The sequence below is a fragment of the Tenrec ecaudatus genome, chromosome 17 (assembly GCF_050624435.1).
Source record: "Tenrec ecaudatus isolate mTenEca1 chromosome 17, mTenEca1.hap1, whole genome shotgun sequence".
Taxonomy (NCBI): Eukaryota; Metazoa; Chordata; class Mammalia; order Afrosoricida; family Tenrecidae; genus Tenrec; species Tenrec ecaudatus.
Genome location: NC_134546.1, coordinates 51,007,316 through 51,078,852, shown reverse-complemented (window position 1 = coordinate 51,078,852; position 71,537 = coordinate 51,007,316). Strand labels below are relative to the sequence as shown.

The 71,537-nt window shown below is 46.0% G+C and overlaps 2 protein-coding genes across 2 annotated transcripts; both read left to right on the top strand.

The window, feature by feature from the left end:
- The first annotated feature begins 13,040 nt into the window (after window positions 1-13,040).
- Window positions 13,041-14,618, top strand: ANKRD34C (ankyrin repeat domain 34C). Its single transcript, XM_075535927.1, has one exon. The coding sequence runs from the start codon at window positions 13,041-13,043 to the stop codon at window positions 14,616-14,618; it is 1,578 nt and encodes a 525-aa protein (XP_075392042.1).
- Window positions 14,619-31,734: 17,116 nt separating this feature from the next.
- Window positions 31,735-42,142, top strand: TMED3 (transmembrane p24 trafficking protein 3). The gene is made up of 3 exons (XM_075535282.1): window positions 31,735-32,112; window positions 34,889-35,137; window positions 41,403-42,142. The coding sequence occupies exons 1-3, from the start codon at window positions 31,957-31,959 to the stop codon at window positions 41,634-41,636; spliced, it is 639 nt and encodes a 212-aa protein (XP_075391397.1). The 5' UTR covers window positions 31,735-31,956; the 3' UTR covers window positions 41,637-42,142.
- Window positions 42,143-71,537: the final 29,395 nt, after the last annotated feature.

Sequence of the window (71,537 nt, the reverse complement as noted above, 5' to 3'; positions counted from 1 at the left end):
CCCAGCCCCCCCGGTCCCAGTCAGCCTGGCAGCGCCCTCTGGCAGATCACTTACCAGAGGTTGTGGGCAGGATCTATCTGGGGGCATCTCCTGTCCATGCCCAGACTTTTCTCCGGATGTAAACCCGTGGCCTGGACCCAGGTGACCTCGCTTGGGAAGCGTCCCCACCAGGTAAGCGCACCCGGGGGTCTCAGAGAGAGTGGGATTACCCAGCGCCCAAGAAGTCCAGATGGTCAGCCAGAGGCTAGCGTGCAGGCTTGGCAGGGAGATTGCTGTATTATAGCAAAATGTGGGAGTCGGAAGTGAAAGACAGATTTTTTTTTTCATTTTGCATTGACTCGTGGAGATGAGTGCGCAGAGGCCTGGGGTTTTGCAGGAAATGATTAGGGAGCGTGGGTGAGCGAGAGGCATCTGCATTTTCGAAATGTCTTAGGGTCTGTAAGGAACGGGGGTTGGTGAGAGGCTATGATCCTGAGAAGGTGCAAGAAATGGAAAAGGTCAGGAAGCGGAGAATTTCCGAGAAATGGTGGGAGAAACACTTACCGCCTGGTTTCACCTGACCCCAACACTCAGCCTTGCGGAAGAGGCGCACAGACTCCAGCAATAATGGACGCCTGCACCAACACCCTGACGCGCTCCGAGCTCGCGGCGTTCAGCACCTAGGACAGGGCCCGACCGGGACTGGGCGCAAAGCACAGCCGGAGGCCCGCGTCCCGCTTCTTCTGCCCAGGCAGCCCGGATCTTGGTGGTGGGCGGCGACGTATGGCATCGCCACCCCCAGCCCCCGCGAGAAAAGGCTCTCGAATCGCAAAAGCACACGTGGAGCCCGATTTCTGATCTGCTTCAAACTGCTTCCCGTGCCTGCAGAAGGAAGAGGCGGGATATAAAGCTATCCCCCCACCTAAACTTACACCAGTACTATGGAGAAATGGTGTGCCCCCTGGCTTTCGGAAACGCTTCTCACACGCCTTCAAACTCGAAGATTTAATGAACGCTTACTATATGCCAACGACCTGTGCTTACGGTTCTGCGTGGATTATTTTACTGCTGTGAAGCATTCTAAACAGGTGCACGGCTGTTAACGCCATTTCACAGATGCAAACACTGAGGCAAGAGAGGCTAAGCAACTTGCCCGAGTTTATTGAGGCAGCAAGTAGTAGTGTGGCTGCCTTCTTAAACTTTTTGCCAAGCGGCAGCAGTGGGAAGATGCGTCTGAACACAAGTCTCTCCGAAAAACAGCTCTGAACTTAGTATCCGAAGAAGCTGCAGCCACGGAACCACTGTGTGTCCTTGGACAAAATTGGGTAATCTCTCTGAACCGAGGCTCCGAGGGGAGATGGCTTGCAGAAATGGGCGGAGAATGGGATGGGAGCTGTCAAGGCGGTGGCGTGTGTAAAAAGACTGGGGCACCTGTAGACTGTGTTGGGCGGAGCCTTTAGGAAGGCAGAGCAGGAAGCGAGAGGCATGGCCATTGAGCACCCAAGGCACCCCCCGGAGGCGCTGGGCACAGTGCAGGGCCCCGTGGTAGGCATTCTGGAGCAGCTGAATTCAGTAGAGTAAGCCCTTCTATCTTTTTTTTTGCAGTTTTTAGAGACTGTCCACACATTGCCCATCCTTATAAAAACGTTCACAAGACAGTCGGGGAGTCCTTGGGGACACAGATGGTTCCTTCTGGGTTGCTAAGTGACAGGTTACTAAGCAAAAAGTGGGTGGTGGGCTGGCAGTTCCAGTATACCCGAGAAGCCGAGTGAATGAGTTGGATCTGACATCACAAGGCTTTTGGTTTGAAGGAAGGCAGGATAGAGGTGATTGGACTCCTTTGGCCAAATGATGCTCACCAAAGGTAGGTAACTCGCTCTAAATAACATAGCTACCTAACCTCAGGACTTGGATTAGAACCCAGGCCTCTTGCCTCTCTAGCCTGTAATCCTCACACACACACAACACCCCCACCACCACCCCGAGACTGACAGATTCTCAGAAGTTTATTTTATGGAATAATCACAGCACTTGAGTATACTTAACTACTGTCAATATAGAATAGATGGTTTGTTTGTTTTTTAACCACTTTTGACCTACAGACACGGCGGGTTCCTATGAATCAATCCCTATTCTGTCCCCTCCCAAGGTTTGTAAAAGCAATTTCCAATCCGCAAGATGCCAGGCTTACATATATAAAACGCAGTCGGGGAAATAGAGGAGAGATAATATTACGGAGATAGCCAGAAAAAAAAGAGGAATGAAAAACTATCTTTTAAAGCCGTAGAATTGTGCTTTGAGTCACTAAATACCTTAACTTGTCTACCCAGCCCTATCCTGGGAGGCTTGAGAAACTTTGAATAAATTTGCAGGAGTCCGTGGACCATTCTATTTTGCAGGATTTTCCCCCCATCAAATCGAATTAGAATGACTTTAGAAGTCCAAAGCAATGCCTTAGCCCCATGGGAGAGCTACCACTGTGCCAAGTAAAAGTTAAAGCAGAAATCCAATATTGCCATGTCCCAAGGGAGAAAGGAAGGAGTGAAAAGCATTTTGTTGGCATCAAAACAACTAGATGTTAGTTATATAATTCTACCACCTGCCTGTCAGTTTACCGTGCTGTGGAGTTTGGCTGAGCTACTGTGAGGCTGGAACTTACACCACCAGCATTTTAAAATACAGCAGTCTCCATTTTACAGATGCAATCACTGAGGCAAGAGAGGCTAAGTAACTTGCCCAAGTCTGAAATCCACAGATTTCAGACTAAGAATGAGAAAAAAGTGCTGGCCATCACCTTCTGAAAAGTAGTGATTCAAAATCTCATGAATCACAACAGAACATCTTTTGACTCTCTTGCTTTCAATGTGTCATCTAGAGAAAGTGCTAGAGGAGGGCATGGTGTTTGGTAGAGTGTGAGAGAGGATGAGGGGGACCCTCAATGAGATGGACAGCAACAGTAGCCCCAACCATGGAATCAGACACACTGTCATTATGATTAGCATGCAAGACTGGACAACGTTTCATTCTAATGTACATGGGGTCACCAAGAATTGATCTCATTTATAATGGATCACATGAACAGACAAATTCCAAACTCACTGCCATGGAGCTGATCCCAACTCATAGTGACCCAATAGGAATGGGTAGAACTGTCCCTGGGAGCTTCTGAGACTGCAACTCTTTAGGGGAGCAGAAAGTTCTCTCTTTCTCCTGTGGAAGTGACAGGGGACCAACACATGGGTACCATGATTCCTATCCCAGGCTTTTTACTCTCATGCCTAGTGTCACAAATCTATATATCTACCTGTAAGATTATAGCAAACTGAACAGTGGATAATCCTTTTAAAGACATTAGAACTAAAACAATTAAAATACTGGGATAGCCAAGCAATACATGGCCGTGAGCCACTCTGGTCTCCTGACTGTCGGTGTGCCGCCTTAGTTGACTTAGAGCAAAGATTGAGGACGCATGGGAATGAAGGAGCCTCGATTCAAAGGAGCAAAGGCTCAATCTCTGCCTCTAGCCACCTTATCTGTAAACTAGGTAAGATGAATATGGCTCCTCTCAGCCTGAAAAGGTGAAGGCTTCCATGACTTGGTGGGCAATTGATTAATCAAAGGGCTTGAGGGGAAAGGTGGCAGACACATATTCACCCAACCCCCCCATCAGAGAAAGCACCAGTTGTTGGTTCTTGGTATTGGTGATATTTTAGTTTTCAGTGTGTCTTTCCCAGTCCAGTGCCATACAATGGCCTGTCAGCCAGTGCCGTGGTAGAGAGATGTTGATCAGAAAACATCAGCTGAGATGGGAAGGACCCAGGTAACCCTGGCTCACTTCTCAGTTTGCTCTTCTCAATCACAAAAAGAACCACGCTGGCATTGCTTCTGTTCTTTACATTAAAACATGGCCTCTGCGGAAGCCAACCAAGACCCCAAACCAAACTCGCTCCCTTCTAGCCCATGCCAACTCACAGCAACCCTATAGGACAGGGTAGAATGGCCCTGTGGGTTTCCAAAATTATACCTCTTTATGGGAGCGGGAATCTTTGTCTTCTTCCATGGATCTGCTGGTGGTTTTGAACTGCTGACCTTGAGGTTAGCAGAGCAATGGTGGAACCACTATTCCAGAAGCCAAAGTATGTGGGATTTCAATATTTGGGGGTTGAGTTAGCTCTTTTCAATGAGGCTTATTTACTTTCTGGCCAACAACGTGTTGCTGCGTTGATGTTTGGCTCGCAGTGACTTGTAGTAGGACTGCACCAGTGGGTCTTCTCATCATCTTTCACAGAGCAGAGAGCCAGGGCTTCTTCCTGCAGAGCTGCTGGGTGAGCTCAATCCTCAACCTTCCAGCTGTGGTGGTGTTGGGTGTTATCAAGTTGATTCCAACTCTTAATGATCCCTTGTGATAAGTAGACCTGTAATTAGTGCTTAACCAATGCACCACCAGGGCTCCTTCCAACAAGCTTTTTTGCTTTTCGGGGCCCTTGAGTTGTTTCTGATTCAAAGCAACCCTACATACAACAGAACAAAACGCTGCCTGGTCCTGTACCATCCCCACAATGGTAATGTTTGAGCCCATTGTTCCAGTCATTGTGTCAATCCTCCTGTAGGGTCTTCCTCTTTCTCACTGACTTGGTGTAGTGCGTTACTCTTTGGGCTGCCAATCACAAGGTCAGAAGTTCAAATCCACTAGCTAGTCTGAAGTAGAAAGCTAAGGCTGTCTGCTCCCAAAAAGAAACCCACAGAACCAGCTCTACTGTCCTTTAGGATCACTGTGAATTGGAATAGACTCAAGGGCTGGAAGTTATTTGGCTTTCCACTTAGAAACATTTGGCTCCTCAGCAACACACACAATAGGAGATATATTCCCAAATTAAAAGTAAACCAGATCTTGGTTAGGTAGCAATTCCAGATTTCAAAAGCCTCTTCAGTTTGATTTTTCGTCAACGTTCCCACACTGAGTGCTCTGATCTCTAAATCCCTTCATCTCTCAAAACCCCCTCTGAGGCTCCACTCTCACCTTTCTAACCCAGTTCCCACACTACAGTTAAAGTGATCTGGGCTCTATTTTCCTTAAAGCTCTTTCTGGTTCGCTATTTCTACACAATGAACATCGACCGGCAGGACAGGGCTGCAAGGATCTTTGACCGGTGTCTGTATCATCTCCTATGTGTGCTTGTTGCAACAGTGCTAATTCACAACCTCAGAGTCTAAGCAGTTTTCTAAACATCTGCACAGTGTATCTCTCTGCCTAAGTGGAAAGCATCTCCCCTCCCAGTCCAGTGAACTTCCACTCATGAGCCAAGAGCCAGCTTCATTGTCTTCTGGATCCTTCCCTACTCTACGACCCCAGATGCCTCATGGCACTGGCATCTCTATCCCTTACATGTATTTTCCATGGGGGGACATGGGAGAGGGGGAGGTGGAGGGAAAGGAAGTGGTGTTAGCAAACCCAGGGACAAGGGAACAACAAGTGATCCAAATCGGTGGTGCGGTGGGTGTGGGAAGCCTGGCAGGGCATGATCAAGAGTAATGTAGCAAAGAGGAATGCTGAACCCCTGATGGGGACTGAGCATGATAATGGGACAGGAGGAAAGTCAAGGGAAATAGAGGAAAGAGCTGGGAGGCAAAGGGCATTTATAGAGGTCTAGATAAAGACATGTACATATACAAATATATTTATATATGAGGATGGGGAAATAGATCTTTGTGCATATATTTATAGGTTTAGTATTAAGGTAGCAGAAGGACATTGGACCTCCACTCAAGTACTCCCTCAATGCAAGAATACTTTCTTCTATTAAATTGGCATTCTATGATGCTCACTTTCCCAACACAACCGCTGAAGACAAAGCGGGTGCATAAGCAAAGGTGGTGAAGAAAGCTGATGGTGCCAGGTTGTCAAAAGATATAGCGCCTGGGTCTTAAAGACTTGAAGGCAAACAAGAGGCCATCTAGCTCAGAAGCAACAAAGCCCACATGGAAGAAGCACACCAGCCTGTGCGATCACGAGGTGCCCAAGGGATCAGTTATCAGGCATTAAAGATTAAAGTCATCTGTAAAGATTACTGATGAAAACAAAATTCCACAGGGCCATTCTACTGGGTCACGGGGTCATTCTGAGTTGGAACGAACTTGACAGCACTCACAACAACAAAAGATCTGTAATTACGTCATGTAGCGACTAAGACCTTGGCTTTGGGTTAAGCCACCTGTGTTTGGATTCTAACTCTATAACGTGCCCACTGAGCGGCATTGGCTAAGGGACGTCTTCGCTTCTCAGTTTCATCTCTCTATCCAAATGTTCACAGGATGATAATAATAGTGCCTACGTCGTGTTACTGTTGTGGAAGCTGAGACGACGCAAATAAAGTGATCCGCATATTGCTTGGCACATCTGAAGTTTATAATAAATGTTTGTTGCGTTATTAAATTGATAATAAATGCCTTGGAAGCTATTCTGGATGTTCTACATGCCTCTATCCAAATATAGAGTGGGCACTAAATATATGCTTGGTGATTAATGAATAATTAATTCCAGTGTTAGAACCAAGTTTTAGTTCATTATAATAAGAGGAATGAACGCCAGTTATTGTAACTACCACCCATCTGTCAGTTTGTCGTACTGTGGTGGCAGTTAAGATGGTCTGATGCTGAGACTTCTGCAAGTGGTATTTCAAATGCCAGTAGGGTCAGTCATGATGGAAAGGCTTTAGTGGTGTTTCTAGTCTAAGACAGATTAGGGGAAGAAAGGCCTGGAAATCTAGATCTGAAAATTAGTCAATGAAAACTTTAAGGATCACAATAGTATATTGTCTAATACAGCACTGGAAGGTGATGCCCCTTGGTTGGACGGCAGCAATGGATTCAAGTATGTTTACTGTCCTTTATTTTTTTAAATTATTGCAAATTAGGTGAAGCAATTAGGCGAGCAGATTATTAGTTTCACATTCAACAATTCATATACATTTTAACTCATTCATGGCCATCCCTCAATGTAGCATCACTTATTCCACTTCCTTCCTGTGTCTCCTGCTTCCATTCCTCTTTCTTCCCTAATACGCTCAAGTTTGTTCTTGGGTAAATGCTGCCCTTTTGATTTTCAATGGTTGGTTATTCTACCACGGGGGATGAGTCCAGTTCCAGATGTGAAGGGTGACTGAGGACTGGCAGTGACAACTCCGGAAGCCCTCACAGGCTGGCATGCCCCGCCCCGCCCCGCCCCAGACTTCTCATTTGTAAAGCGAGGGGGAGGCCTTCTTGAAGAAGACGTTTTTTTATGCTTATAAGGAAGGCGGTTGGTGTCAGCCTGGGGTGAATCACACAACACCTGATTAGGAAGTCCAAATGAAGGGAAAAGACCCAAATCGTGAAGGAAAAGGAGGTATATTGGTGAGGCAGCCACCGCTTCATGACAAGCGCATGGCTTGCTCGGTTTTATGAAAACTGTATGAACAGCTGTCTTAGAACAAACAGGTCACTGGGAGAAGGACTTGTCGTCTCTTTTCCAGCCCCCATCCCCATTGATCAGTATCTGCTCTGCAAGCAGTGAGCTGTCCCACAGTTCGGGGCTGAGTGACTGGATGTATTGGAGGCCCACAGGGGCAGTTCCACCCTGTCCCACAGAAACCCTGTGAGTTGGAATTGACTCAATGACAGTGAGTATTATGAACCAGTTCTATACACATGGCTACCTTTTAATCCCGGTGTTCGTGAAATGAAAAGAGCTTTCAGATACATGAAGCTCGTGAAGAGCTGATGTTAACCCGGCACATTGTATCTGTGCTGCGGGAGTGAGGTGAAGACCCACTTTTGTCCTCAAGGAGAGCTCCTGTGTTTTCATCGTTTAAGGAATTCCAGAGAGCAAGGCCACAGTGAAAAAATGGTTATAAAAAAACATGTCAAATCATTCAGTGAGCAGCCAGAAGGTTTGATCCATAGCTCGGACAGACATTCCAGACAACAGAAAACAGCTTGAATGCCTGGTCTGTCTGTCCACTCCTCAGGTGCTGGGGAGAATGGATCAGGAACAGGCCTGAGCAGAGTGCAGGGTAGGGAAGCTGATTGCAAGTGAAGTAATTTCTTAGAGAAGCCATCTCATTTTTTTCACTTCCCACACCTTCCCTCCCTCGTCTCTAAAGTAGACTGGAAGTACTAGTTTTGTACTACATGGCATCAAAAGATAGCCTGATTATCTGTTATCCACCCAGTCCTCCCTTGTCCCCTCTTCCCTTCCTTCTTCATATCTTCCATCTTCCTCTCCCCTCCTCTCTTCATCTTTTTCTTTAGCCTACTTTCTGCTGATCACATGACTGCAAAGGAAGAAAATACATTTTTAAAAGTAATCCTAACTCAAGGAGCAGAGGGTTTTGAGGAAACTAATGTAGATGATTATCAGGATTGACACTCCAACAGAGAACATTCCAAAGTATTCATGGAACATAGGGGAGGAAGCATCGAAGTGTGTGTGTGTGTGTGTGTGTGTGTGTGTGTGTGTGTGTGTAAAAGAAAGGATGCATAATAGATGGGGCATCCCCAAACTCAAAACCAAACTCACTGCCATTGAGTCATAGCGACCCTATAGGACAAGGTAGAGCTGCCCCTGCAGATTTCCAAGACTGTAACTCTTTACAGGAATAGAAAGCTCTTTCTCTTATGGAGTGACAAGTGGTTCCAAACTGATGACCTTGTGATTAGCAGCTCAATGTGTAACCACTACATCACCAGGCCTATCCCTGTAATGAGTACATTCCAATTTCTTTATCTGTTTTCCTCCCAGTGTGTTGTTTCCAGCTTTTGTCTTTTAGGTCCATGTCTTTTGGTATGCATATTTATCAGCATTTTGTCAACAAGCCCTCCTAAACTTAGTATCTTCGTAACACAATAAGCCATTTACTTATTTGCATTTCTGCCTTTTGGACCAGACTTTGGGTGTTTCTTCCATTGGTCTCTCTTGGAGGGAGCAGATGATTCAAGATGGTTTCATTTACATCCCTCACAATCTCGCAGTTACCAAGGGCTATCAGCAGGAGTTCCAAGCATCCTTTTTGGTAGGATATCTGGTAGGATAGCCCATCCTGCTTTTACATAGCAGCCAGGTCCCAAGATGGTGAGCCTGGAAGCCACATTGTCAATGAGGCCTTGCCTTGGAAATTCCACAAAATTAATTCTGCTGCACTCTATTGATCAAAACAAGTCACAGCCAGACTCTGTCCTGATTGGAAAGGAGGCAACATGGCATTGCAGGGGACCCTGTGACCATGTTTTGCAATCTACCAAAGACATAAACCTGGGCATGGATTGCCGGGTCACAGCATAAGTTTCAGTTCAGCGTGGTGCACATTTACACTCCTGCCAGGCCAAGATGAGAGTCCTATCGCCTCCCATGCTCATCTGTTGTCGGTATTGTGTCTTTTTAATTTTAGCATTTCTGATGGAGGCGGTGTTATTCATGTGCTTTAATTTGATTTTCCTTGAATGCTCATGAGGCTGAGGACATTCTTATGTGCTCACTGGCCATTCGTGGATCCTCTTTCAAAGGAAGTGATTGTAGGAGTTCTTTATATAGCCTGGAGATGAGTCAGTTGTAATGTTACCGCTCTCTTGAGTGATTTTGCTCATGATTACAAAGGAAGTACCATTTGAGCTGAGCTTTGAAGGAGGATGAATAATTAATGAGGAGCACACCAAGGTCTTCTAGTTAGAAACATGAGCAGAGTCAAGGGGAAGGAAAATAGAAAATGCTGCCTTTGTGAAACAATGGCATTTCAAGGTAGATGAACGGAACGAGAAGAGAGCCAGAGCAGCAGGTGATGAGCCGTGAGCTGGGGATCAGGATCAGAGAAGATGACAGGACCCTTCAGTGGAATGAAAAGCAGCACGCTTTCAATGGGGGTTCCTTTTCCTTCACAGGTAGTTCCCAACTTATGACACATTTGAGCGACGATGAACCACACTTACGACCATCTCTTTCTTTCTTTGACATCTTATCATTAGTGATACATACACTACATGCAAGATTGCAACAAGTAATTTGCATTATCATCCTCAGATGTAGGTCTCCACCCCCAAAGACAAATAAAGAACAATTTATAAAGATATTGAGAATAAAAGGTAATAATAATGAAAAGTAAAAACAAAAAAAAATAGAGGTAGTTGGCTTATATCAGGAGCAATTTGCAGTAGACTAGTGGTTGGAACAGAAGCTCAACATACGGGGAGTGTGTGCTTGTTGTTGCTGTTGGCTGCCGTCCGGCTGGTACCCAACTCTCGAAGACCCTGTGCACAACAGAATCCAATCATCTTCATCTATAAGTTTTGGGGAGATAAATCACTGGGCTTTTAGCCTGTCTTAGTCTGGGAGCTCCACTGAAACCCGTTCAACAGGATAGTATATGCCAGTGTCCAGTGACAGACAGGTGGTGGCTGTACTTGAGGCAGAACCTCACACTTGAACTCTAGACCCCCTGCCCGGAAGACTAGAACCACCGCGGTCCTCTGTTTTTCCTTAGAAATCCTGCTTCAAAGAGCCAACAAGCTTATTGCACATGAGGATTCAATAAAACAATAAGACCACCCAAACCTCATTGCCACCCAGTCCACTCTGACTCATGGTTAACTCGACAAATGGAAGGGTAAGAGGAAGTGAGGAAAGGAAGGAGAGTTGCTAATAAGTTGCTAAGAAGCCCTAGGGACTCCATGGTTATGTGTCCGGCTGTGAAGTGAAACATCGGTAGTTTGCACCTGTGGGAAAAGGATCAGGCAGTGCGTTCATAAATGTCTACTGCCCTCAAAGCCTCAAGGGGCAGTTCTACTTTGTCCCAGGAGTCAGGATGAGTCAGAATTAATTCCATGGCAACAGGGTGTGTGTGTGTGTGTGTGTGTGTGTGTGTGTGTGTGTGTGAGTGAGAGAGAGAGAGAGAGAGAGAGAGAGAGAGAGAGAGAGAGAGAGAGAGAGAGAGAATCAGTTGGGGTGATAGAGTAAGAGAAAGAAGGTCATGAATAAGATGAGGAGGAACACTCAGGAGGAATTGTGGTGAATAGACACTTGGACCATCTGTTTAACAGAAACCTGGAGACACAAGAAGTTCATGTGTGTGTGTGCGGGGGGGCATTAGGAGCCAGCTGCAGCAACACTGGCCCCACCAGTTTTCCTTGTTCGTGGGAGACTTCAGCCAGGTCAGTTTCCTTGGAGCGTCTTGCTTCCTGCCATGGAGGGAAGCCGCCTGAAAACACCACTCTAACCAGTCTCAGCAGAGGAAGCTTTGGCTGAGATTTCTTCCTTAATGTTTGTGTGCAAACTGCAGTCCTCTTCTTCCTCTGACCCATGTCTGGTGACCAGAGGGATGCATGAGGCAAGGCAGAATCCGAGGCCTGCTGAAAGCCTGGCTGACAATGAGAAGCCTGACATCTGCTGGAAAGAGGAAGACAAACTTGGAGAGGGATGGCCAGGCTGGTTTGGGCTTCACCATCCTTGTAATAAAAACCTGTCATCGTAGCTGCTATCCAGATAGCACTGACTCGTGACCTTATATAGCGTGTTGGGATCCATAGCGTTCTCATGGCTAGAACTAGATCGCTGGGCCTGATTCTCTGGTTATCTTGGTCTGGAAGCTCCCCTGGAACCTGTCCTCCATGGGTGGCCCCTTAGCTATCTGAAGTACCAGTGGGATAGCTTCCAGCATCACGGCCACACACAAGCCATCACAGGCCAGCTAACTGAGGGACAGCACGATATTCATTAATGTCTACCTAAGATAAGTAGCAAAAAGAAGAAAACTAGCCAGGGCCCCATTATCCAGAGTAAGGACTACACACCAATTATGCCAATGCATTAAACAATTATCAGGTAACCTACTGTGGGACAGTCATAGCTAAATATAGTATTTCTATATTTAATATTTATATATGAGGAAGATAGACACAAACTTCTCCTTAAAGAACTTAAAAGAGTTAAGCGGTTCAGAATGTCATAAAACAAAGTTGTTTTAAATACTTTTATAATAAACACTGTGCAATACAACACTAGCTAGCATATTTTAAAAATTAAGGCTTATTAAGTAACCAGGTGGCCTGGTGGCATAAGGAGTTACATGTTGGGCTAACTACAAGGTCAGCAGTTTAAAGCCACCATCTACTCTACAGGAGGAAGACGAGGCTGTCTGCTCCCATAAAGATGTACAGTCTCAGAAACCCACAGGGGCAGTTCTGCTCTGTCCTACAAGGAATCAAGTCTATGGCAGGGAGTATGTGCTGGACACCTAACACTAGCAATATGCTGGATAACCTTGAATGCAGCCATGCTAACCCAAAAGTCTACCCCCAAAACCCTCCAGAGCAGTTTCACCTTAGTACACAAGGGGGTGCCATGAGTCAGAATCAACAGGAACCACCACCACTCACATATGCTAGGCATTATGTCACCTGCTTTGTCCGCACTCTGGGTTAAGGATTTTATAAGCACTATCTCATTTAACTGTTACCATAACTCCAGCCAGTGGTTCTCAACCTTCCTCATGTGGTGGTGACCCCACAACCATAAAATTATTTTCGTTGCTACTTCATAACTGTAATTTTGCTACTGTTATGAATCGGGAAAGTCCTGTGAAAGGGTCATTTGACTCCAAAAGGGGTCGCGACCCACAGATTGAAAACCACTGAACTCCTAGCATCTAGGAGATAAGTTATAATTGCATGACCCCCTTTGGGGGCTGAACAACCCTTTCACAGGGGTCAACTGATTCATAACAGTAGCAAAATTACAGTTATGAAGTAGCAAACAAAATAATTTTATGGTTGGGGGTCACTACAACATGAAGAACTGCATTAAAGGGCCGTGGCATGAGGCAGGTTGAGAACCAGTGTTATAGAGCAAGGAATCAACGCAGAGGAGGTAGCTTGCCCAACAAAGTACCTGGGAATGGGGCTGGGGCTGGGGCCGGAGTGTACCCAGACACTGCAACAAGTAGTCTGTACAGATCAGCTATGTGACAGCTTCTCTCCCTCCCCTGACTAGGTCTGATCCCCACTGGCGCTCGGGGGCGTAAGCTGTGGCCAGCCCAATGGACGACGATACAGAACTGAGGACTGACGGAAACTCACTTCTAAAGGCCGTGTGGCTGGGGAGGCTCAGGCTGACCAGACTCCTCCTGGAAGGCGGGGCCTATATCAATGAAAGCAATGACAAAGGAGAAACAGCGCTCATGGTGGCCTGCATCACCAGACACGTGGACCAGCAAAGCATCAGCAAGTTCAAGATGGTGAAGTACCTGTTGGACAACAGGGCGGATCCCAACATCCAGGATAAGTCTGGGAAGACGGCGCTCATCCATGCCTGCATTAGAAGAGCTGGGGGAGAAGTGGTCTCCTTGTTATTGGAGAATGGGGCCGACCCCAGCCTGGAGGATCGCACGGGGGCTTCCGCTCTGGTGTACGCCATCAACGCGGATGACAAGGATGCGCTGAAGCATCTCCTTGATGCTTGCAAAGCCAAAGGGAAGGAGGTGATTATTATAACCACAGATAAATCATCTTCTGGCACTAAGACCACCAAACAGTATCTCAATGTACCCCCCTCACCCAAGGTGGAAGACAGGCAGCCACCTCCAGTATGTGCATCTCCTTCTGAGATTGAGCTGAAGGCTCCCGGCCTGGGCTCTCCACCCAGCGAGAAGGAGGATGACTTCTTCAGCCTCCAGACAGCCTCCAAGGTGCTTAATGAGCCCGGGTCGCCTAACGGGAAAGTCAGTAACCTTAAAAGGGCCCGTTTGCCCCAGCTCAAGAGGCTGCAGTCTGAACCCTGGGGCCTGATCGCTCCCTCTGTGCTGGCCGCCTCCATGCGGCAGGATGAGATCCACACCGGCACAGACAATGAGGTCATCAAGAGCATCAGTGACAAGTCCTTCCCCAAAAGGGGACCTCTCTCCAGAGCCAACAGTATTGATAGCAAAGACCCGGCCCTCCTCCTCACAGTCGCTGAGCAAGTTCTGAAGATCCCCAGCTCTTCGGGATCAGCGACCTGGAAAGCTGCTTATGACAAAGGCCAGTCTGCCCACCCTCGTCTGGCCAGAAGAGGCACACTCCCCATTGACCAAGAGAAAGGGGGCATGGGTCCACCGGGACCCTCTGCTCTAAAAGACCCAGCATCCCTCACGCTGCTGGAGAATGGTTTCTATGAGTTAGATCTACAAGCAGGGCTTGAGCCACCCGATTCCATTTCCCTCGAATCCAGCAAAGGACCCATAGATAGAAAGCAGCTCAAGAGCCCCCACCTGTCTCTGTACCAGGGCTCTCGGGAGGCCCTGGATGCCGTGCCCAGCACATCCCCCAACGCAGCGCGCCGCAGGCCACCGCATCTTCTCGAGAGACGAGGTTCCGGAACCCTGCTGCTGGACCGCATTTCTCAAACGAGGCCCGGCTTCCTTCCACCCTTAAATGTGAATCTGAACCCACCAATCCCAGACATCAGGTCCAGCAGCAAACCCTCCCCGCTCGCTAGCGGCTTAAAACCCATGGTACCCGTGGCCCTCAGTTCGCCGAAGCGAGCGGACTTGAGAAGTCAGAAGAAGCTCCTGAGAAGGCACTCTATGCAAGTGGAGCAGATGAAGCAGTTGTCTGACTTTGAAGAAATCATGACTTAAACAATTTCATCTAGAAAGCTTTTTTCCCCTCCCCCATATCCTTGTAGTTCATGAAAGGGACCCCAATCTAGACCAACTCAGCCCCTCTCAGATTCTCTGCGTCCCTATCATCCCTTGCTGCTGACGTGTGGCCGCTTCAGAGGCGGGGGAAGCTGGGTGCTCCTTCACTTTGGGAATAATGCCGTGGTTCTCCTAGGCCCACGGGAAAGCGCTCAGGATAATTGGGTCTGGGAGACGAAATGAAAACCACTTCTCCAAGGGAAGAAACGCCTTTGGAGCCGGAAGGAAACACAGCCGCGCAGTGATCTAAGTCCGCTGTTGGTGCCAGCTATGTTCTATCAGGTCCACAGAAACAGACTCGAGATCCTAGTGTGGTCTTTGAAGTATGTCCTTTGTCATAAACATATGAAGTGCCTACAGAGAAGAGGAGGCTTTCGCACAAGCTCAAACTAACCCGTCAGCTGTTAAATCTGCCTGTTTGGCTTCCAAATGAAGGCGGAGAAGCCGAATCCCACTCACCGGCCCCCCCTCCCCCCCGAGAGATTCTGATGCGTGGGATTTGCCTCTTACTATATTTTGCGACATATGTTTGCCACACATGACTCCCACCCCCGAAATATATTGCTGGTGAATCCATCTGACTTAAAGCAACCCTATAGGATAGGGTAGAACACCCCATAGGGTTGCCAAGGCAGTAAAATCTTTACAGAAGCAAACTGCCTCATGGCTAAGCTCCTTCAGAGTGTGTGCCGAGTTCAAAGCACAGACCTTTCGGTTTGCAGCCAAGCCGGTAACCACCACACACCCAGGGCTCCTTCGGATCCAAGCATTAACTGTATTACTAACCCAGGTCACCTCTATGGGCAGAACCCATATTGGGTGGACTAATGTGGGATGTGCACTGAGTCCTCAGGTTGAACAGCCCCTCCCAATTCTCACCTGTCACCCTCACTGGTACCCCAGGCATCAAAAACAGCAGCGGGCTCCCTCCACCAGCCTCCAGCTGGAAACAGAAGAACAGTCAAGGTCGGGTCACTGAAGCGGAGTTGGACGGGGCACCAATTCTAGAACAGGCCCACAGCTAAGGTGAGCTTTACCCGACCAGAACGAGACAAGATGATAGGATGGCCTTGGTGAAAGCATAAGAACCAAAAGGAGAGCCTCATTCTGTAACCTGGTCATCCTGGGGGATGCAGACAGCCGTTCCTTCCTCCTGTCTACATAATGAAGACAACCCGTTTCTTCTTTGTAGAAATAGGCAGCATAACCCTTTAAAAGCTCTTTGCACAACCCCCTGAGGGAACAGAGCCTTAGCACGTTCTATGTGTTTTAGATTAAGGCACTCCTGATTGCTTTCCCATTTTCCATTCCTTCTGATTCTGTTCAAATACACTTGCTTGGTGGTAAAAACAAACAAACAAATAAATCACTAGCTCCTTCTCCCCCAGAGTGCTGAGGCAACATCATGCCGAGGAAAGAATAGGCTTGACTCAAGTGACTGGCAGGACTGCGTGTTGGTTTCATGGCTTCGTGCAGAGCCTCCATCGCCTCTTCTGTAAAATAGGCCAAGTCTTGCTTCATTTGGACAGGCTGCGGGGATAAATAAGAGAGATAGTATATATGAAGGTTCCTTACTGTGTTTGGCGCAAGTGGAAAACAGTGGGAAGGATGTGGAATAAAGTTTTCTCAGAATCCTTACCCTCTCAAATAAGGTAGAAGATGCTACACAAAATGAAGCCACGTCGGAACAATCTGAGGATTAAGGTCCTCGATGATCCTTTAAATACTGGGCCCTAAATTCGTTTGTGGAAAAATTAAACTCTGCCACATACCTCCAAAATGTCACCCCTTTAAAGATAATTAATTACCTAGAAATTGACCAGAAGATCTCAAACCAATGTCAAGGATATTTATAATTTAAAAAAATGCTTTAAAAAAATTATCCCTCATCCAGAACTGATGAACCCCTCAGGACCAGGCTGGAGGGAAGGTGGGGTAGAAAGAGGAAAACGATCACAAGGATCTACATATAACCCCCTCCCTGGGGGACAGACAACAGAAAAGTGGGTGATGTCGGACAATGTAAGACATGACAAAATAATATATAAATTATCAAAGGTTCATGAGGAAGGGGAGCAGGGAGGGAGGGGAAATAATGAGAAGCTGATATCAAGGACTCAAATAGAAGGCAAATATTTTGAGAATGGTGAGGGCAATACATACATGTTCTTGACACAATGGCTGTATGTATGGATTGTGATAAGAGTTGTATAAGCCCCTAATAAAATGATTTTAAAAACAAACATTCTTTTTTTTCCTTTTTAAAACTGTTAATAAATCATTTTATTGGGGGCTCTTACCACAATCTGTACATCCCTCCATTGTGTTAGGAACATCTATACATATGTTGCCATCATCATTTCCAAAATAGTTTTTCTCCTTGAGCCCTGGGTATCAGTTCTTCTTTTTCCCCCTCTCTCAACCACCTTCCAACCCTCGTGAACCCTTGATAATTTATAAATTTTTAAAATTTTCATATTTTACACTATCCACTGTCTCCCTTCACCCATGTTTCTGGGGGGGCGGGGCGAGGGTTGTACATCGATTTTTGCAATCAGTTCCCCCCTTTCTTCCCCCTACCCTCATAGTATCTCTACTGTCATTGGTGGGGTTTATCTGTCCTGGATTCTGTGTGTTAAGAGCTCTTATCTGCACCAGTGTATGAGCTCTGGTCTAGCCAGATTTGTAAGTTAGAACTGGGGTCATGGCAGGAGGTGGGCGGATAGGGGAAGGAAGCACTAAAGAACTAGAGGAATGTTGTGTGTTTCATCGGTACCATACTGCACCCTGGCTGGCTCATCCTTTCCTTGTGACCCTTCGGGGCAGGCACTATTTCAACTTCAGCACTATTGACATTTGGGCTGTATAATTCTTTATTGCTAGGGTGCCACCCTGTGCATTTAAAGAAGTTTAGCAACATGCCTGGCCTCTACCTTCAAGATGCCAGTAGTACCTTCCCCACAGCCCTTTCCAACTTGTGATAGCAAAATATATATGTAATTTTAAAAGGCTGCAGAGATTGTCCAGGGTTCCGTGAAGGCGCCATTGCCTAATTTGATCCCCATTGCCCTGGGAGAATTTCTGAGGACGTGGTTCTAATTTGTGATGACTAACAAAGTCCCATGGGGGGGGGGGTGGTTGCACGCCGGCTAGCTAAACCCCCTCCCTAACTTTAAGGCAATTAAAGTTGTGCTTCAGTAAAATGATGAATTGGTTTCTCCTGGCCCTGCAGGATTCTTGGGAAACAGCCACAAAGCTGGATGCTGGTGTACTGCGCAGGGAGGAAGGCAAATGAGAAGCAAGGCACGAAAGCTAGTGAAAACTTGCAGGCCATGACCTTGGTGTCATGTGGACAACTCATCTACCTGCTGTTAGGTGCCCTCAAGTTCGTTCTGACTCATAGTAACCACAGAAAGAAACACTGCCATCTTTGAGAAAGACTGAATCAACAGTTCTTCCCAAGCACACGCAACTACTGCAAAGGAACAACTCTCCAGTGTATTGTAGAGAGAATCAGGCACACGACCCTTATTCTCCGTAGCTCATTGAACTTGCTGCACTTTGAGTACACTCTCAGGCTTGTTCATGCCAGTGAAGCACTAGCCTCTACTAGCAGTCCTTAGCTATGGGGGTAGCCAGGCGCCACCTAGGAGCAGTTCCCAAGACTGTCGCTAAGATTTGGAGCTCTAATTTAGCTTAACGAATCATGTGCCATAGTCTTAGCAATTAGCTGAGGTGAACCACCAAACATGATGTGCTGCTTCTTCGTGTACGTACACCAGTCCACCGCACAAACAGGTAATGCCGGGTACTTTGAAGTGAGTCATTGCCTGCAATGCACCGAACATTGGCCTTTCTCTAGACCTCCATTCATCAGGCTAGTACTGTATCTCCTCGCCACGTGATGATGTATTCGTGAATAGGATGGTTCTAAACTAGCACAACCACCAAAATGCTCTATTGTGGTCAATGTGTGACTGAGTGATTGTGTCCATGTTAACCAACCTCAGAACGCTTGCTTGGCTTTTTTAAAGTACACTTAGAGCCAACAGGCTTCCTTGATCGGAGGTGAGCTTTTCTTTTGGGTGCCCCTTTGTAGAAGTTAGCTGCAAACATCGTTTCAACAGCCCGCCTGCTGAAGGTTCTGTGGACAGTTGAGCCAAATCTATCTCAGAAAGTGAGCCTGAAGATGAAAAGTGTGGAACTTTGTTTTAATGTCCAGATATTCCATAGACTTTTTATTTCTTTATTTTAAATGCCATTGTCAGCCCTCTTAGGACTTCATCAATAAATGGTACCCTGAAAAATGCAGGCTGGGTCTAGCCATCACCTTCCTGGGTTGGTGTACCGTGCGCTGCTCACACCGATTCACTACAGGTGCACTCGAGTGTCCAGTGGACCATGTGCTCAAAAATGTACCAATACCCACGTAATGGAACTATTTAGACCTTTCTAATATATCAATAAAAGATATCACACAATCCTTCCAACAGTATGGCTCATTTTTCTTAGTAAAACCTCCATTGATACATTCAGCTAAACCCAAGAAAACCAGAAACCTGTCAGAAAAGGAAGACACACATCTCCCTGTTAGGTAGCTAAGAGACAGGGACAGGGGTAGGGGTGTACTCCCATGCCTGCACAGGTCCCCTACAGGGAGTTGGGAAGGAGATCAGGCGACCATTAGCCACCCATGAAGACCTTAACTGGGCATGCTCCAATTCAGACTCCTGATCCAGGTGGGTGTTACACCTGGATGGCCCAAACTAGGCCCAGGTGGGCTTAATTTAGCCAATGGTGTCAACCACACCTTCCAGGCGGAGGGTTGAAATACCCTGGTGGCCAGAATGGCCGGGCCCTTCCCTCCTTTCACCCTGCTCCTGCGAGCTCAGACCTCGCCATGCTCTCCCTGGCCTCAGTTCTGCACGTGTGGGTGAGCAGTCCCACACGGTTGCCCATGTTCCGTGGTGAGCCCCAGCTTGGCTTCTGCGCAGTTTGGCATGCTTCCCTGAAATAGGGTGCACTCTTTTGAGACTGTAAAACCTGAAACCTCTCCCGTCCTTCACAAAACTCTCACCTGGATTACAAACCAGTCTTCGGCGTGAGTTCTTTCTCGAACGAAGCCAAGAATCGAGGTATCACCCCCACTGGAGAGACCTCCCATGCCCTGAGTGCAGAGAGAAGTGGTCCTTACTGTGCTCTGACAAGGGCAGCAAACGGGCAACACCTGGAAAAACAAATTCGTCCATGGACTTGGCTTCCGTAGTTCCCACTGTGGCGCCTTCTTAAGACGGGGTAGACAGGACTACTGAATAACCTCAACTTTCCCAAATAATTCAAAATCATTTTACACGTTCATTTGCATTACTGACTAACTGTCCCCCCCCCTTTTGCCACTTTGGGCAAATTGCACCCCTTTCGTCTACTTTCCAGTAATGAAATATCCAGCCAAGTTCCATTTTAGCTTCAAAATCTCTAACTCCATAGAGTCAATGGGAAGAAAGGAAAAACGGCTCCTACAAGGGGCAGGAAGTAAGAAACTATGCTATTCAAGTCATGCCTCGGGAACTGTCTTAGTCTTGGTACTTTAGAGAAACAAATCCACAGAAACTCATATGTATAAGACAGAGATGTATATAAAGGGTAAGTGCACATCAAGAAAACATCCCAACCCAGTGCTGCCCAAGCCCACAAGTCCAACATTAACCCATAGGTCTGACAAAAATCCACAAAGTCCTACATCTCACCAAATACACACAGTGACGCTGACTGCAGGAGGAAAGCCGAATCAGTGAATGTGTAAGCATCTCAGCGCTGGCCGGGGTCTCCACATGGCTGCTCCAGCACCCAGGGCTGCATCCAAGCTGGTCCATGTAGCTTCTCCTCAGGGATGTCTTGCAGGAAGTAAGCCTTGCCAGCTGAAGCAGGGAACTGGCTAAGGCAGCTGCACCCTGGTCACAAGCACCCTGCACCACCACAAAGCAAGAGACCCGAAAACTTGAAAGGCGAGGCTCACTGAGCCATTTATCTCTCTGCCCTTCAATTAACCTCACATGTGTTTATCGGCCAGGTTGGCACAATAAACTAACTGCCTCAGGAACCATCTGCTCAGGATGGAGGACTAATTCTTCAGCTCCTGGGCACTTGGTGTCGCATGGGTGGATCTCAATGCTACTCCTGCCATCAGCAGTCTGACTCCCATGTGACTTTGGGCACCCGCTCAAGATTCCAATCCAAGGCCACTGGTTGGCAGCACCTGGATTTCATGCCCACGTGTTTTGATATCAGAAGGCAGAGAGTGGTATTTTTTAACCCTCTGGTTCTGAGATGAGAGCAGGCTGGCTTCCCAGTGGCTCTGGGGTTTTCCTAGGGCCGTGGTTCTCAACCTTCCTCATGCCGCGACCCTTTAATACAGTTCCTCACATTGTGGTGACACCCCCAACCATAAAATTATTTGCATTGCTACTTCATCACTGTAATTTTGCTATGTTATGAATCAGGCGACCCCTGTGAAAGGGTTGTTCGACCCCCAAAGGGGTCATGACCCACATGTTGAGAACCGCTGCCCGAGTGGGAAGAATAGTGAGAGACTCACCAAAGCCACAGTCCAGGCAAAGGTCAGAGTGTAGTGCATATCCCCTCTCCTTGCTTTTGTTCACGAAGAGCCTGGTGTGGTCATAGGTCCTTGGCCATGCCATGTGATCTGCAAACTTTCTGTTGCCCTTGGGCAGCCCACAGGCTGTTTCCTTCCCTCACCATCAATTACATGTATGAAGCTTAGACCAACTGTGATTCTATGTCAAAAGCCTAATAACATGTTGGGGTGTGCTCCTGGTATATGGGACAAAGAGAAGGTCCTGCTGCAGGGTACAGATGGGCCCACCTGATACCTTCCATGTCATTCTCCTTAATTTTAAAAAACCTTTCCTTTATTTTAAAAGGCTTCTAAGTAATGGAGTGGAACACTCGGAGAAGTCACTGGATGTTGAGTGGGCAACTCAACCGTCAGAACGTGCACTTGTGCGTCCTCCTCGCCCCCGTCTCTCCTCCCAGACACAAGCACGCCTGTGACTTTCATGGCGATCACTTACAAGTCTCTTACTTTCTCCCCTCCCCTCACTGCCTGGGAATTGTGGAAGGACGCTGACTAGCAGCTGTAGTTGTGATAGTAGACTTCCATGTCTTAGTCCTTGATTCAAAGGGAAAAAGACGTTAGTGTTTCTTCATTAATTGAAAAGTCTGCTATAATTTTTATGACATTTTTTGGCATCTGAGTTTATGATATTAAGGATATTGGGGGGGGGAGCACAAAACCTATTGTCATCGATTCAATTCAGACTCATAGTGACCCTATAGGACAGAGTAGAGTTGCTCCATAGGGTTTCCAAGGCTGTAATCTTTATGGGAGTTGACAGCATTAGCTTTCTCTCATGGAACAACTGGTGGATATAGCCTGTCAACATTTAGCAGTCCAATGCTTAACCCATGGTGTCACCAGGTGTGGGAAACAGAAAGATCTCTCCCAAGTCATCCCCTCCAAATATATGTTAGACTTAGGACACTGCTTGCAACTAATGGTAAATGACTGTCAAGTTACCTCCCTGAAGGCAGTCAGTTGCCAGACTAATGTGCTCCCACCACAAGAGGGACCCACTCCCTGCTATTAAAGCTAATTGGTGACTTCTCCCTAAAGGCTTGCGGCCATTAATCTGGTTCCTGTAGGTGGGATTCACACCCTACTGATAATGGTTTCCATGGAGAGCCAGAGACAGGGTCAAGCTGGCTCAGAGACATCCAAAGTTAGGCTGCCTTCCTGAATCTAGGATCTCCCATCTTGTCACATGCATACCCCCATTACCTCCCCTTCCTGTTATGTGGATACCCCTAGGTCACCCCCCTCCGATTACGTCACCCCCCTCCCATTACTGTATTAACTATAGCACAACCTGTTCCTGTGACATATGTCCTCACCTGTAATTAGGGGGCTTGCATGTCCCCAGAGAATATAAAAGCCTTGGTCAGCAATAAATCTCTCTCTCTCTCTCTCTCTCTCTCTCTTTCTCCACGTGGACCATTGAGCGAGGCTGAGGTGAGCATGCTACTACGAAATTTGTCTGACTGCATTGTTTCAGTCTCTCTTCTATCTCTCATACTCTCTATTGCCGAAGACCGGCTCCGGAGTGTTCCTAACAGAAAGCTTGAAGTTGGGCGAGTGGTCTTGAGAAAAAAGGAGAATATAGAAAAAGTAGGGTTCAGGAGGACCAAAGAAACATTCTCAAGCATGAATGTATGCAATGGCACTTTATTAAAAGCTGAGTTTCTTTTTATACCCAATTTCTTGGCTTCTAACATATTTTTTTTGGGATAACAGCCAAGTCCAAAGACACCTGGATTTTGCAGACACTTTCTTGTCAGTTAAGGTTAAGCAAAATAGTCTGTTCTATCATATCTTAACAAAGACACACTTTGTAAGTCAAGGTTAAGCAAAATAGTTTGTTCTATCATATCTTAACAGTTTTAAGAAGCCAAGTTATATTTCTAAATATAAAAGCTCATTTAACCCCAAGTGAACTTTTTAAACTAAAAGTGAAGTCCCACTCTTTTTACCCATTAGGCCAGTTAGGATAGGGTTTTCACCCTCTCCATTCCCTTAGACCATGGGGAAGAATTGGGAAATTACCCTACACTTATGACTTTACTATAATCTTTACTTATTATTGCTGCACAATTGTGCCTACTGGACCCGTGATGATGTGTTAGGGGTGGGTTGACAACCAGGGTTCCTTTGAATTTCTAGTTTGAGAAAGGTTTTTAACCATCAATGCATCTTGAATTTTATGGTGTTTTTTTTCCCTGCATCTATTAAATGTAGCATTTTTAAAAGGCCTCACAGAAGTCACCCTAGGACAAATGTAGATGGATAACTTTTCTTTATTCTTCTAAGTTAGTCTGTCTTTAGTACAGTATTGCTATGAGTCAGAATCCCTTTGATAGCAGAGGATTTGGTTTGGGTTACCTTATACCATAGACTAAAAATGTTGGAGGGGATCTTAGAGTCATGACCATTACAATATACCACCAACCATGAATCATCTTGGTAGCATCTCATGTGATGGCTTGTTCTTCTGGTGTCTGCTTAAATAGCTTCAAGAGTGAACAATGTACTGTCCTGGTCAATTTTATCTTTGGAAAATGCTGGTTGCCAGAATGTCATTTCTGATGTTGAGTTAAAATGTACCACAGGGTCTTGTTCATGTTTTAGCCCTAGTTCTGGCATAGACAGGTGCCCCCTCAGGTGTGTGTAGATTCAGTGGCAGGCATGGGGAAAGAGTTGCACTTGTGACCATCAAGTGACTCAGGGCACTGCGGATGGTTGTTTAATGGTTACAAACTTTCCCACCTTAGAGTGCTCCCGGGAGGCCTGGGGCTGTAGCGGTCATGTGTTGGGCTGCTTAGTGTAAGGGCAGCAGTTGGAAACCACTGGCCGCTCTGGAAAAAGATGGGGCTTTGGACTCCCATAAAGCGTTAATGTCTCAGAAACTCACAGGGGGCAGTTCTACTCTGTCCTATAGGGTCAACATGAGCTGGCATCGACTCGATGGCAATGAGTGGGTGAGTATGCATGCTCCCCACTGTAGAGTCTCTTAGGCCCCTGGGTGGTACAAATGGTTTGCATTTGCATTACTAACCTAAAGGTTGGTTGTTCAAACCCATCTAGTGGTGCTGGACAAGAAAGGCCCACCGATCCCTGTCTTAAAAGATTATAACCAAGAACACCCCAGAGAGCTGTTCCAGTCTATGGCACACAGGGTTGCTCTGCCTTGGGATGCACTCACTCGCAGTGGGGTTGTTTGGGCTTTGGAGAGTCCCTTGGTGGAGCAAATTGTTAACATGAGTAGCTGCTAATCAAAAGTTTTGGGGTTTGAGTCCACCAAGAGTTTCCTCAAAATAAATCCCTGGTGCTCTACTTCTGAAAAAAATCAGCCATTAAAAACCTTATGGAGGTTTTCCACTCTGACACACATGAGTCAAAATTGACTGTAATTGGTTTGGTTTGGGTTTACACAACACAACTTTGCTGAAACCAACTGTGGTTGAGTCTTTTCTGACTCTTAGTGACCCTACAAGACAGAGTGAAACTGCCCCCTTCGGATTTCTGAAGCTATAAATCTTTATGGAAGCAAAAGGCCTCATCTTTCTGCAGTGGAGTGGCTGGTGAGCTTGAACTGCTGACCTTGTGGTTAGAGGTCACACGCTTTAACCTTAGTCCTACAAGAGCACCTCTTCAGAGGTTGCCTATTTGTCTAGCTCCTTGAACCTGCATTGGTCTTAGAGACCATGCCCATTAAAATCTATCATACAATTCATGAATCATCTTCATATCATCCCATGTGATGTGTTGTTCATACAGGCTGATGAACAAAACAAAACTCACTGCCACTGAGTCAATTCCAACTCACAGTGACCCTGTAGCACTGGGTAAAACTGCTCCAGTGGGTTTCTGAGACTAACTCTTTATGGAAATAGAAAGCCTCATCTTTCTCTCCAGGAGCAGCTGGTGGTTTTGAACTGCTGACCTTGAGGTTAGCAACCCATTGTGTAACCATTATGTTACCCACCAGCTGCTCCATGGGAGAAAGATGAGGCTGTCTGTTTGCTTTGGCCCATAGAATGTGCTGGATGTGATACTAGATGAGTTCTAGAGCTTGGGCCAAACAAAGCCTTGCTACTTCTGCCTTGGCCCTCTTGGAATGTGCCCTGAGCTTATCATATACAGAAGCCACCTGACCTGTTGGAAGGGAGAGGATGCATAGAGGTGAACCAAGAAGCCCCAGTCAATCAGATAAAATAGCCTCTGGGGTCGTAACGGCTTGTCTCCAAATAAGCAGCCATCTACGTGAAATGTCAGCTAAGTCCACATGGAAGAAGCCCGCCACCATCAGTCACAGAAGGACTAGAATCCAGATACTCCGAAATTGAGGAGGGATCGGGATCAGAGCCTAAATTGTGAGAATCCCATGTGCAGAAGGCAATGGATGACGATGGGAAGCCAAGATTCATTTGTGGAACCACGTAAGAAATAAGCCTCAAGAGAACTCCTCCAACTTAAAAATGAAGGGTGGGAGGAAAGTGGTCATGAAGCAGAGTGCTTGGGAGAGAGGAGTCTAGAAGAGCAAAGGCATCCATCTGACCTGAACAGTGAAAACGTTGCCAGGAGTTTCCCCCAAACTGTGATGCAGGCTACACTTGATCTGGTTTCCAACCTTTCCTGTACTTTTGGTTTGTCTTGTTTGGTTTGGTGTTTGTTCTTTCATAGCAGAGTGCATCTCAGGATTGTCAATGGAGGGCACCTGCTTGAAGGTGTGTTACATGCTTTTCTGCTGTTCAGTATATGAAACCCAGGATTGATGAACCTCTAGGGACAGCAAGGGGCTGAGGGGAAGGGGGTCGCCATGGTGGTGGTGGTGGTGATGGTGGTGGTGGTGGGGTAAACGGGAAATGATGTCAAGGAGTCCATGTAGAAAAAGACTATTTGGGAACTGATTGTGATAGCAATTGTACATTCTACTTAATGTGATTGAAAGATGGAATGATATGATATTTGTATTAAATCTCAACTAATTAAAACAAAAAAAGAAGAAGAAGCCCCAGCCAATAGCCCAGCAGCTGCTGGGCACGAGTGCCGTCTTCTTTGACCTAGGAGCTGAGATAACTCCCCAGCATAATGCAGCTGCATGAGTAACCTAGGAAAACCAGGCAGAAGGGCTGGCCAGCCAACCCACAGAATTATGAATAACAGCAAATCCATATACAGCAAAGGCGAACAGACACAGAAATGCTATTTGATTACATTTCTCAAGCTTCTGTGTTTCAATGACTAAAGGGGAGGGGGAGATCTATGTGTGGGTATTATTGCTCCAAAAAATAGAAAGAAATCAAACCTACTGCCATTCAGTCAATTCCAACTCATGGCATCTCCACACATAGTTTTAGACGCTATAGATCTTTAAGGAAGCAGACAGTCTCATCTTTCTCTGGCAGAGCAGCTGATGGGTTTGAACCACCAACCTGGTAGCCAGCAGTCCAATGACAAACTCTGACAGCACCAGCGGGACTTTGACTGAAGATGAATGGCTATAGAATGTGTAAAATGCACACATCTCCAGCACAGTGGACGCACTGTGAGTGTGAGCTAGATGGGAGCCATTGTGATTGCGGTCGTGCAATTCTGAAACCCTTTGGAGCCCCAGTGGCATGGTGGGTAATACTTGGAGCTAACCTCAAGGTCAGCAATTAGAAACCGCCATCCTCTCTGCGTGACAAAGATGAGGCTTTCTAGTCCTGTGAACGCTTACGGTCTTGGAAACCTGCAGGGCTAGATTTCAGTCATTGCCAGCAAACTGATTCCGACTCAGCACAACCCTAAAGGACAGGGGAGAACGGCTGTGGCTTGGGATCAACTGGAGGGCGGTGAGTGGTTGCTAACTTGAGACACTCTCTTCAACCGTTAGTTTGTTTTTCCCCCACCTCTTCCAGGTTAAATCCCATTTCCTTTGACTTTATCTCCTTTTCGAAGTATTCCTGGTCATTCATTATGCTCATAGGCCTAATTTCTAATTTCCCTTCTGTGGCTATTTCTCTTATTTCATCAATTTCCCTTCTAAAATAGTATAGCAGATGTGAGTGATCACTGCCGGTGAGACAGGTGCTTTCAGGAACAGTACCTTCTTCACAACAGGTGCTGAAAGAAAGCCATTCTTCTCCTCATTGCCATTGTCCTGCATTCAGCTTGCTGCTGGTTATAGCCCCTCCCCTGGCCTGCTTTGGGCTCCTGCCAAGTCAGACTCCCCACTCCCATGCTTACACTGGTGTTTTCTTGAATCTTAAGTGTGTAAGACTTCACATGTTTCCCGGTAGGACTTCTTTTTGCTAGTTTTAGCCAAGCTCCAGCTGGCCAAGGTCATCTTGGGGTTGCATCTATTATTTGCTTCTCCACTTGGTGCATCTAGGTTGAATGAGTATTACCTCCATGCTTTCTATCAGGTACTTACATTTTGAAGAAGTTAAATAGAACACAATCAATGAAAGGGGAAGGGCCTAAAGGACCATTACCAGCTACTTCCTCCAAGTCTGGCACAAAGCTCACAAATATTAATAGCTATACTGCATGTGTCGGAGCCCAGGTGGTGTAACGAGTTACGCACTTGGGCTGCTAACCACAAGATCAGTGGATCGAAACCACCAACTGCTCCAAGTGAACATGATAAGACGTTCTACTCCTGTAAAGCTTTACAGTCTTGAAAACCCAAAGGGGCAGTGCTCTGTCCTACAGAGTCACTGTGAGTCAGAACTGACTCGATGGCAGTGAGAGAGGGGCGGGAGGGAGGGGCGGGAGGAGGGGGGTGATTCCATGTGTTGAGTCCTGGTGGTTCTGTGGGCTGAGCACTGAGATATTAACTGATCTCAAGGTCCAAACCCACCAGCACCTCCTCCAGAGAAAGATGACAGGCTGTCTGTTCCCCTCAAGGCTTACAGTCTTGAAAATCCTAAGGCGCAGTTCTAGTCTGCGCCGTTCTAGTCCGTCTTAGAGGTTCGCTATGAGTTGAGGTTGATTTAATGGCCGTGTTTTCTTTTGGGTTTCTATTACACATATATATTATTCCCCACCTCACAGATTACCTCCTCCAAGTCTGGCACAAAGCTCGCAAATATTAAGAGCTCAACTGCAGGTGTCGGAGCCCAGGTGCCGTAGTGAGTTACACGTTGGGCTGTTAATCACAAGGGTGGTAAAATTATTTGCTGAATGGAAAACAGCCACCTACCTCTACACTCACTGCCATAGAGCCCATTCTAACTCATAGTAGCTCTGCAGGACAGGACAGAACTGTCCCTTTGGGTTTCTGAGACAGTAACTCTTTTCGGAGTAGAAAGCCTCATTTTTCTCCCCTGAAGCAGCTGGTGTTTTTGAACTGCTGACTTTGTGGCTAGCAGCCCAACGTGTAACCACAATGCCACCAGGGCTCTTGCCATCTAATGCTGTTTCCCTACAAAAATGCCTTGCTGAGTAATAAGATCTCACACTCTGGCCTGTGTTGTCTATTTGATCACAGTGAGTGTGTGGTGGAGGCTGTGAGGTGTCTTGGAGTCCGTTCTGACTCAAAGGGACCCTGTGCCCACCAGCGCCCCAAACGACCCGGTCCTGTGTCTCCGTATACTTACACCTATACAAAATTAGCCTGGCAGTAAAGAAAATCATAATAGACCAGTTTATTGATTCTGGGCTTTTTTGAAAAATCAGAGAAAAAAATATGATTGTTTGTCTCAAGATGAATTTTCAACTTGTCCTAATGGCCCAGCACATCTGAAACTGCTAAGAAACTTTTAATTGCATTTACATGAGTGTAAGCAAGTACTTCTGTTTACTTGTCCTCCCGTGTGAATCCACCCAGTAAATCCCCAGAAGAAAGGCTCCATCATCTGCCGCACATGGAGGCGCACCATAGGGTTGCTGTGTGCTGGAACCAACTCGACAGCATCCGACAGTGTGTTAGTCTGGTTGCTTTAGAGAAGCTCATGTATGAGAAAGAGTTTTATATAAAGGTTAAGTGCACATCAAGAAAACATCCCAACCCAGTGCTGCTCAATCCTACAAGTCCAACATTAACCCATATGTCCAACACCAATACACAAAGTCCTCCTCTATCTCACAAAACAGATGCAATGATGCTGACTGCAGGAGGAAAGCCATGTCAGTGAATGTGTCAGCATCTCAGCACTGGCAGGGGTCTCCACACGGCTGCTCCAGCACCCGGGGCTGCATTGCGGACTTAGGTACATGTGGCTTCTCCTCAGGGATGTCTTGCAGGAAGTGAGCCTTGCAAGCTGAAGCAGGGAACTGGCTAAGGCAGCTGCACCCTGGTCCGACCATCAAAACGCAAGAGATCCGAGAACTTGAAAGGCGAGGCTCACTGAGCCATTTATCTCTCTGCCCCTCAATTAATCCCGCAAGTATTTATCAGCCAGGTTGGCATAAGAAACTACCTCAGACAGCAACAGCCATCTGTTGGTGTCAATTCCTGTAATGTTCATGCAAATGGATTGTCACATCTTTCTCCCTCTGAGTTACTGGTGGGTTTGAACCAATGAACATTTAACCACTGAGCAACTGGACACTGAATAACTGAACGGCCAAGGCTGCCTTCTACCCTGTGAAGCAGTTCTACTCTGTCACGTGAGGTCACTATGGGTTGGAAGTTGTCTAAATAACAAAGAACAACTTGCTTTCCTCACTACCACACCCCACTGAAGAGCACTTTTTACTTTGCAAAAGAGATGTGAAAGGAAGAAAGGAACTATAAGGCACATTCGCAGCATCTCCATTTTGTTGTTGTTGTTTGGTGCCATCACGTTAGTTCTGACTCATAGTGACCAAATGTACACAGAACAAAGCACTGCCCGTCTAGTGGCATCCGCACAATCATTGTTATGTTTGAGTCCACTGTTCCAATCCCTGCGTCAGTCCAGCCTCTTGACGGTCTTCCTCCTTTTTGCCGACCTTCTGCTTTGCCAAATACAATGTCCTTCACTAAGGACTGGACTGTCCTGATAAGACGCTTAAAGTACAGGAGATGAAATCATGCCATCCTCACTGCTAGGGGCCATTCTGGCTCTACTCATTATTAGCTTTTTATTGAAAGATCATTTTATTGTGGGTTGTTACAGCTCTTATAACAATCCACACATCAGTTGTTTCAGGCAAATCTGCACATTTGTTGCCATAATTATTTCCTAACCACTTACTTTCCGTTTGAGTCCTTGGCATCAGCTCCTTTTTTCTCCCCGCCCCCTCCCCCAATGTCCCCTTGATAAATGAAAAATTATTATTATTTGTATATCTTACACTGAGCGCTGTCTCCCTTCCCCTGTGGCTTCCGCCGTTCTTCCAAGATAGATCTGTTTGTCCTCCTGGTAATCCACAGTCCCAACAATGGTCTTCAGTGGCACTGGGACACAAATGCAGCAATTCCTTTGTCGGCCTTCCTACTTCATTGTTCAATTTCACCTGCATATGAGGGCATTGAAAATACCACGGCTCCGTCGTCTTCCAAATGGCACGTCTCCTTGCTCTTCAAAACTCTAAAAGACATTTTGTACAGCTTCAAGACTCTAAAAGACATTTTGTGCAGTTGATACACACCATGCAACCATCATTGGATTTCTTGACTGCTGCTTCCATGAGTAGTGAGTGTGAATTCAACAAATGGAATCCTTGATGACTTCAGTATTTTGTCTGTTTGTTATGATGTCGTCCTTTGGTCCAGGTGTGAGGATTTGGGTTTTCTGGTCACTGAGCTCTAATCCACGCTTAAGGCTGCTTTCCTTCATCGTCACAGCCAGTGCTGCCTGTGCTGCTTGCTTTCAGCAGGCCAGGGTGTGTCATCTGCACATATCAGGTTGTTAATAAGCCTTCCTCTCAGGCTGATGTCACATTCGTGTTCATATGGTTCAGCTTCTCATATTATTTGCTGATCGCAGCGATTGCATCTGCATGGTGAGAAGATCCAAGCCTGACGCGCGCCTTTCTTGATGATGACCCACGCAGTCTTCCCTTGCTCTGTTTGCAGGCCTGCCTCTCCATCCACGTACAGGTTCCCACGAACACAGTGAAGTGTTCTGGGGCTGCCATTCTCCTCAACGTGATCCCTAATTTGTTCTGATCCACACAGTCGAAAGTTTTTGCATGGTCAAGAAAACAGTCTTTTTCCTCTAGCCTCCTAAGAGATGCGCATGGTAGGCTTGGGCATATGGATTTTCTACAGAAAGAGACGTGTGAACTGAGAGAAGTGTGACACTCAAAGGATAGGGTTAGGCAAAAGCTGGGCCAGGTGCGAAAATCCCATGTGGTTTGAGATGTTGCAGCCAAAGGTGGGCTGGTGGATGGAGCGCACACAGTGGGCAGAGGCTGCGGGACAGGGGTAGGAGGGAATTCTAGGGCGGGGCGGGGCCAGGGCACCTCCGCCCACCAGTTGTGGCCTCGCGCATGCGTACTGGGAGGAAGGCGTGGGGGCCCGCCGCAGGCCCGCGTCCACCCCGGAGCGCGCGGCAGCTGCGCACTGAGCCGCCGGCCCGCCCATCCTCCCGGAAGCTCGGCTGCGGGCCGGCTCGCGCCACGTCAATCCCCACTCATCCTCGGGCCGGCCTCCGCCGATTCAGCCGACCCGGGAGGGGCCCCGCGCCCAAGCTCCCTCGGCCCGCAGCCCGGACGGACGGACGCACCATGGGCCGTGACGCCCCGCTGCTCCTGCTGCTGCTGCTGCTGCTGCGGGCCGAGCGGCCGCGGGGAGCCGAGCTCACCTTCGAGCTGCCGGACAGCGCCAAGCAGTGCTTCCACGAGGAGCTGGAGCAGGGCGTGAAGTTCTCCCTGGACTACCAGGTGAGGCCCGGGCGCTCGGCCGCGCCCCTCCGCCGCCCCCCTCGGGGTCTCGCCCGGGCCCCGGCGCGCCCCTGCTGCATTAGCCACGGCGGAGGAAGGAGTGGGGATCCCGGTGAGGAGGAAACTTTGGGTCCCTTGGAACCCGTCCGAGACTCGCCAGGTGCCCGCCACGGGATAGCCCCCCCCCCCCCCCCAGCAAGCCTTGCGTCCTGGGGAATTGGCTAGAATGACCTCTTCCCGGTCCCTTCCTCGCCTAAAACGGGCATACGGACCGGCTAGACATGGACTCTCAAACCGACGTAGGTCTCGTGGCCCGCCTCGTCCATATGGGTACTGAAAGATGCCAGCGAGAGGATGTGGGCTCACGCTTGGTTGGGCTTTACCCTGCCAAACTTTTCAAGTGGGAGCCAGTGGAGCTTGGCAGGACGGAGGTTTGGAACTTTGGGGAGGGTCCCCTGCTGCCCCGAGCCTGACAGCTTGGTTTACTGGGAGCCCCCGGTGTCCTGGCTACAAAACTGGCTGCAGCCCTATGGCTCAGAGAAGTGCTCCGCTCCTCTGCTCGCAGTCTCTTTGAGAGATCTCTGGCTCACCGTTACAGAGACTATATCTTGGGTGAGGGATTGGCCTCAAAGGCTTAGCCAACGGTTCTAGGATTGGGAATTGTGCGGGCATCCTCCCCAGCTCCTGCCCCTAACTGGGAGAGAGGAGTGGAAGTGGCTTGGTCCACCTGCTCGACGTGGTCAGTGCTCCACCAGCAGCCTCTGAGTGCAGTCTGCTGGCCGCGCAGTAATTGTCTGGCATTTGCGATATTGCCGGCCACTGCACTGCGCACTTCAATGGGATAGCTCACTGAACACCCCCACAATCCTATATCCACACCCAAACCAAGGTCCTTGCCATCCAGTGATCCCCACTGCCAGCGACCCTAGAGGACAGAGTGGAAGTGCCGCACAGGGTTTCCAAGGCTGTAATATTTACCATGCAGCAGCACACTGAAAGCCAACTGCCTGCAGTTCAGGCTGGATTTAGAAGAGGATGTGGGATAAGACATCACTGCTGATGTCAGGTGGATCTTGGCTGGAGGTGGAGAATACCAGGAAGATGTTTACTTGTGTCATTGACTGTGCCGAGGCATTAGACTGCGTGGGCCATGGTAAATGGTGGCTAACCTTGGGAAGAATGGGAATTCCAGAGCACCGCATAATGCTCATAGAAAACCTGCACATGGATCAAGAGGCAGTTAGTGTGTGAACAGAACAAGGGAGTACTACATGGCTTAAAATCAGGAAAGGTGTGAGTCAGGGTTCTATCCTCTCATCACACTTATGCAATCTGTCTGCTGAGCAAACCATGGGAGAAGCTGGATTGTATGAAGAAGAATGTGGCATCAAGATAGGAGGAAGGCTTATTAACAACCTGCATTATGACACAACCTTGCTTACTGAAAGTGAGTGTTCCAGACGCACTTGCTGATGAAGATCAAAGATTATAGTCTTCCGTATAGATGCCAACTCAATGTAAAAACACCCCAAAAAACCTCACAACTGAACCAATAGGTAACATCATGATCAATGGAGAAAAGGCTGAAGTTGTCAAGGATTTTGTCTTACTTGGATTCACAATCAGTGCTCATGGAAGCAGCAGTCAGAGATCCAAAGATATGTAGCGTTGGGTAAATCTGCTGCACAAGACCTCTTTAGACTATCAAAGAGCAAGGAGGTTACCTTGTGATTAACCCTATAATGCCTGAATTTTTTATTTCAGGGGAAAATGTTTGTTTTTATTCTTTACTTTCTTAGTTATAAATATATATTAATATGTACATTTAATGAAATGTTACGGAAACATCACGCATAGCGTTATAGGGTTAAGGTGGGCCTGACCCAAGCCATGGCATTCTCCATTGCGTCATGTGCACAGGAAGGGTGGGTAATGAATAAGGAAGACTGGAGACTGGATGTATTCCCATTGCGGCGCTGCAGAAGACTGTTGAAAGTCCTGCGGACCGCTAAAAGGACAGACCCATCTGTGTTGGAAGAAGTAAGGCTAGAATGCTCCGGAGACACAAGGATGGCAAGACTTCCCCTTTTATACGTTGGCGCTATATGTCAGTCCCTGGAGAAGTAGACCATGTGTAACAAGGTGGACCGGCGGTGAAAAGGACAAGCGGGATTGACACAGTACTTGCCTCACTGGGCTCGGGCAGAGGAACAATTGGTGCAGGAGTGCGCGGCGTCTTGTTCTGATGTGCAGAGGGTCGCTATGGGTCGGAGCCGCCTCGATGGCACCTAACAATCAAAGCAGATTGCCACATCGTTTTTTGGCACAGCAGCTGGTGGGTTTGAACCACTGACCTTGGGGGTAGCAGCTGAGCTCTTAACCACCCTGCAGAATTACTCTGTCTGGTGTGCTGAGGACTTGGGTTTTTACAACCCTGTAAGTGAGATATTCTTCCTATTACCATGTGATAGATGAAGGTACACTTCCTCATGGAGTAAGGAGCTTGCCCAGGGCCCCAGAGCTAATGAGTGGCATTGTGCTAATGAAGCAACCTGTCCCCATGACTGATGTTGGGTACTGAACAAAAGCTGAGACGCAAAGGCATCTAGTGACAGGTTTACTTACCGCCTCTCAGTGTCGGTTTCTGCTTTTGTAATTGCATCAGTGGTCCCAGGTGCTGAAGAAGCTTGGGCAACCTTTCTACAAGGTTGTCATTTAGTGAGTGGCGGCTGTCCGTCTGACAGCAGCAACCCTGGGTTGCTTTTGTGCTTGTCAGGTCATCACCGGCGGCCACTATGATGTTGACTGCTACATGGAAGACCCCTTGGGGAACACCATCTACAGGGAAACCAAGAAGCAGTACGACAGCTTCACACACCGGGCGGAGGTCAAGGGCGTGTACCAGTTCTGCTTCAGCAACGAGTTCTCCACCTTCTCCCACAAGACTGTCTATTTTGATTTCCAAGTGGGTGACGAGGCCCCCATTCTCCCAGACATGGGGAACCGAGTGACAGCTCTCACGCAGGTGAGTGGATATGGCCTGGGGCAGCTTTCTGCAGACCTGGCGGAGCCTCTATTTCCCAGCTGGTTTTTCCTCCTCTTGTCTGGGTCCCAGGAATGAGCAGAGTCGCCGTCCAGCCACCTCCCCACCTGGAGATCGTGGTGTGGACCTTGCCTGGTTCCATGCGCAGTCATGGAGGACACTGCTCTCCTTCTGGTCCTCTCGCCTCGTTCTTTAACTGGATCCTCTTCTCCCTCTATCCAGCCCTTACACAGCACTGCTGCGTGCGCACCTCTGTCCCGGATCTCTGCTTTCCTATGGTGTGTCTGCACCATGAAGACCAAGGTCGCCCCGTATGACTGTGGTGTACTGTCAATAAAAGTAACCAGAAGCTGCTGTAACCAAGAAGCCCCAATTCCAATGGCTTAAAACAATAGGAGTGTTTGGCGGGGGGCGGGGGTGTTTTCTGTGTAAATAAGCAAGAGAAGCTTGGCAGGTGGCTTTTCCTCTGTGGCCTGATTTAGAAACCGAAGCGCGCACGTGTGTGTGTGTGTGTGTGTGTGTGTGTGTGTGTGTGTGTGTCTGCCATCTCTTAGGACTTCAGAGTCTTCTGCTTGTAGCCCCCAAATAAAGGACGCAAAGGGAAAGCCCACCTGTTTCCTAGCTGTCTTGTCCCTCAGGTCTTCTTAGGTCTTACTGTGGAGAACTGATCATGAGGCCAGGTTGATGAGAGGGGCTTGGGGCCAGATAGCGTCCTGGCTGAGCAGTCACTTCCTAAGGACAATTCCGCATTCTGTGAGAGGACCCATGAAATATCTGAAGGCGGCCTCTCTTTCCCCTCTGGCCCTCCCGGTTGCTTAGAATCTAATGCTAGTTGCCTTCACCAGCCTGTCCTCCTGCTGTGTAAGCTCCCTCGCTCCGTTCAAGCTGTGAACTTCCCCAGGCCTAACCCATTGCCTCCAAGCTCCTTCGGACGCAGCATGACCTGATAGGATGGAGAACTGCTTTCCAAGGCTGTAAGTCTCTACAGACGTAAAAGGCAGTCATCTGTTCTCCTGCAGGCAGGCAGGTGGGTTTGAACTGCTTAATTACAGGTTAGCCTCCGAAGATGTTAGCCACTGAACCAACAGGGCTCCTTTCATTAGCCTTCCTTCTCCCCCCTCCCCCCCCCCAAACAAAAGCAAACCCACTGCTATGGAATGGATTTCCCCTGCTGGTCTCGTCAGCTTGTCGTACCATGGTGGCTTCTGTCTTGCTGTGACTCTGGAAGCTCTGTCACTGCTATTCCAGTCCCCAGAGAAGACGTGTTTGGGAAAGTGGAGGGGCAGTGAAAACGGAGGAAGGCCTTCCATGAGGTGGCTCGCCAGTGGCTGCAACAACAGGCTCAGGCTCAGGAGCAACTGTGAGGAAGGTGCGGGACTGGAGTGTTTGGTTCTGTTGCACATAACGTCGCTATGGTCGGAACCGACGTAATGGCACCTAACTACAACGACAACACGGAGTTGATTATGACAGTGGCCAGGGCAGATTAGAACTGCTCCTTTGAGTCTCTGAGATTGTAAACCTTTTGTGGAGCAGACAGCCTCATCTTTCTCCCTTGGAGTGGCTAGTGGGCTTGAACCACAGACCTTGTGGTTAGCAGCCCAGTACCTAATCCACAGTGGCACGAGGGCACCTTTCCTGAAAGCTAGGACTAGATTCTTTCTCTTTGTGCCCCAGTGCAGGAGGCGTGGCATAGGATAAGAACTCAGCAAATATTTGTCAGATGACTGAGGGCCTGGGCCCAGGCGAACCTGCAAGACAGGAATGGCCACCCAGCACCACGAGTCAGTCTGCAGTGAGGCCATTGCTTTCTGGCTTGTGCTTGTCAGTGTCACCTGCTTCCTTTCCTGGGTAACTTTGAGCACATTTGTCTATCTGCACAGGCTGCCCCTGCCCCGAGGGTCAGTGAAGCAGCTTCAGAGCAGAGTTGGGGAGGGCTGCCCTGGCCATTCTGTACGTGGTGGAGCTGCTCACTGCTGGGGGGCCTCCGCACACGATGGTGATCACATGGCTTACAGAGTCCATCTGGGCTTCATGAGGGTTTCTTGGTTGCACCCTTCCCAGAAGCAGTCCTGGTGGTGCCACAGTTAAGCCCTTGGCAGGCCCCAGAAAGGTTGGCCCATCAGACCCACCCAGCAGCTCCATGGGAGGAAGTTTAGCCGTCTCCCCAAGCAACAAAGAATGTCGTTGTTAGTTACTGTGGCGTCAGCTGAGACCCAGAGCGACATTTGGCCCAGCAGAGTGAAACACTGCCCAGTCCTGCATCGCCTTCCTGGTTGTTGTTGTGGGAGCCTGTTGCTGCAATGATTGGGTCAGTCCGTTTCTCTGAGGCCCTTCCTCTTTCTCACTGATCCTTCACTTGCCCAAGCATGAGGGCCGTTTCCAGGGACTGCCTTCTTGAATAGTATGTTCTAAGTCCATGAGCTGATGTCTCTCCATCGTCACCTCACAGCCTGGGAAACCCCATGGAGCGGTTCGATTCTGACCTATAGGGTTGCTATGAGCTCAAACCGACTTAGCAGCCCCTCATGACAGCGGTTGATGGAAGCAATTCACCAGGCCTTTCTGCTGCTGCACCACTGGGTAGATTCTAACGGACAGCCTCTAAGTTAGCGGCTGATGCAATTTATTCTCTACGTACGGTTGTCTAAATTCAAAGGATGACATGAGACAAAAAATAGACTCCCCCATTTACACGCGTGGCATTCTAAGTCGCCAGGAGCTCAGGCGGCTTGGTGGCGAGGCAGACGTGGGACATTCCCGTGGGAAGCACCGGGTTGGAGCTTGTGGCAGCAAGGCTGCCATGAGAAGTTCCAACCTGGGGTGGGGATCGTATGGGAGCTCTTTCCCAACCCGGCTGTAGAGGGTTCTGCCGGCCACTGGTCTGTTAAGAAGATTGTGTAAGCCCCCCAAAACTGATCCAAAGGGCTTCTCTCTTTAAGGCATGGAAAACAAACAGGGAGAGAAGGCTTCGGAGTGGGTGCTGAGAAAGCACTCTTTCGGAAGCCTTAGTTCACATCCCCGCTCTCCTGCATCTGGGAGCCACTTCTTTCTTCTCTGTGTCTTGGGCCTAAGCAGAAGTGTTGCCTCCAATTCTGGACCTCTGGGGTCCATCTGCCTGTGGTGAGCAGTCACCATCCTGTACCGGTGCCAGCTGGTAGGAGCGGGGACGCCTGGCCTGCCCCTGGCACCAGGGCTTCCCATGAGCTACCACCCATAACCAGTTCCCCCACTGAACTCTGGGATTGGCATGTGATTTAGGGGTGAGGTTCTTGGATGAGGGCTGAGGAGTTCTTCCAGGAGGATCAGGGAAGGCTTGTGCCAGACTTCCAGTCTACAGGGGGAAATGTGCCTGGAGGCCGCCCTTGTGCCCCCAGCTACTGAACAAAGGGTCCCGCAATGGAGACGCTTTAAAAAAAACAGCAGTCAAATATTGTCTGTCTGAATCAGGGTATTGGCCCTGTTGGTTTCTTTTGGAGAGCTGTGAGGGCAAGTAGGGTTCCTTTGTCCAAGCCACTCTAGTCTTACCTAGTGCCACCTTGGAAGTAAGGCCTGGCCACCCATTTCTGCAAATCCAGCCATCGCATACTCTGTGGTGCACAGTTCTCGGACACACACAGGCTCTGGGGGTCACATTCTGAACCCTTGTGGGCGAAGGAGGCAGGCTGGGATGTCGGAGCAAGAATGGAGGCAGGACTGGTCTCGGGAGGGTGGCAGGTCAGTTCATCTCTAGAGACTGTCTGGTTGACCCAGTGTCCTGCGAAGCTCCAGCATGCTGGGAGGCAGCGGAGGCTGGCGAGGAGTAGTGAAGGTCACAGAGCAGGAGAGCTGGTGACCTACACGCCCTGGAGAGGCAGGGCTCTGCGGCAGAGGGCTTCTGCTGGCTTCCTGCCTGGCCAGAAACCAGCAAGAATTTCCCAACGAATCAGTTTGTGGTCACAGGCCAAGGAGTTTTCTTTCCAAAGTGCCAAGAAGATCCCAGTGGGTGGGAAGAGGAGGCTTTTGGGTAGCTGTGACCCTGGGTGGTGTGTTGCTCCATGCCTCTTGGGTTTATGCAGGTTCACTGGGTTTAGACCCCAAGGGTGACATAGATCACCAACTGTTCTGTCCCTGGCCTCCTTCCCTGTCGCCGAACTAGGATTGCGTCCTGGAAGGCACTGGAATAGCCGTCCCTGAATCCCAGAGCTGGACGCTGGCCTGGACTATCTGAGTCAGGTCTGTAGAGCGAGTCCCTCCCCTGGTCCTGCTGACTCCAGCACACTCTGCCCGGGGGTTCTGCACCCGGCACCTCTGGCCCTCCTGCACTCCTCTTCTTCCCTCCGGCCCGCCCGCCCTCCTGCTCCGCCCTTCACTGAGTCTGGATCCTGCCAACCTCTCCTTGCTGCTGCTGCTGCTGCATTCTGGGGCAGGGCCCCGGATCCAAGGCCTGCCCTGTTCAAGTAAGTCCTGTGTACACGTTGAGCGTCTGAACCGGTAACGGAAAAGAATCTCAGGAGTGGAATTGTAGGCTTGCCTAGTATTGAAGAAGACATCTCTGAGTTGATGCGTCGAAAATGTGTGTGTGTGTGTGTGTGTGTACATATGTGTGTGCCTGTATTTGTGTGTGTCTGTAATCAAAGGGCTTCAACAAATTTGTGGGAAAATTTTTTCACTTACCTCTATTTTTGCCATGAATTCTTGGCATCCCCCTCAGCTACATAGTCCTTACGTGGCTCCCACAGTGTCCACATGACTGATAACCTAAAGGTTGGTCTGAACTCCCCCAGGGGCACCATGGAATAAAGACCTGGTCACCTACGTGTATAAAGATTACAGCCCGGACAGCCTTCGGGAGCAGATCTGTGTAACACGGGCGTTACCATGAGTCAGAATTGACTCCGTGACAATGGGTTTGCATATGTGTGGTGTGTTTAAATGAATATTCCTACATGTACATATATTCACGAATCCTTGTGTGCATGTGTACACTCATACATACATATTTGATGTGACATGTCACCACTTCTTAACCATGGACCAGAAAGACAGGGCTAGACAATGTGGACAGATGAACCCAAGTTAATAGACCTGGGAGGTAGATCAGTCACCAGATAAACAGAACACACTGCCTGGTGAGCTGGGAGGCTGAAGGCAAATGTTTGTCTCTTTCTATATATATTATCTAGCTTAGCTTTTGTGGCGCCCCGGTGGCATAGTGGTTACATGTTGGACTGCTGACCACAAGGTCAGCAGTTTGAAGCCACCAGCCACTCCAAAGGGGGCAGATGAGGCTTTCTCCTCTCATGGAGCTTTACAGTCTAAGAAACGCTGGCCTATAGGGTCTCCATGAGTCAGCATTGGCTCGATGGCAGTGAGTTTAGTTATTAGAATGGCCCAGAGTAAAGAGCATACCCAGTGTGGCAAATAAGGGCACTTTGGGGCCTTGGTCTCCCGTGTGCCTTCTGGAAGCAATTCCGTTTTTAAGAGAAACCGGGATTTGAGTGGTCAGAAGGTTCGCACAGTCGTGCAGTCTTCTCCGAGCCTCTTGGACGGGCGCTGCACATTATAGATCGCTCACTTCTGGAGCCTGGGAACTGAAGCAAGGGCCCGTTGTCCATTGCTTTCTGGTTCATGCTGACCCGCAGCAGCTGTGTGACAGAGTGGAAACCAATACCCAGGGCTTTCCTGGACGTGGTCTCGCCAGAAACAGATGGCTGTTCTTTGTCCCGAGGAGCCATGAGGTGGGTTTGAACTGCCAACCTTTTGGTGAGCAGCCGAGCTCCTAACCATTGTGCCATCAAGGTTCCATCGAAGCAAGTGCCTAACAGTGCTTGGTGAACTCTTCTAGCCGGAGAACCCACCGTGGGGGTGGGTATGGAATAGCTCTTCTTCCACAGCCATGATGGATTCATTTTCAGTCGCTGAGTAGCCTACCCAGAGTTGAGTGCTTGAAACAGCACCTTTTTCTTATTTCAAAGTTGTGTGAGTGAGAAGTCCAGGCAGCCTCGGCTGGGTTCTGTGCCCATGGCGGAAACCAAGGTGTTGGCCGGGCAAGTCTGCTGTCTGGAGGCTCTGGGGGAGGATCTCCTTGGACGCGCATTCAAGCTGTGGGCAGAATTCAGGTGCTTGCTTGTAGTTGTAGCCACCTCTGGGTGGCTCTCAGCGGAGGCGAGGCTGCCTGCCCCCCGGGGTCAGCACTCGGGAGCGCCCCCTGCACTGTGCATGCTGGTTCCCCTCCTCATCCTGCTGCTTCCCTCTTCCTGCCCAGATGGAGTCCGCCTGCGTGACCATCCACGAGGCCCTGAAGACCGTGATCGACTCCCAGACCCACTATCGACTCCGGGAGGCCCAGGACCGGGCTCGGGCTGAAGACCTGAACAGCCGCGTCTCCTACTGGTCTATGGGGGAGACGGTTGCCCTGTTCGTGGTCAGCGTCAGCCAGCTGCTGCTGCTGAAAAGTTTCTTCACCGAAAAACAGCCCGTGAGCCGGGGGACCCATTAGCCCAGGTGTCCTGCTCCAGCGCCCCTGTACCCCGGAGTGGGCCAGCTGGGCCAGCAGGTCTGCCTTCGGAGGAGGGGAGCACAGGGGGATGGGCTGTGGGGTGGCCCTTGGCATCCATGCAGATGCTTAATCCTCGCCACCCAGCTACTAAATCACGGTGCCCTGTAGTTGGAAGGAAGGCATCGGATTGCAGGGTAACGTGTGAGGGAACATTTAGAGTCAAGCTGGGGACTGGCCATTGTGGGAGGGCAGACAGGGACCTCCCCCCTGCCCTGAATGTGCCCAGGCCTCTCCCCACAATGCAGTGGGCTGGCTCTGGGTCCTTGGGTCATTGGACTGGTGTGTCCCACCCCATGCTGGCCTTTCCTTTTACATGGCTCAGGTCTTCCCACGTCAGGTGAGCCCTGGGTCAGCCGTGTAAGCGGGGCAGCACGGAGACTGGTGTCCTCTGCTAGCTGTGTCTCTCCATGGAGGTGGCCTCTGGTTAATAAAGACCATGTGTGAAAGAGCCTGGGAGACGTGTACCTGTATTTCTTTGCCATCGAGAAGTTTGCAATTAATGAGGAGCATGGATGTTGTATTAGTCTGGGTTGACTAGAGAAACAAATTCAGACACACATATGTGTCTAAGAAAGAACTTTACATACAGGAGCCATTGGTTATTGAGAAAACAGCCCAGCCCAGGGCAAAGCTATAAGTTCAATATGAGCCCACGTGTCCGGTACCAATCTATAAAGTCCTCTTCAGACTTAAACAATACATGCAATGATGCCGAATGCAGGAAGATCGCAGGCCAGTGGGGGGAAAGTCTTGTGGATCCAGTGGCAGTGGAAGCATCTCAATGCTGGCAGGGGTTTCCACATGGCTCCTCCAGCTCCAGGGCTCTAGGATAGACCCATGTGTCTTGTCAGCAAGAAGCAAAGCAGAAGGTCTGTGTCTATCTGGCTTCCAGTGAGTTATTTATCTCTGTGGCACCTCCAAATGAGGTCATCAAGCTGCAACCTGATCGACAGGCTAGACTCCACCCCTCTGCAAGTTGACACTAGATTATGTAACTACTGCAGCTATGTATAAAGAGAGTAAAAGAGATGCCTTGGGGGAGAAGGGGGTTGCTGGGATGTGTAGAACCAACAAAATGAAACAAACCCCAGACTCAGACACTGAGTCATGTTCATCACGGAGTGGCCTGCTAGGACAGAAAAGAAGTGCCCCACCCTTCTTTCTCCCAAAGAGCAGCTGTTGGATTCCAACTACCGACTTTGCCATGAGCAGCCCAGCACTTAACCACTGTCCTCCCAGGCTTCTTGCCATGCAGAGAGCAGGGAGAGATCTCTCCCCTCCAGTGAGCAGCGTTGAACACAGTGAACTTGGGTCTCAGACTCCGAGAGTACAGTCTGTGACCAAGTTATCCCTACATACATGTTGAGGGGCTACGGACAGAGCAAGTGAAGCCTGGGCAGTGCCCAGTGGTCATCATAAGCTCCGTTGCTATAGCTGTCAGACCATGTCAGTCAGTCATGGTCCAAACCTGGCTGGGTTCTTTGGAGGTAGAATCCAGCATCACCTGCTGTACCAATCTTGCCCCTGGGAATCCCCTTCCCCTCCTGCCCTCATGGGCACTGCCCTGTCCTGATGTCCTGCTCCTTCAATCACAGACCGGGTTGTGCTCCTGCCCAGGGCCTTTACAACCCTCTGTCAGGACACATTTCCTCTGAGAGCCGTGTGACCTGACTTGGGGCCGGCAGAGTGGTCAGCCACCCCCACCACTCTGTTCAAGGTGCCACCATCTTACTTCCCAGCCCCACTCCTACCCTCAGACACCCAGCCCTGCTCTGCATCTCTTGTCATGGCATTGCCAAAAGTATTTAGTTGCTTGCCGATTGCCTTCTCCCACTAAGAGGCCAACTCCACACGACAGATGTTCGTTTACTGCTGGGTCCTGTGTCTAGAGCACTAAGTACCTGGAACATGCTTAGTGCTTAAGAAATAGGAGTTGCTCAATGGCTATCCTGACTATTAGTAGGAAATGAGTCCATACCGACCAAGTGTCTGTGGTGGGTCTTTAGGAAGATGTGATGTCTTTGCTCAAGAAAATCCTACCAAGAACCCGATAATCCCCAAACACTCAAATTTACTGCCATTGAGTCTAGTGATTACAACTCATTGTGATCCTCTAAGTCAGGATGGAACTGCCCCTGTGGGTTACTAAGACTAACTCTGGGAGTAGAAAGCCTTTTTCTCCCAAGGAGAGGCTGGGGTTTTGAACTGCTGACCTTGCAGTTGGCAGCACAACACATAACCACTGTGCCACGAGAGCGCTTGGCTCATTCCCTCATCACCATGGAGTCAAGGCTGACTCAGCAACTCCTGGTGGGTTTGGGAGACTATTTATGGAAGTAGAAAGTCTGGTTTTTCTCTCAGAGAGCTGCTGGTAGCTTCAAACTGCCAATCATGCGGATCGCAGCCCAACCAACACGTAACCACGGCACCACCAGGCTTGCCTGGTGGATATTAATAATTCACCGTAAGTAAGGGAGCAGATCTTTTGGCTTCATTTACAAATAAATATTGCTTCCCTGTCTCGTGGTTTTCCTGGTACTTACCTCTTCTTGTATGTTAAAACTAAGTACAGAGTGGACATAAAAGATTGCTTGTGAATTGTATGTAGGATATTGTACAACACACCACAACAAGCTTGTGTTCACCTGCCATGCAGATTAGGCAACAGAACGTGGCCATTGCTTTTAGAAACTCTCCAACTGCTCATCTCCAGACCTGTCTTCAGCTCTGCGATAAAATCACCAACCTGAATTTAGTGTTTATCAAACAAGGAGGGCAAGAACGTCCGCCATCCTCCACTGTTTTGTGGGAGCAGTGTTTTCCGGGGCTTTGCGACCTTCAAAACAAGATCAACAAAGGAATAAAGTTGTTAGTGGGCCCTGTTTTCTTAAGTGACGTTGTCAGGTGCTGTTGGTGAAACATTACCTGGTCTTGTGCCATCCTTGTGATTGCTGTGTCTTAGCTCATTGTTACAGCCACTGTGTCAATCTGTCTTTTTATTTAAATACAAGCCTGTAAGGCACAGTCTCTGTGTTAGTCTGGGTTGACTAGAGAAACAAATCCAGAGACACTCGTATGTGTATAAAGAAGAACTTTACATCAAACAGTAATAGTATATTAAGAAAGCATCCCAGCCCAATCCAGATCAAGTCCATAAGTCAGATATTAGCCCATATGTCCCATACCATATGGGCTAAAAGTCCTCTTCAGACTCAGGCAACCCATGCAATGATACAGAATGCATGAAGATCCCAGGCCAGTGGGTGGAAGGTCTTGTGGATCCAGTGGTGGTGGAAGCATCTGAGCACTGGCAGGGGTCTCCACGTGGCTCCTCCAGCTCCAGGGCTCTGGGCTCTATCAGTGCAGCTCCATGCGGCTTGTCAACAGGGATGTCTCATGGGGAGAATATGGTTGGCCTCCAGTGAGCTGTTATCTCCCTAAAGTGCCTCTGATTGAGGTCATCAAGCTGTGACCCGATCACAGGCTAAACTCCACCCCTTCACTCTGAATAGTCTCAAGTTGATCCCAGATTATGTAACTGCCACAGTCTCGCTGAGTTAGGTGATACTATTTGCAGCCACATCTCCTTTTATACTTGTTTTGATCAGTTATGTACTACTGATAATTATAGTTATTACCCAGCCCCAAAGTAATGTAATGAACACTTAGAGTGTTAAAACGGTGACAAGACTGGAAACATATTTAAAATTCCATCAGTAATCTTTGTAGAGAGGAATGCGAAGGTGCTAAATCTACCTGTCAAGTAGAAAAGGATGCTGTTCTGTAGAAGAGGTGGGATAGAAGTATGACCTCATCATTTCTCGGATTCTCTGAGAGGAGGGGGAAATCAAAGGGGCTATACTGTGCGCTTGGTTTCCCGGGGATGGTTCGCCCTGTCTGTCTGAAGTTATCTGGTGTTTCTATAACCAAAACACACAAGGGTCGTTTTACCAAGCACATTTCTTTTCTCACAATTTGCTGTCGCCGTTGGTTCCCTCACTGCCATCGGGTCAATTCCGACCCGTAGCGACCCTCTAGGGGGTGTCAAGCAGGTTCCGACTCAGAGCAACCCTGCATACAACAGAAGGAACTGCCGCCCGGCTCCAGTTCTACAGGAAGGTTTTCCCACTGTTGGCTCTGTCAGCTCACGTTTGTTCTGAGCTTCTGCCCCGGTACAATCTTTATGTGGCTGGGCTTCCCCCATTGCTGCTCGCTAGCTTGCTTCTCATCACATTTTTGGATAAAGAGAGATGGATTCAAAATACAGCCAACACCAGTACTTTGGAGTGTTGAAGAACAAGGATGCCACTCTGAGGGTTAAGGTGCGCCTGACCCAAACCACGGTCTTTTCAATAACCTCGTATGCAGCCAATGTGGACAATGAATGAGGAAGACCAAAGAAGTAATGGTGCGTTTGAAATATGATGCCCGTCAACAATATTGAAAATAAATCTGCCTTAGAAGATGGACGCCCAGAATGCTGCTTAGAAAGTGAGGGTGACTAGATCTTGTCTCACGTAATTTGGACGTATAGTCAGACAAGCCCATTCCATGAAGCAGGATGCCCTGCCCGGTAAAGGGAAGGGGTAGTGAAAGAGAGAAAGACGTCCACGATGGCCTGGCACCATGGCTGCCACAGGGGCTCAAACAGCCGTGGTGAGGACGGCACAGGACAGGGCGGTGTTTGCTTCGGAGTTGAGTCGGGTTGCTGTCCTGGGGAACAGGCTGCAGGGCACCTAACAACAACAATTGCAGCCCGTGTCATCCACCTCCCAAAGACAACACAATCCCTAATGGGTTATGACCGTGGCATCGAGTCTAGGATGATTCACTACTCATTTGGGGGATACACAGTTGAGTCCATGACACCCCCCTCTCACTTCTGGGGACACCGTGGCGGGAAAAAGTGCTACGAGAGGACACCTGAGTCTCCAGGGGAGCAGATTAGGTCAGTGTTGAGTCGCTGAATCTGCCATGTAGCTACTTGTTTGGTCCTGAGCAAGGTACTAACTACGTCTTGGGAAAGTGGTGTCCTCCTCTGTCGAATGGGCTAGAGAGAGCATAGGCACACCTGCGCTGTTGATGCGCATAATTAGGATTTTCTTGAGTCCCGGCTGAAATCAATTTGAACTCGAGGCCCAGATGTTGGCAGGTAGAGTTAAGAGATGCAGCTGCTGGTGTTCATGGAACGTTGGGAATCCAATGCAAATGCTGAATTGATGTAGATGATGCTGTGCGTATTCTCAGAAACAATATCCCGCTGCTCCCACACATGCAAAAACAACAACAACAAAAACACAACAACTCGACTGGTTGAATTAATTAAGGTGGCGATTTTGGTTTCCTACAGACACAGGCTTAGGTCTTACCCCAAACCTTCAAAACCACTGTGCTTTTCATGTGGGCAGAGTTTTCGGCGTTGTCAGTCTTCTATATGACAGAGAAGCTAGAAAGCCATCGTTCAAGTGATGTGAAAGAAAGCGCTTCTCAAACATGTGAGGGCGGGAATCCCCCATGCCAAGTTACATCCTCATTTGTAGTCATAGTTCTGACCATTGAAATGCATCCATTTCCTTACCGGCATGCAAGGCCACCCATCTGAACAGAAGGGTCCTCAGACAGGACTGAAGCCTGGGGGGCGGGGGTGGGGGAGTCACACGCCAGAAATGGCCTTTGATGTATCTATTCATACTGCAAACACCCAAAATCATGGTGAGTTTTTAGTGCACGTGGTAGGCTGGTGGGCAGGCAAACCTAACAACTAGAGGATTTCCAAGACCAGGATTTTTATGGAGGCAGGTTGCCCGAGCTTTCTCCTGCAGAGCTAGCTACAGGTAGGTTTGAACCCCCAACCTTTTAGTTAACAGATAAGCACTTAACCATTGCACCACAAGGGTTCCTTCTGGATGCTGGCGACCATCCTCCACATTAAGCCCGGAGAAACCATGGAGGCAAAAAGGAAACAACTCTCTCGTGCATAGAGTTCTGGGAAGCAAGAGGAGGGGATTGGGGCAAGGGGTTGGGCAGTGCTAGCCTGGGCAGAGAGCACCAGGCAGCCCTGAAGTTGGAAGAAAAACTTCTGAATCTCATGCCCACCTTTGTCATGAATTCAGCAGACAGGCGGGGCTACCGTGTGTGTGTGAAGCAACATCAAGCGTATCAAAAGCCCTGCTTGCTGGATGAGATCATGATAAAGCCAGGTACAAGCTACGCAGTTGCCCTTGAACTTGGCCCCCATCATGGCTTCTCATCTTGAGCACCTAGGGATCAACCAAGTTCTCTAAAAGCACAACTTCTGCTCTGAGAAATTGGAGAAAACATGCCATCCCTGACCTAAGTACTTGGGATGTGATGTGCTCATCACAAATCAGGAGTAGCTTCCTAGACAACAGCAAACTCTTAATGAAAATAATACTCGTAGTTGTAACTGTAGTTGGATTTCTGATGTACTTGGACTTCTCTGAAACCAAGCATGCAAACAAAACCAAGAGTCGTATTCCAAACAAAACCAGGAAAGCTATACCCCTAACCACTGGCAATGAGGGTGGCGTCCAGGCACAGAGACAGAAGGGAGGGAGAGCTGGAGCAGTTCTAGATGGCGAAGCCTTTCCTACGAGGAGGAGGGAGAGCCTGAGCGGCACAGAGGTTAAGTGCTACGCTGTTAACCAACAGGTCAGTGGTTCAAGCCCTCCCTATCTGTTACTTTTCAGGAGAAAGATGTGACAGTCTGCTTCCATAAAGATTACAGCCCTAGAAACACGATGGGGTAGAAGGAGTGATTGGATTGGGAGGCGACAGGTTGGGTTGAAGAAGCGGAAATATAATCCTTCAGAGTCAAGCCGTGGAGCTTGGAATGGCAAAATCGAAGGAAATGTGTGAGCAGCAGAGATGACGTGCCCTGTCCTCGCCTCCCAGTGGCAGGAAGGAAGCACTGGATGAGGCACTTTAGCACAGGTGGGCAGGAGATGAAAGAGGATGTGGTGAGCAATACACTGTGGAAACCACTTAATTGAGTATATGCGGGCTCATAGTGACCCCCCCCTGTGGGCTTCTGAGACTGTAGCTGTTTAAGGGAGCCCAAAGCCCATCTTCCTCCTGAGGAATGGCTGGTGGTTTTGAACTGTGGGCCATTCAGATCACAGCCCTGCCAGTCAGTAGCCACCATGCCACCAGCGCTCCTCTCAAAGCCACTAGTCACACCAAATTGGCCTCAGAAACTTTGCAGCTGCCATGGCACCACCAAAAATGGTACCATCGTGAGTCCCTGAAGGTTGAATGGAGGAGACTGGAAAGCAGAAGGCTGCCCTCCTCGGGGCACCCTGGAGTGCTGATGAGAAGACATCTGGGGACAGATGCCTGGTTTGAAGCATAAGGTTTTAGCAGATCAGTGACCTTGATGACAAAGGAGGACGGATAATCCAGGTCCTGAGATAAGAAGAAAGTAACCAGGAGAAGGAGTCATCACAGTGGCATCACTATGGCATTGCCCGATGTGTCACCCCCTCATGGCATCACCCCTCCCTCCTGAGGGGGGATGCTAGCCAGCTAACCCCACCCCACTGCTGTGGCAGCGGCTGGCCCTGTAGCACTGAACTGTCTACTGTCACTGTCACAGACCCCGGGGTCATTTTGGTGTCACCCCTTGACATTGTCCTCACCCCCACGCTCCCCAAAGATGCCGTTGTGCCATTTGTGACTATATTTCAGAATCACCCCAGAAAGCAAGCAGAAGAGTGTGAGCATGCACTCCCCCCATGTGGAAAGAAAGAAGCTTTAAAACAGAAGACTTCAGATACGAACTTCACAAGTCAAAGAAGGGATACGAAAAACCAAAGAAATGTCAGATCTCAGGGAACGCATGGACGAGGGGAATCACTGCAGAAATGACAGACATCACAGAGACGCCTGAGAGAGGACACGGCCGCCGAGATCACAGGGAGGCAGATGAAGAAAGGTCTGAGAAAAGTGAGCAAAATAAAATGGAACCAAGAACAAAGAGCTGAAAGTTATTAGAGGGAAATAGAGAGATTTGTACCACAAAGGATGTCCAGCAGGTAGATAATTGGTGTTTCCAAAGGGGAAAAAAATAGAACAACAACAAGCTTAAAGGCATTAAAAAATCCAAAGCAGATTTTTATAAAACAATCAAAGAAGATCTAAAATCCTCAGTTTAAAAGGGCACCTTGCTTTTCAGGACTACTGGAAGCAGAATGATCAACACGGACATATCCTGGTGGAGTTAGTGGGCTTCAAAAGAAAACTCTCAACACCTAGTTTGCATGAAAAAAACAACAAGTAATTGGAGAGAGGAGGAAACCTTTTGAGCTCAAACTTCTCCTGATCAGCATTTACTGTGAGCTGGGGGGGGGGGGGGGGGGGAGGGGAAGAACAGCACAGAATAAAGAAAATTCTACACTACCAACTTGTCATTTAAGAAAAAGACAACAGGCAACGGAAGGAATCCAGGCAGGATCCATGAACCATGCCTTCTGTGGTAGTTACACCACCTGGTGTCAACTTGAGACTATTAAGAGTGATAGAGTTTAGCCTGTAAATCAGGTCACAGTCTGCTAACCTCATTTGGAGGTGCTACAGAGATAAATAGCTTGCTGGGGGGGGGGGGTAGATGCACTCTCTCCCTGCAAGACATTCCTGTTGACAAGCCACATGGAGCTGTGCTGATGGAGCCAGAGCCCTGGAGCTGGAGGAGGCATATGGAGAACCATGCCAGTGCTGAGATGCTTCCACTGCCACTGGATCCTCAAGAGTTTCCACCCACTGGCCTGTGATCTTCCTGAATTTTGGTGTCATTGGATGTGTTGCCTGACTCTGAAGAGGAATGTATAGACTGGTATCAGACATATGGGCTAATATCAGACTTATGATTTGGACTGGACTGGGATATTTTCTCAATATACAATTGCTCTTTTATATAAAGCTCTTTCTCATACAGATATGAGTCTCCCTGGTTTTGTTTCTCTAGTCTACCAGGACTAGCACACCTGGATACATGACTTGATGATGAACTCTAATAAGCCTGAACGGAGGATGCATCATAAAACAAGTGTTTCATCCTTTCAATGATACTTCCCAAACTAGACAACCATGTCGTCAGTATTATAAATCCTAATAGCAAGAAGATGCTAATAATGTTGGTTCTGACTCAGAACACTCGTACAGGACTAAGAACTCCACTTTGGGTTGAGGACGCTGTAAATCTTGACAAGAGCAGAAAGCCTCAGCTTTGTCCCTCAGTGACCTGATGGTTTTAGACCATGACCTTGGGATTAGCAGCCCAATGCTTAACCCACTACACCATCAGGACTTGATTGCTATCAATTGATTCCAAATCATGATACACCTTCTCTAGAACAGACGGAAAGGTTGCCTGGTTTGGTGACATTAAGCCACAGTTTGGGGGTCAGTTCATCTCACTGAGGGTTTCCCAGGTCTGACGAGCCTTTACTGGATCACACATGATGCCTTCTTCTAGCAGATGGATGTTCCTGATGATGTGTCCAAAATGAGCTAAAGAAGCATTCTGCTTGTGAGCCTTCTAAGGATTCTGTCTTTCTTTTCCTGGCAGTACATGCGTATTAAGCATTCTTTGCCAACACCACAGTCTGAGTGCATCCATTCTTCTTCTGCCTCCCTTTTTTCATTATCCAGAAAATAACAGAACAGCAGATTGAAATTGAGGATGAGGAGTTATGAGAAGGTAGAAGAAAGTGTAAAAGCTAACTTTTTTTTCTGATTAGAATTTAGATAATAAGTATAGTGACTACAAGAGAAATTATATTGAGTGTGTTTCATGTACCAACCCCAATTATCAGTGCATTGTGTATATCATGTCACTTAACTCTACCAACTGCTCTTTGGCAGAGGAATTTTTATTAGTTTCATTTCACAGATGAGGAGATTGAGACTCCAGGGAGCTAATCCACTCCCCCCGCCCTCCCCAAGGATATACAGGAAAAAGAAGTAAGCTATTTGATCATCTCAAGAAGCCCTGAAAATGAATGAATGAAATTAGTAAAATCCATTCCTGAGGAAAATTTCTGATAAAATCAGAGTAATTGGTGAGGGACGGCAGTGACAGCTGGATTGTGGGGGTAGAGACTGGAATGGTCCATCTGTCCTTTCTGGTGCTACTGAGGTAGAAAATGTCTCCTTGGGCTTGAAGAGTTCCCCTTTTCCAAACTTCTGAGGCTTTGATTGGTAGGCACAGGAATGCAGGCAGATAGAAAGAGAAAGAGAATTTAGGAAAGAGAAAAGAGAGAGGGGAGGAGAGGAGAGGGGAGCAGAGGGAATGGGAAAGGAGCGGAGCGGGAATCCTGCAGGCTGACTTCTCCAGCGGAACCTAAAGAGTTTCCTGTACCTCGATAGCAAATTTCATTATTGCTGTAGGTAATACAGTAGATATTACGATAATTACACTACAGTGGCCGGGATCCTGAAAATACTACTCCCCAGGAGGTAATTGATTGTTTTACAAAATTAAGGGACCATAGACATTTCTAGTACTCAAAGCACTAGGATTTGTCCCGCCTTATCCCTTCTCAGTATCCAGATAGAGATGCACAACTTGAAAACTGCCCTGTGGGTTTGTGATCAGGGCAAGGAGGCTTGGACGCTCTGTTATCTACTCCAGCTGGCCTGCGCTGGACCCTCTAGACCATTCTTTCCTACTCGTTGCCAGCTACCTTTGAGTTGAGTAATTCATGATGTACACGAGAACATCGTGCTGCCCAGTCCTACTCCAGTCCATGATTGCAGTCACTGTGTGTTTTCAATATCTGCCATTGGAGGGACCTTATCCTCCTGTACTATGTTGGAGAATATTCTCTTGTGACTCCTAGAGTTTTCATTGGCTAATCTTCATCAGATAAGTAGATTGACAGACTTTCTTTCCAGTCCGTCTTAGTCTGGAAGCTCCACTGAAACCTACCCATCGTAGGTAATCTCACTGGTATTTGAAATATTGGTGGCATCGCTTTCAGAATCTTAGCAACACACAAACCACTATAAATGGCACACTGACAGGTGGATGGTGATCTCTGCCATTGCTAAGGCTATGTCTTGTAGACAATAAGTCCACCAACTGTAGCTGCACTCCTCTGAACAGCATGGGGAAATATCACGCAACTGGTTCAACTCTACGCTGCTTGTTGTTAAATTGTATTCAATCCAGAACAGCCATGGTGGGTTTTTTTTTCAAGATAAGAAACGTTTGTAGGCTGAGTTATTTGAAATTCTTTTGCCACCCTTTTTAGCTTCTTTTATGAAATTTTGCTCATGCCCTAGTCTCCACAGGAACAGGCACAAAAGAAGCCCGGAATTACTACCTTGCAGTAATCAAGTAATAAATTTGTCATTTAGTAGCTGTGTGAGAGTGAGCAAATCATGTATTCACTCTCCTCTGGACCTCAGTTTCCTCATTTATAAAATATGGTGCTGCGGGACGTGTATAACGATACTCACTGCGTCGTTGTGAACATCCTAAAAAGCCTATCAGCAGAGGAATGGATAAACAAAGTGTGAAATACTTTATAACAATGGAAATGAATTCCCTGTACAGCAAAATGAAATCATGCTGACCACGAAAGCTATTTGCAAACGGTTCCTGTGTGAAACTGCTAAGATATCAGCAAAAGCACACAGAAAACAGTATTCTGGATAGCTTATGGAAATATGACACAGTGTCAGTTGCAGACACCAAGACATGAGGACTGCTGAGGAGGACCAAAGACTACAGCTTTCCGTACGGATTGCATCTTAACATCAACAACAGGAACAACAATTCGCAACTGGACCAATGAGCAAAATCCTGACAAATGGAGAAAAGATGGAAGCTGTCAATGTTTTCATTTTCTTTGGCTCCACAATCAGCCCCCATGGAGGCAGCAGTCAGGAAACCAAATGATGTACTGCAGGAAGCAAGCCTGCCGCAGAAGAGCTCTTTAGAGTGTGAAAGACAAGGTGTCACTTTGAGGACATGGCGTTCTCTTTTTGACTGTTAATTATGACTCGGTGGCCTTCATCGAGCAGATTAGCTCTGCTCCACCGTGTGTGCTTTGTTTTTGTGTCGTGTCACTGACTTCAGTCCCCACAATGGAGCATCACTCATCCCATTTCCTCTCTGTGGTTCCTGTTCCCATTCTTTCCGAGCCCTTCTGGAATTTTTGCTTAGGGACATGTTGCCTTTCTAATTTCCAAAACCCAAACTAAAGGTCGTCCAATCAGTTCCGACTCAGAAGGACCAAGGCTGTAAATCTTTACAAGAGCAAATCGCCTTTTCTTTCTCTCACAGGGTGAGTGGTGTGTTTGAACCACGCCTCATGGTTAGCTGTCCACACTTTCTCACCAGGACTCCTCTGTTATCTGCTGTGGTTGATTATTCGAAGGTGGGTGTATGTTTTCGGCGTTACTGTTCCTTGATAGTCCTGTTCGGTTTCATATTCAATGCTCATAGAAACATCCGTCAAGAGATCAAAGGACATATTACAAGGGCTGAAAAGCATGGGTGTTACTTTGAGGACTAAGGTATGCCTGACCAAAGCCATGGTATTTTCAGTTGCCTCCTTGAATAAAGAATACTTGTGGGAAACAGAAAGATTTTTCCCAAGGTCTCTCCCCCAAATATGTTAGACTTAGGACACTGTTTGCAGCTAACGGTAAATGATTGTCAAGTTACCCCCCTGAAGGCATTCAGTTGCCAGACAACTGTCTGGACTAGCAGGGCCTGCTCCTTGCTGTTAAGGATAATGAGCTACTTCTCCCTAAAGGTTTGCGACCATTAGCTTGGTTCCTGTAGGTGGGGTTGGCACCCTACTGATAATGGTTTCTATGGAGATCCAGAGAACAGGTCAAACCTGCTCAGTGATATCCAAAGTTAGGCTGCCATCCTGAATCCAGGATCCGCCCATCTTGTCACATGATACCCCCAATCCCTCCTCTTCCTTTCTTGTGGGTGTGGCCTTCTCGTGAGGATTCTGGGCTTTCTTCTTTTCCTCCCAGGAGGTAGGGCACACTTTCTCTTTGCTAGACATTTCTCTTCACAAGCCACATGGGGCCACGCTGATGGTAGCTAGGGCCCTGGAGCTGGGGGAGCCACATGGAGACCATCACCAGGGCTGAGATGCTTCCACCACCACTGAATCTACTACTGGCCTGTGACCTTCCTGCATTCGGCATCATTGTATGTACTGTGTGTGTCTAAAGAGGAATGTATGGACTAGTATCGGACATATCAGACTTGTAGACTTCATCTGGACTGGGATGGGATGTTTTCTCAATGTACAATTACTCTTTGATATAAAGCTCTCTCTTGCACACTTATGAGTGCCTCTGGATTTGATTTTCTAGGCAACCCTGACTAACACAGAGCTTTATATCAAGAAGTAATTATATACCAAGAAAACATCCCAGTCTACTCCAGTTCAAGTCCATCAGTCTGATATTAGTCCATAAGTCCCTCTTCAGACTCACGCAGTCACATGCAATGGTGCAGGAAGATCAAAGTCCGGTGTGTGCAAAGTCGTGTGGACCTGAGGTCAGGGGAAACATGCAGGGTTCTAGCAGTTCTATGGGTTTGCCCTCAAGTCCAGCGAGCAGGTAAGTCAAGGCAGAGAGAGAGGGAGGTTCCCTCTCTTATGAGAAGCCATGCCCACAAAGAGGCACTCTCCGATGGTGACCTGAATGACAAGTTGAATACCGCCCTTTCATTTTTATGGATCTTCATGTTGGCACAAAATTTTGTAGCTACCACAACTCCTTTCACAGCAATTGATAGTAGTAGATGGACAGCCTTTAGTTCTTCTGGTTTCCGGGTTTTCGGTGATGTTTTTGTCCATTAATCCATTGGACTGTTTCTATGTGTCTTCTGGTGTTTTGGTTATTTTTCTTTCCTGTGCGTGGAAGAGATTCATAAATTGGACCTTAGATGGCCATTCATGAGCTCTTAAAACCTGAGTCTCTACTCTCTAAAATAGGATATGTAACATTGTCTTAGTGGACCATAAACTAGTTGATTTTGGTGTCCCCAATCCTAGGTTTCTAAGTCCATAGACCCAGGGACTCATCCCTTCAAAGGGTTTGGCTATGAATTAGAAGATTTTATAATTTTGCTGCCTGTATGCTCTGCCCCATTCATGAATACACCCTGTTCAACCTGCAGGTCTATCCAAGAATTTCATTATAGATCACCATTATCACAGTATGTAACAGTATTTGCCTCCGTTGCTTTAAAAAATAGTTTTGATAGATAATTCACATGTTATATAATTCAATAGATCAATATATCAAGAAGAACTGTGCAATCATCACCACAATTAATTTTAGACCATTTTCTTCTTTCTTGTACTTACTGTTGTTAGCTCCCTGCTTCCATCCAACCTCCCCTGCCAACCCCCTAGGAAATTATTAATCCAGTTAATGTCTCTATGAATGTACCTCTCCTGGAGTAAAGTCACAGACATAAAATCATTCACAATGAAAGCAAAACATGACACAACACCAACAACAATGATCAAACATAACAGACAAAAACCTCAATCAAAAAGAAAGCAGACAGTATTAAAAACTGGAATAAATGAAAAATAAGTCAAAAGAGAAATAGAATGCTAATCTGCAATGCACTCTCTCTAACAGTGAGGTTATTCATGTCCCTGGACTATGGTCAGAGGGAATTCGTCAGAGGCTTAATCCATATCGGGACCCCAAAGATGGTTTTGGGGCTGCTACTGTCACCCACAGCCTTCTACAAACAAGGTGTTCAGAATATAAATTCTAAAACCATTCTTTTCTACAGATTTGCATTTTATTATTTGCAATCCTTAGATCACAGAGGCTTGTGTGCTTTTTCCATGTGAACTTAGCTGACACCCCATTTAGATGGCTGCTTGTTTTAAAATAAGAGTTTAAGACCCCAGATGCTATTCTTTCTGATCGTCGGGCACTATCGAATTTCTTCACCACACTTTACTATAGCACCCATATGTTCAGTGATCTCTTCATGATGGTAAGTTTGCGAAGGGCCATGTCATAAGAACTAATCATTCTTAGATTAAATGGTACAATTAAATGGCACCTCAAAATCCATTCATATATCTATGGCTTATATATGTCCCTGGTTCAATTTGGAGACATCATTTTAATTTTATTGGAGAACATAAATCATCCCTATGGGGCATAAGGTAATTCTATTGATAGCATCATTAACTTAGCCAATGGTATAGAATTGAAAACACTATTGGGAAAAGGCAATGATAAATTTGTAGGATAGCTATTTTTAGACCACATTACATGGATTGTTGACTTGTACAGATTACATTTTTTCCCAACAGTTTTATTGGTACATAATTTACATAACATACAATTCAACAGGTCAATCATTCAATCTTATCAAGGGGCATTGTGCAGTCACCACCACTTCAATCTTAGAGTACCCCCTCCCCCAAGTGAGTTGTGCAATCAAAATCTATCAATTAAATATTTAAGTGACTGTTTACACAAACAATGAGGGGTGGAAATGGGCAAAACTTTCAATAACACTCAATCACAAAGGAAGAACCATTGCCGACTAGCCTAACATATCTGTCCGTTGTCCCCCTAGGCTCCCTACAGTCATTGTTTAGCATCCCTTTCCCATGTGGTTACCTCTTCCCAACCACCCACCATACTTCACCAAGAGAACTATCAGCGTTTTCTCAAAAATGTGGGTGCTCCCCTCTCCTGGTCTTAGCTTGATTTTCCAGCATGGTTCTCCTTCCCTTCCTGTGGGGCCCACTGATGTGCCCAGCCTTGTCTCGGTGTTGTACAACCTCAAGTGGATGGTCATCACCCATTTCCCTCTTATTGAAGGAATGATCCCAGACAAAGTTAGGGCTCTTTCTTCAAGTTGTCTCTTGTGAAGTGTTCAGAAGGAAAGTTCATGGCCGGTAGGTCACCTCCTCCTCTTCTGTTCAGGAATTGGTTCCTAAGGTTTGTTTAATTGCTGTTTCTTCTTAAAGTAGTGGACTCATACAATATTTTTGTGATTGATTTACTTCACTCAGCATAATGGTTTCCAAGACCTTCTGGTGTTTCCTGCTTTCATCACTGTTTTTTAGGGGTGTGTAGTATTCCACTGTGTGTATGTACCATAGTTTCTTTATCTATTCTTCCACTGTTGGGCATTCAGACTGCTTCCAGTTTCCTGCTATTGTGAACTGTGCTGCTATGAACATGGGAAAGCATACATCCCCTTATGTTGTGGCTCTTATTTCTTTAGGGTGTATGCCTAATAGTGGAATTGCTGGATCATGTGGGATTTCAATTCTCAGTTGTTTTAAGTATCACCATATCATTTTGCACAGTGGCTGTGTGCACTTACAAGTCCACTAATAGCGTATACAAGTTCCAATCTCTTCACATTCTCTCCAGCATTTGCTGTTTTCTGTTTTTGTGGGGTGTTTTGGAAGTGGGTGGCCAGCATTGTGGGTATAAAGTGATTTCTCATTGAGGTTTTAATTTGCATCTCCCTGATGGCTAGTGATTGGTGATATTTTTTCATGTGTTTGTTAGCCATTTATACTTCAGTTTTGGTGTACTGTCTGTTCATGTCTTCTTCCATTTGTTAATTGGGTCTCTTATTTTCTTATTGAGTTTTTGTAGAGTTCTGTATATTTTGGTAATTGGCCCTTTGTCCGATGTGTTGTTGGTAAATTTTTCCCCAGTCTGTGGGCTCTTGTTTCACTTTCTTGATGAAGTCTTTTGATGTGCATAAGTGATGTAATTTCATCATTTCCCAGTCATCTATCTTGTCTTCTGTTGTGTGCGCTTCCTCATTATACTTGGAATTCTATATGTGCCCTGCAGTACGGCCCTTAAGTTTGTTCCTCTGATGATCCTGAGAGCTTTGGGAATTACATTTAGGTTTTCAATCCATCTTGAGTTTCTGTGTATGGAGGGAGGTATGGGTCTTGTTTCATTCTCCTGCGTATTGGAATCCAGTTTGTCCAACGCCATTTGTTAAAGACGTGGTGTTTCTCCCACTGCATATTTCTAGGTCCTTTGTCAAAGATTAGGCTGATGCATTTATATCTGTGTTTTCTGTTCCGATCCATGGGTCCATATATCACATTGTACCAGTACCCGGCTGTTTTGACTACTATGGCTACGTAGTAGTTTTTTAGGTTGGGCAGTTCTAGGCCTCCTGCTTGGTACTTCTTTTAAGAAGTTATTCCTTTATCCTGGGTCTTTTGCCTGCCCCTATGGAATTGGTTATTAGTGTTTCCATTTCTTTAAAGAATATATTTGGGATTTGAATTGGTATTGATTGTTTTAGGTAGTTCTATAGTCTTTTTCTCTGTATAGTTCATTTGTTTCTTTAAGTTTATTCCTAAGCATTTCATCTTTTGTGTGGTTCTTATAAATGGCGTAAACGGTGTTGAATTCTTAATATTGTTTTGTATGTAGCTCTTCACTGGCATACAGAAATCCGATTCATTATGGTTATTAATTTTTTTATCCTGTTACCTTGCTGAATTCCTCAATTATTTTTAGCACATTTTTGTGGGGTTTTTTTTGGGGGGGTTTTCTATATATAAGATCATATTATCTGAAAATAGCAAGAGTTTCACTTCTTTGCCTATTTGTATTCCCTTGTTTTTTTGTTGGTGTTGTTGTCTGGTGACTGGTTAAACTTCCAGCAAGATGTGGAATAAAAGTGGTGAAAGGGGCCATCCTTGCCTGATCCGTTTTCAGTGGGAATGTTTCTAGATTTTCCCTATGTTGGCCGTTTGTGTCTCAAAAAGGCTTTTATTATGTTGAGGATTTTCCTTCTATTCCTATTTTGTTGAGTGTTTTAAACAGAAATGGGTTTTGAATATTGTCCAATGCCTTTTCTGCATCTATTGATATGATCACATGGTTTTTATTTCTTGTCTTGTGAAATAGTTAAGGTTTATTGTGCCAACCTGTCCGATGAACACATGTGGGATTAATTGAAGAGCATAGAGATAAATGGCTCGGTGAGTCTCACCTTTTTAGTTCTTGGGTCTCTTGCTTTGTGATGGTTGGACCAGGGTGCAGTTGCCTTATTCAGTTCCCTGCTTCAGCTGGCAAGGCTCACTTCCTGCGAGACATCCCTGAGGAGAAGCCACATGGACTTACCCTGATGCAGCCCTGGGTGCTGGAGCAGCCGCGTGGAGACCCCTGCCAGCGCTGAGATACTTATACTGCCACTGGATTCAAAGACTTCCTACCCACTGGCCTGTGATCCTCCTGCATTTGGCGTCATTGTGTGTGTTTTGTGAGTTTGAGGAGGACTTTGTAGATCGGTGTTGGACATCCGGGCTAAGTTGGACTTAGGGATTTGGACTGGACTAGGTTGGGATGCTTTCTAAATGTACATTTACTCTATAAAATCCTCATATATATAATATATATAATATAATATATAATATAATATAATATAATATAATATAATATAATATAATATAATATAATATAATACAATACAATACAATACAATACAATACAATACAATACAATACAATACAATACAATATAATATAATATAATATAATATAAATCCTCATATATATATATATATATATATATATATAATCCTCATATATATATATATATATATGAGTTCCTGTGGATTTGTTTCTCTAGTTTACCTACCAGGCGTCCTGAGGACATTTATCCAGCCCACCAGGTGTTTTTGCCTGTTTTTCTACTTCAAAATAAGATATGTGCAGTGTGCATAGGAATCTGTTCATAGTTTTTTCCTAAACTATAGTCCAGCCCTCCAACGGGTCTGAGGGACAGTGAACTGGCCTCCCTGTTTAAAAACTTTGAGGAGCCCTGATAGACTAACACACCTTGTTTATGTGGTGGATTACATTGATTGTTTTTCGAATATGGAACAATTTCTGCATACTTGGGATCAATTCCACTTGGTCATGGTCAATTATTAGTAGTAATTTTCTTTTGATATGCTGCTGTATTCTATCAGCCAGGATTTTGTTGAGGGTTTTAGCATCTATGTTCATGAGCAATGATGGCATATAGCTTTCAGTCTATGTGGGGTCTTTACCTGGGTTGGATATCAGTGTTATGCTGGCTTCATTGAATGAGTTTGTTGTTCTTTTCTGTGCTCTGGAAGAGGGTGTAGTATTGGTATCATCTTCCTTGAAAATTTAGTAGAATTTCCTGGTGAAACCATCTGGTCCTGGGCTCTTCTTCATTAGTAGTTTCTTAATGGCCTGCTCTATTTCTACTTTTATTATGGGTCTGTTGAGTTTTTCAATATTTGTCTACATTAATTTGAATGGGTGATGTGTTTCTAGGTATTTGTCCATTTCTTCTAGATTGTCAAATTTGTGTGAATACAGCTTTTCACAGTAGTGTTATTCTTTTTATTGCATTTGGATCTGTTGTGATATCACTCTTTTCCTCTCTTAGTCTAGGTATTTGCATCTTTTCATTTCCCCCTCCCCCCCATTGTTAAGTTTGCTACTGGTCTATTTTGCTAACTCTATCAAGGAACCAGTTTCCTTTTCTCATTGATCCATTGATTTTATTTTTGTTTTCCATATTATCTTTATCTGCTTTGATAATTAGGATTTCTTTCCTTCCTTTGTAGAAGGGATGGCATTGTCATCTTTGTTCCAGTTTTTGGAGGTGTTGTGTTAAGGTATCAATTTTAGATTTTTCCTGTTTTTATCATGTGTGTGTTGAAAGCTGTAAATTAGCCTCTGATTACTGCTTTCACTGTGTCCCAAAAGTTTTAATATGTTGTATTATCATTCTCATTTTTCTCAAGGAATTTTTAGTCCTTTATTTGCTTTATTACCCAATCATTTTTGAGTGTTATGTTGTTCAGTCTCCATGTGTTTGTCTTTCTGTTTCTGCTCATTTTACTAGTGATTTCTAACTTTATAGCTTTGTGGTCTGAGAAGATTGATTGTAGGATCTCAGGCTTCTTGAATTTGTTGAGGTGTGGTTTATGGCCTGGTATGTGATCCATTCTTAAGAATGTTCTATGTGTGTTGGAACAGAACATATACTGTGTTTTTGTTGGATGGAGCGCTCTGTATATGTCATTTTTGTTGATTGTGTTTTTGAGGGTTTTTTAATGTCTTTGTTGAGTTTTTTGTGACATTCTGTCTTTCCTTGAGAGTGGTGTATTAAAGTCTCCTGTTATTATTGTCAATGTGCCTATATCCTTTTTCAATTCTGTGAGGAGTTAATGGATGTATTTCTATTGGGTGCATATATATATATTATATTTATGGCCTCTTGAGTTATTGTTCTCTTAATCATTATGTAGTGTCCATTCTTACCTTTTATTACATTGTCTTGAAGTCTATCTTCTCAGAGATTAATATTTCTAGTACTGTGTTTTTGTTTTGGGTTACTGTTTCCTTGGCATGCTTTTGTCCAGCCTCTTATTTTTAGTCTGTTCGTGTCTTTGTGACATGTGTTACTTGTGGGCATCATATTGATGGATTTTGTTTTCTCTTCCTTTCTGCTACTCTCTGTCTCTTTACTGGTGCACTTAGTCCATTAGCATTCGGTGAAATTATTGAGATGTATGTGTACTGTGTTTTGTTTCTTTGTTCTTCCTTGCTTTGGATGTTGCTTGTGTTGGTTTTGGGAAGAATTGTCTTGTATGTTGGTTTCAGGTTTGTGTGTTTTTGTTGTTGGTTTCAGGTTTGTGTGTTGTTGTTATTGGTTTTTATTATCGTACTTCATTGAGTATTTTTTGTAGTGGTGGTCTTGTTTTTGTGAATTATTTTGGTTTCTCCTTGTCTTGGAATACTTTTACTACTCCATCATATTTCAGTGATAATTTTACTGGATATAAAATTCTAGGTTGACAACCTTTTTCCTGCAGTATTTTGTATGTCACTCCATTGGCTGCATGGTTTCTGCTGAGAAATCTGAGGTTATTCTAATTGGCGTTCCTTTATATGTAATTGATCTTTTTTCTCTGGCTGTTCTTAGATATTATTCCTTCTTTTTTGGATGTTAGACATCTTGACTACAATAGGGAGTTTTCCTTTTGGAATCTCTCCTGGCTGGGGTTCTTTTGGCTTACTGTGTAATTATCTTTTCCTCCTTTACACATTGAGGAACGTTACCTTGCAGGAGTTCTTGGACTGTTCTCTGTGTGGATTATAAAAATTCCTCCTCTGAAATCTTTATAAGACACAGGTTGCTCCTCTTAATTGTTTCTCATGTTATTCTGAAGTTTTCCTCAGTCTCTTTGCATTTTTGTTATTTATTCTTCTCTTAGGTCGGGATGTATAGAGTTGTCTTCTAGCTCACTGATTACACTTCCATCTCTTCAGTTCTGCTCCTTTATAGCATTGTGCTGTTCCTTGATAGTGTTGTTTAATTCTGTTGTAGTGTTTGATGTTTGTGTTTCTACTTGGAGTTTCTCTGTAGGGGGAGGTCAGATGCTTACAGAAATCCTCTCTGAAGGCAATCACTACCAGACTGCTGTCTCACCCCACCACAGGGGTTGCCCTGCTTCCTGTTGCTGGGGACAATGGACTATTTCTCCCTGAAGCTTCCAACCATTAGCTTGGTTCCTGCAGATGGGGTTTACACCCTACTGCTAATGGTTCTAATGGAGATCCAACTGCTATCCTGACTCTAGGATCTGCCCATCTTGTCACATTTATGCCCCCAATCCCTCTTCTATTGCATGTATGTCCCTAGATCACCCCCTCTCTTTGCTGTATAACATATAGTGCAACCCTTCCTGTGATGTATGTCTTTATTTGTAATTAGTGGGCTTGCACGCCCCCAAAGGTATATATACCTGGGTCAGCAATAGAGGCCTCTCTTGCTGGTCTCTCCCCCCTGTCTCCTTGGTGCCCTCTCCTCCCTTGTTTCCCTTTTCCCTTGTCCTCCTTCTCCTCCCCCTCTCTCCACGTAGACCACCAAGTGGGGCTGAGGTGAGCAATGCTACCATGAAATGTGTCTGATCCCATTATTGCAATATCTCTTCTCTCTCATGCTCACGACTTAAATATATTTATATATCTCAACCGTACAATTGTGCCTACTGAACCCGTGATTAGTGCTGGGGGGGTTGGCTCCCTCCAACTCAAGCCATATTTCTCTAGTGAGGTGACTAGCTTTTCTCTTGTTTCACTTTTTCTCTCAGACTCTTCCTTCAACTGTTGCACAAATGTTATTGTAAGGTCTCTCTCTCCGGCCTAAATTCCAACCTCAGTCCTTGGCTCCGCACGAGAAAGATTTCATGCTGAAGCTGGGCTCATGATCCAAGTGAATTTAATGAGAGTTAAAAGAAGCTTCAGGTTTTACGCGGCACCCATAGGAGTCCTTTTGACCTTGCGGCCTGGCAGAGCCTGCCCCAGGTCACGCAAGGATCTCTCTCCTCCCAGGAAGACGACCAGACCACCCCTCTCCCTTCCGGTCCCTGTCTTTTCAAGGCTTCCCAGGAGAGGTGTGGTGAACGACCCCAGGTCGCTCCCATTGGCTGAATTGCATTCACCTGGCCCAGGTGGGCTGCTCCAGGTGTAACGCCCATCTGTGCCCACTGGCGGGAAAATCCAGCTTTGTCCTATGCTGGCTCTCCTGGGCATGCGTAAATGGACTTCCCAACATCCTAGGCTAAGCTGCCTAACACTATCATCATTCTTTTAAATTATTTTCCTGGTAAATCTGTAGACTGTTCATTTTAAGCCATTACATTTAGGTCTGGTTGGTATTTGGGTCTGTGTTTCTGTTTCTCTTCTTTTTGTGTGTATGCACCCATATCTGCTGTTGTTTCCGTGACATGTTGGAATCCCTCTTAGGGGTGTTATGGAGGTGATGTTATGTGGGAGTGGTTAACTCTGTTAGGTGGTACAGTAGAGGGGTGATGGACAGTGTGTATCTGTGGGAGAGTGTTAGATTAGGTGTTAGGAATGGTCAAAAAGTAGGGCAGGAAGTGTTAGAGAAGGGAAAGAGAAAGGGACAATAGGTGAAAAATAAAGAGAGGGATTAGGTAGTGTTATTTGGTACATTAAAAAAAGGGAGCTTGGGCCCCCAAAATGCTGGTCCTCCAGCTGAGTGTAGTTTCTCACTGTGGTCTCTAAGCTTCCAGGCTACTTCAAGCCTAATCTCCCTGCTGTGCTTGTAAAACCTGCTGCAGTTTCTACTTGTTATGCTAATACTTTGCTAATGAAGCAGGTGTGTTAGCTGCACCTGGCCTTTAAATAGAGAAAGGGAAAGAGAAGAGGAACCCCCAAAAGGGCTTTGAATGTCATTGTTTTTCAAGCTTTTGGGCTTTTTGAATGACTGAAGATTCCGGACTGTACTGTCCTGTACCTCAGGAAAGCTGGGTATGTTTTGCTACGCTGGGCTGGAGCTCCCTGGGCTTGTGTGAAGAGTTGGCCCATTAACTATTTACACTTGCACCAGGCTGCCCTGCAGCGTTCACTCTTTCAGATGATGGCAGTGACCATGTGGGGTTGGAAGAATGGGGTCTACCTACCTAAGTAGGCTAGTGGGGAGTCATTAAAGGCAGGTTGCCTATCTGAGACTTGGAGAGCTGAGCCAGGGATTGGAGTCAATCCTAAACCTTTTAAAACTACTTGTTTGTATTGTTATGTTAATACTTTTAATGGAGCAAGTGTGTACTGGCCAGTATCCAGAGATGTTAAAGAAAAAAAAAAAGCTTCCTAATGGTCTAGTGTGTTTGTTTGTTTTAAGTTTTGGGGATTTTGGGGGTATCTTAGGATCAGGGGCTGTGCTGAGCTGTACCTCAGGGAAGAAGAATTAGTTTTGTCAGTGGGGTTGGCGCTCCCTGGCTTGTGTTCATCATTTATGCCCCTTCTTGGCTACCCTGCAGATTTATCCCCACACTGATCAGTAGGCTATACTACTGGGGAGTCAAAGCTGTGGATTATTCACAGGGGTTCTTCTGACCTGGGCAGAAAGCCAAAGCTATTTATATTTTTTATCTTCCCTGGGTTGGTCCCATCGGATTATGACCTTGTAACTCCTCCATTCCTCCCCTCCAGTTAGCTCCTTGGTCTGGAGACCTGGGGATCTGCCTTAAACTAGCACTCTGGGAGATGAGAGAGGAGAGTCTTATTGGCTGACTCTGGTGTTCTCGAACATTAGTAAATTTGTATCTACTTATCTATGCTGATAATCCTGTGGTCTGGAAGTGTAGGCTCTCCCTCGCAGTGTCTCCTTTACCCTGTTCTCTGCAGAGTCCCTCCCGTGTGTGCTATCCGTCACCATCTTACACTCTCCTCCCAGAATCTCTTTATTCATTCTTTACTGATGGGCATTTGGGCTGTTTCCAGTTTCTTGCTATTGTGAACGGTGCTGCAAGAATATTGAACAACATATATCGGTTCCTGTTCTGTCTTTTACTCTTTTACTTCTTTGGGTTTATGGCCAGCAGAGGTATTTCTAGGTCATATGGTATTTGTAATCCCAGTTATTTTAAGTAGCAGCATGTTGCTTTCCACAGGTTGTACATATTTACAAGCCTAGTAGTGTATGAGTTCCAATCACTGTGCCTCCTTTCCCACATTTGTTGTTTTCTGCATTTTGTTGTTGCTTGTTAGTCCAGATTGATTAGAGAAAAAAATACAGAAGCGCTCATATATGTATAAGATAGAGCTTTATATCAAAGCGTAATTGTATATTAAAGACATATTCCAGTCCAGTCCATATCAAGTCCCAAAGTCCAATGTTAGCCCATAAGTTTCTCTTCAGCCTCACTCAATAAATGCAATGATGCTGAATGCAGAAAGAAATTCACAGGCTGGTGGGTTTAGAGTCTTGCAGACTCAGTGGCAGTGGAAGCCTCTCAGTACTGGCATGGGTCTCCACATGGCTCCTCCAGCTCTCTGAGTGTGGGTTCTCAATACTGCTCCGCGTGGCTTATCAAAGGAGGGTGAATGAGAGAGAGAGAGAGAGAGAGAGAGAGAGAGAGAGAGAGAGAGAGAGAGAGAGGAAGTTACCAGAATCCTCATGATAAGTCCATGCCCTCAAGGAGGCCTCATCCACCCCTTCTGTCTTAATATTCTCGACTTGAGATTATGTGACTACCACATTGCTCTTGTTGTTTTTAAAATTGGGCTATCAGTGTGAATGTAAGGTGCTATCTCATCATTATTTTGATCTGCATCTACCAGATGGAGATTGATTGTGGGTATTTTTTCATGTGTTTGTTAACCATTTGAGTGCGATTTTTTATGAACTGTCTTTTGCCAATTTTTAATTGGATTGTTATTAATTTTTTTCTTACTGAGGTGTTGCAGAATTCTATAGGTTTAGGTAATTAGGTCTTTTACCAGTATGCCATTGCTAAAGGATTTCCCCCCCAGTGCATGGACTCTTGTATTATATTTCGATGAAGTCTTATGATATGCAAAGTGTTTTATTTTTAGTAAGTCTCAGTCATGTATTTTGTCTTCCACTGTGCGTGACTCCTTTATTATATTTGGCAATCTGTGTGTATATTGCAATAGGGCCTTTATGTTTGTTCCTTTATGTTTGTTCCTGTTTTCTCATTGATGATCCGTATAGGTCTCTGATTCATCTTGAGTTTTTTTTTGCATGGGATGAAATGTGGGTCCTGTTTTATTCTTCTGCCAATGGAAGCCAAAAATTTCAAGCACCATTTGTCAAAGATGGTGTCTTTTCCCATTTAATGTTCTTTGGTCCATGGTAGAAAATTAGTCATATGTAGGTTGGTACAAATATTTCTGCTTTTCTCTTCTATTGGTTTATGTATCTCTCATTGTACTAGTACCGGCCTATTTTTACTACTTGAGTGCATAATAGATTTTGAGGTCAGGTGGTGCAAAGCCTACTTCATTCTTTTTAAGCAGCTCTTTGCTTATCCTGGGGCTCTTCCCTCTCCATATGAAATTCACATAAATTTTTCCATTTATTTAAAGAATGGAGTTGGGATTTGAATTGAAATTGCATTGTATTTATAGATTGCTCTAAGTAGTTTTGGCATTATCAAAATATTAATTCTTCTTATACATGAACATAGGATATTTTTCCTTTATGTAGGTCTCCTTTCATTTCTTGTAATTATGTCCTGTACTTTTCTTTATATGGGTCTTTTGTTAGTTAGGGTTATTCCTAAATATTTCCTTTTTTGTGTGGCTTTGATATTTTCTTTATATCTTTTTTGGAGCTATTTTTCTGTGCTATATTGGAATCCAACTGATTTCTGCTTGTTAATCTGTATCTTGTGCCTTTGCCAATCCTTCAATAATTTCCAACAATCTTTCTGCAGAATCTTTGAGGTTCTCACCATATAAGATTGTATCATGTGCAAGTAACAAGAATTTCACTTCTTTGCCCAATTGTAGTCCCTTGATTTCTTTCTGCTGTCTAGTGGTTCTGGCTAAGACTTCCAGCCCGATGTTGAGTAAGTGTGGTGATAGAGGGAATCCTTATCTAGTTTCTGCTTTCAGGAAAAGTGTTTCCAGTTTCCCCCCACTGAGCATGAGGTTGGCCATTAAATGTTCATATGTGGTCTTTATTATTTTAAGGAATTTTCCTTTTGTTCCTATTTTTATTAAAAATGAATGTTGGATATTGTCAAATACCTTTTCTTCATCTATTGATCTGATTGTGTGGTTCCGATTCTGTGTCTTATGTGGTGGATTACATTGAATTTTTTTAATGTTGCACTATCCTTGCATCCCTGGTATGAATGAATCTCACTTGAATATGAATTATTTTTTGATATGTTGGTTTCTATTGGCTATATTTTGTTGAGAATTTTTGTGTCTATGATCATGAGGGATATTGGTCTGTATTTATCTGTCTTTGTGGGGTCTCGTTTTGGTATCAGGGTTATGCCCACCCTGATAAAATTAGTTTGGGAGGTTACTGTCCTTTTTTATACTCTGGAGTTAGTTGTCTGTATAGAATTGACAACAGCTTTTCCCTGAATACTTGGTAGCATTCCCCTGTGAAGTCATTCTGGACACGGACTTTTCTTGGTTGGAAATTTCTTGATGATCTTTTCTATTTCTTTTCTTCTTATGGGTCTGCTCAGGTTTTCTACACCAGTCTACCTTAATTTGGGTAGGTGGTGTATTTCTAAATATTTCTTCATTTCTACCAGATTATCAAGGTTGTTGGAGTAAAGTCTTTCATAGTAGTGTATTATTGATATTTTTATTTCATTTGGCTCTGCTGTGACATTGCCATTTTCATTTCTAATTCTAGATATTTGTATCTTCTCATTCTTTTACTATTGGTTTGCCAGCAGTTTATCAATTCTGTCAATCCTTTCCAAGAACCGGGTTCTTGTCTGGTTGAGTTTTTCCATTGTTTTAATGTTTTCCAGTTTATTTCTGCTCATTGTTTATTGTTTCTTCTCTTCTATTGATAGTGGGTTTATGCTGTTGTCTTTATTCTGCTTGTTGGCGGTGTTATGTAATGGAGTTTCGATATCCCCTCTTCAAAAAATGTGCATTGATTGCTAAACATTGCCTTCTGATAACTGCTTTTTCTATGTCCCAAAGGTTTTAGTTTCAAGGCTCTGGTATACTGTGTCATTATTCTTATTTATTCCCAGGAATTTCTTAATTCATCCCTTATTCATCCCAGTCATTTTTAAGTAGTATGTTCTTCATCCTCTCTGTGTTTACAATCCTTTATTTCCCTTTCTATTGTTGATTTCCAGTTTCAGAGTGTCTGATATGAGAAAATGGATTTTAGGATCTCGGTATTTCTTATTTCTTAAAGCCTGCTTGATGGCCTAACATGTGATCTACTCTAGAGTATGTACCATGTGTGCTAGAGAAGAATGTATATACCATACTGTTGCTGGGCGGATGGAGTGCTCTGCATATATCTAATACGTTGAGATGGTTGATTGCACTAATTCTTTGGGTTTTATTGACTTCCTTTTGTGATGTTTTGCCTTTCCTTGGGAGTAGTGTAGTGATGTCTCCTACTATTGCTGTTAAGTTGTTTATTTTTGTTTTCAACTCTGTGAGGAGTTGATTGATGTATTTCAAGGGTCTTTGGGGGCATACATATTAAGATAATGTCTTCTTGGTACTTTCAATCATTATATAGTGTCCAAAATATCTTTCATTACATTATTTGCCTTGAAGTCTATTTTATCAGAGATTAAGATTTCCTTTCTTGCCTTTTTTAACGGATGCCATTACCTTGGTAGATTTTTCTCCACCCTTTCATTTTTAATCTATTTTTTATCTTTGGGTTTAAGATGTGTCTCTTATAGGAAGCATATAGATGACTTTTATTTTCTAATCCAGTTTGCTACACTCCATCTTTTGATTGGTGAATTTACTCCATTCTCATTCACTGTCATTATTGATATAAAAAGGTTTGTTGCTGTCATTTTTCTGTGTTCATTTCATTTCCTTTTTAAAAAGACTTGGTGTCTTTGTCCCTCCTCTAATTCTGTGTTGTTTTGATCACTCTTTTCATTGTATTGGTTTCTGCATGCTAGTGTCCTGTATGATGCTCTCAAGTTTGTCTGCTTATTAATTCTTTGTCCATAGTGATCCTGTTAATATTTTTTGTAAGGTTGGTCTTGCTTTTTACAAATTTCTTTCTTAATTTTTTTGGTCTAGAAAAATTTTAATTTCTCCCTTGTATTTGAGGAATAATTTTGCTAGATATGATTCTTGGTTGGCATTTATTCTCTCATAATTTTATATATGTAGCTCCATTGTCTTATGCACACAATTTGTACTAGTAACTCTGAGATAATCATTATTGGTTTTCCTTTGTAGATATCTGGTCTTTTTTCCCCAGCTGCCCTCGGGATCCTCTTCTTTCTCTTGAAATTGGTCCATGTGATTTTAATATGTCATGTTGTTTTTATTGTGGAGCCTATCCTATTTGGGATTCTCTCAGCTTCTGAATGGCTATTTTCTCCTCTTTGTGCTGTTGGGGAAGTTTCTTTCATGAATTCTCATTTTATTTTCTCTAGATTTTTTTTTGTTTTGTTTTTTCCCATTCCAAGATCTCGATTAGATGTAGTTGTTTCTTTGACACTATCCCACATCACTCTCAGGCTTTCTTAGGATTCCTTGCTGTCTTTGGATCTCTTTTTCATTGTAGTCAGAGTGCTTGTCTTCAAGTTCCTTGATCAGATTTTCCTTTTCTTCCATTGTATTCCTTGGGTCTTTCACTATGTCAGCTAATTTTGTTATCTGATTGTTTATTTTCTGGGATTCCTTTTGTGATAAGGATTGTAGTATTTCAATTTTTTCTTTGTTCTCATGAATGTTTTCTCCCTCTCTTGAAGAGACCTAAGTATCATTGTTTTGAATCACTTTTCTGATGGGTTCAGGACCTCTTCATCAGAATACTCCATTGGATTCGGGTGATTTGGAGCTGTGTTTGTTTTTCTTGATTTTTTTTTTTTTTTGGGTGTGCTGTGGTTGACTGCTGGTTCCATGGCATTGTGGTGCAAGGATCAGTGGTGTGTGCGCTGCTGGGTTGTAAAGGATTAGTTGGCTCTGTTGAGTTACAAGGGAGAGGTCTAACCATAGTTGGAAAATATATGATGGGGAAGTTAATAAAAAAGGAATAAGATGGGAATGTGAGGAATATGGGTGGAAGAAGAGAGGATAAAATTAAAATAATAGTAGTAATTATAAGATGCCATCTGGATGGATCAAAGGGCTTGTAAAAACCAATGGGAGAAGAAAAAGAAAATGTGAGATGAAGACCCAAGAAGAAAAATTCATCTGTGCAGAGAATATAAAGAGGAAAAGAGTGGACAGGGGCTTGGCTTGGGTGTGAACATGGAGTACTGTTGTAGTGTGGGTGGGTCTTTGCCCTCAGGGGACAAGGAGA

Excerpts from the sequence above, each read along its gene's own strand:
- ANKRD34C (XM_075535927.1), top strand. The coding sequence starts at position 13,041 with ATGGACGACGATACAGAACTGAGGACTGACGGAAACTCACTTCTAAAG.
- TMED3 (XM_075535282.1), top strand. The coding sequence starts at position 31,957 with ATGGGCCGTGACGCCCCGCTGCTCCTGCTGCTGCTGCTGCTGCTGCGG. Across the intron at positions 32,113-34,888 it reads AGTTCTCCCTGGACTACCAG|GTCATCACCGGCGGCCACTA; the intron begins GTGAGGCCCGGG and ends TGTGCTTGTCAG. Across the intron at positions 35,138-41,402 it reads GAGTGACAGCTCTCACGCAG|ATGGAGTCCGCCTGCGTGAC; the intron begins GTGAGTGGATAT and ends CTTCCTGCCCAG.